Raw genomic sequence first — 72089 nt, forward strand, 5'->3', positions numbered from 1 at the left:
ACTCCGTGTAAACACTCAGCTAACCCTCAGTGGATTCAGTACATGCATTTGCATATTATTTGATCAGCTCCAGGCAAACATGCTGACACACTGGATGGGAAAACACCTTTAATCCAAATTGGCAGTTTGCTACTTTTAAACATGCCTGGAAAAAAAATAATCTAATTTGTTGCAAAATTCTAAAACAACGAGAGCTATGAAGGTAGACAGAAGTCAACAGAGTTCTCCTCAAGCAGAGCTGATGGGGATCATTGGTGCCAAAAACATAGTTTTTTTTTTTTTTTTACATTTTATCCCTTAAAAAAATAATTGTGACACTCATAACTTTTTTATATTTCCATATACGGTGATGCATAAGGCGTACCAGACGTACTTTTTAGTTATACCATGTTGGGGAATGCCTGATCATTTTTTATTTACATTTTTATGGGAAGCAAAATGGCAAAAATACGGCTGTTTGGCTCTTTAAACATTTTTTTTCCCACTGCAGCATTCACCGTATGTGAAAAGTATTTTATATGTATGTAGACCGGCGTTTTTGGATGTGAGGTTGTATAATTTGTTCAAAGTCAAATAAAGGTATTAAAGCAACTACATAAATATGTAGAACTAGCCTCTGCCTGCGACTTTGTCTGCGGGTTGTTGGCATTGATGATTCACCTATATTCAGCAAATTGCTGCCGTCGATGGTTTGCCTGCTCCGGCATTTTGGCAGCTCTTAAGCTGTCCTGCTGCTGAACTTGTTCCTCACGCCGTGCCTGTGATTGTTCCAGCATCTCAGCAGCTCACTGGGACATCATATAATGAGTGTGTTGTTGGTGTTGATGATCTGCCTGCTCCGGCGTTTTGGCAGCTGTCAGGCTGGCCTGCTGCTAAACTCGTTCCTCGCGCCGTACCCGTGATTGTTCCGGAATGTCAGCAGCTCGCTGGGACACCATATAATGAGCATGTTTTTGGCACCAATGATCCCCGTCAGCTCTGCTTGAGGAGAACTCTGTTGACTTCTGTCTACCTTCATAGCTCTCGTTGTTTTAGAATTTTGCAACAAATTAGATTATTTTTTTTCCAGGCATGTTTAAAAGTAGCAAACTGCCAATTTGGATTAAAGGTGTTTTCCCATCCAGTGTGTCAGCATGTTTGCCTGGAGCTGATCAGATAATATGCAAATGCATGTACTGAATCCACTGAGGGTTAGCTGAGTGTTTACATAGAGAGATAACAGACCTGGCTTAGATAAGCTGCTCCAAGGGCTGTGTAATATAGCATGTGAGCATAAATTCATAACAGTTGTGAAGTCATGTCATTAACCGGAATAAAAAGTAGCCTATACTTTAGTCGAGGTTACAATCTATGTGCCAAATTTCATTCAAATCCGTTCAGCCGTTTTTGGGTGATTGAGGAACAAACACACAAACATCCAATCTTTCACATAGGATTAGTAGGATATCTGAAAGGTACAAATGGCCTGTTGAGATCCAGCATGTTTGGGAGCATTCACACGGCGTAACGTCCCGCGAGATTTGGCACGTGTACGCCGTGTGACCCTTTGCGTGCCGTACACGCTCCCATTCATTTCAATGGGAGCGGGGAGCGTATGCGCCGCGCTAGTTTGCGGCCGTGCATTTATTCACGGCCGCAAACTAGCGCGGCGCATACGCTCCCCGCTCCCATTGAAATGAATGGAAGCGTGTACGGCACGCAAAGGGTCACGCGGCGTACACGTGCCAAATCTCGCGGGACGTTACGCCGTGTGAATGCTCCCTAAGATTGTTTTTACCTGAACTTCTTCCAACAAGGAAAATCAATATACCTCAAATATTAGATGGTTCTGCAGAAATAAGGGCTTTGATGACATTTATCTGATGTATATGCACAATTGAGAGAATGTCTTCAATGGAGATGGATTGAAATACTGAGCGAATTAGTGTCATAAATAATATAGCAACAAAAAAATAAATGGTCTACAACGAACGAATGAAGTCATGAACTGGGAATCTGCAGAATCCACCCCGACTCCAGGACTTTAAACCTATTTTCAGAATTTCACTTAGTTTCCGGTTACCAAGTATTTTTAAAAGCATGCCTTCAATTTCCCCTGCACTGTGGGAAGTACTTATGTGCTGTAGGCTGCTGAGCTTCCATTAGGTTTATTACGGCTTTCCTGCTTCATGTTACAAAAGAGGAGGAGGGAAGGGCTGGGTGATGAGTGCATGCATTAAAAGCAAATCTAGGAAGCAGTGTGAGCAGTGACATGGACGATACACAGGTGAGTTCTCATTGCATTTCATTGAAAGAATTACTTTGCTATTGATGAAAATGTGTGTAGGTTAGGGCTACACCATATCACTAAGGCTTACACCGATATCACTGTAAAGACAGATGTTAAATGCAAGAAATAGGAGCTACTAATTTATAAAGTTGTTGTGACAACCTACCAAGAAATGACTAAATCACTTGCCACTTTGTTGACTAAGGTGATATTGAAAAGATTTTCAAGCTACATAATATATTCTTAAAGACAGTGATATCACGGTGATGTTTTTTGTGTGGGTGTTGCCCCATCCTTACTCATAATACAAGGCACTTATCTACATCATGAAATGATCAAAGAGGTTTTCCACTTTCTACAATTGATGGCCTACCCTTAGCTATTTTGTATGGGGAGCGGTGCTCTGAGAATAGCGCTGCCTCTGTACCAAAGATCTTCCAGGATCCCGGTTGTCGGATCCTCATAGATGTAATATTGGTGGCCGATCCTAAGAAGAAAGAGGATACCCCTTTAGTGGTTGATTCTGATAAAATGTCTATGAAATTAGAGAAATGTTTCAAGGATGGAAAAAATAACTTGGGTGTGTCAGATAAACAAATCCGTAGGTGTGTCTGTACAACCCAAGCTGCAGTCTGCAATATTTTACTCTCTTCATCAGAGAGTAGGTTTTGACCTGTAAAAGGGAATGCATCACCAGAACCTTTTTTTTTATTTTTTTTTTAGGCCAAGTTTTTATGTTAAACATATTGGCAGATTTATGAAGACTGGCGTTACCCACGCCAGTCTTCATAGCTGCGAAGCCAAAAAAAGGCGCACGCCTCTGCATAAATAAGGCACACCTTCCACAAGGCTGTGCGCCTCAGGGAATATGTACTCCAGCTCATATCTGATGTACATTTCTCCCATCATTTACACCAGATTTCATGTACAAGGCATAATAAAGCTGCCCCTTTTTTTCAGAATTTTTAAGCTTTATTAAAAAAAAAGTTCACTCTGCAATATTCACTCTGGTGACTAAGTCTAATTGACTAACAGTTGTTAATTCAATAGATGATGTCATAACTTAGCTACTCCCACTCCCCCATGTCTAGAAAACTCCCCTATAGATCTTAATGAGTTGGCTCTAGAAAATCGCTATGGCCATGGTATTGTAAAACAAATCATTAAATGCAGAGAAGCCTAGGCAATATGGCAAGCCCCATTGTGATGCATTCCCTTTAAATGCCTTTGATTTAGTCATGTTTAGATGGATATTTATGGGCCCATTCACACGGAGTAAACGCGCGTGTATTGTGGCAAAATACATGTGTAAAAATAAGACTCCCATTGACTTCAAAGACATTTTACACATGTATTGTGACGTGGTTTTTTTTTTTTTAACATGTGTAATAAAATGTCATTGAAGTCAATGGGAGTCTTATTTTTACACATGTATTTTGCCAAAATACACGCTCGTTTACTCTGTGTGAACGGGCCCTCGGGCTGTAATTTTACTGAGCTTCTGCTGTTTTTGGAGTTTCTATTTTTCCTGATGTCTTTGTAGTGTAGCAGGGTATATACAAACATTTGTGATATGGTTATTAGCTGTGCAGTTTTTAGAGGTGACACATTTAATTTACATCTGTAAACAACATGCAACCGATTACATGCATTAATTGCATCACAAAACCGAGCTGAAATCGCATATTTTTTTTTTTTAGATGTGGTTTTAATCCAGTTTTGACCACACCTCAGTCATTACATGTTTCTGTAGGTATAATTGACACGCTGCAATTTGTAAAAACATTTGAGTTTTTGAAATCGCAGCATTTCCACTGTAATTTGTTTGCTACAATCTGTGGATGGGATTTACCAGAATCCCCTCCACTTCGCAGGTACTGTAAACAACAGCATTTTTTGCCACAGCCAAAACACCACATTTTTGCAATGTGGGACCCCAGTCTCACAGTGTCTCCATTCATGTAAAAAAAAATTATTTTTTATACACTGATTACAATACGATGTGGAAACAGTTTTTTTTTTTCTTGCAGATTGTTGCATTTTTGGGGGAGTTTTTTCAGCCAAAGAATGGCTACAAATGGAATGGGAAATAATAGGAAGCATCTACCTTTTTCTCAATCCACTCCTGGTTTTGGCTCAAAAAACCACAACAAAATCTACAACAAAAAAGCTGCGTTTCCACAGCATGGTGCCTAAGCCTTAATGTTGTCTGACCTGAAAGGCTGCTCATGTACGGAGTGCATTTGTGCCTTTTTTTCCCCATTTTAAAAAGGTGCAAGTCATAAATACAGCATGAAAAGGATCTCCATTTAGACAAAACGCAAAAGTGTTGAGGATAGCTTAACATCTGGAAAAAACCCCACACGTGATTCATAAATAAAGTACTGGGCAGAAAATAAGAGACAAAAAAGTGCAATTTACACCAAAAAAGGCTTAATAAATGTGCTCCATTGACTAGAACATAAAAACTGAGCCAAAACCATTAAAGGGGCTCTATCATTGGGAAAAGTCATTTTTAACTAATCACATCCTTGCATAGGCTTTAGAAAGGCTATTCCACACCTACCTTTAGTATATAGATTGCCTCAGTGGTTTCTGAATAAGTCCGTTTTTATTCATATGCTAATTAGACTGGTGCATGATAAATCGTGCACCCCCTTTACTATTGTTTCCTATGGGAGGCTGCTGCTGATGATGACTCAGCTTCCTGTTTGCACAAACATAGGAGATAATAGCAGAGACAAGTGCTGCTGGGAACTTCCTGTGCTGGCTGGAAGCTCATTAGCATATGAATAAAAATGGACTTATTCAGAAACCACTGAGGCAATCTACATACTAAAGGTAAGTATGAAATAGCATTTCTAAAGCCTATGCAAGGATGTGATTAGTTAAAAATGACTTTTCCCAGTGATAGAGCCCCTTTAAGGCTAAGGCCCCACAAGATGTTCTGCAGCCAAAAAGTGCTGCGGGAAAAATCGCGGTGGCAATGCTAGCAGAAAAAGGAACCCATTGAAGTCAATGCAAGGCTTTTTTTTTTTCATCGCTGAAATTCCACAAAAAAATTCCTATTAAACATAGTGGGGGAAGAGAAAATTTATCTAGACATAATTCCCTATGGCAGTCTTAATTTCCTGTCCTCCAGGACCAGAATCTCAAATTTATGCCATCCAGGAGCACCCTACTTCAACAATGAGAACCAGAGACTACCAAAAACAAATTGACACATATTCACCCTGGAATCCCAAAAGATGAGAGAAACTTGGTCAGGCTAGCCAGTTCAGTAACATTTCAACAATCAGTGGTACTAGATCAGTAAACAAACTCATAGTCTAAGAAACATAACCAAACAGTAGGATGAAGCAGTATCCAAGAAACAATCCAGGGTCAAATATCAGAGAACAAACATAGCTGAGCAAACGACATAGAATCTGCAATATTAGCAAGATAAGATATGCTCTATTAAAGCTGTGATGAAGGCTGGGCACTCATCAACTTCCTAGACATCTACACTGTCTACATAAGAAATCATTACCATCAGCAAAAGCATATGAAAGAGTAATATAACACTTCACTATACTATACTTCACTATACTTAGTATCTGTTTATTCACACTACTGTGAATAAACAGATACTACGTGCAAGGAGTGCAGTGTAACTTCTAGATGGAGAGGACAGAATAAAATAAAATTAAGAAATAGTAGTTATAGGAACAGAGGAGGTCAAGATAAGGTCTGGAAGATCAAGAAAAGTTTCAGAAGCAGCTGCTTGTAGGATTGCCAGAGTGGCAAATCAGAACCCCCACTTGACTGCAAAAGATCTTCAGGAAGATTTAGCAGACTCTGGAGTTGTGGTACATTGTTCACTGTTCATCGATACCTGCACAAATATGGTCTTCATGGAAGAATCATCAGAACAAAACCTCTCCTGCATCCTCACCATAAAATTCAGGGTAAAAAAATATGCAAATCTATTCTCCAGAATGTAATTAGGAGAACAGTGCCTCTGTATGCTGCCCTCTAGGGGCAGCCCCCTGGGCAGCATACAGAGGCACTGTTCTCCTAATTACATCCTGGAGAATAGATTTGCATATTTTTTACCTAGAATCCCTAGTTGAGCAGGAATGACTTGTAAGTCTCCATACACCTATGTAGGTACACACTCTCCCTAATGCATAAAATTCAGATCAGAAGTTTGCAAAAGAACATCTGAACAAGCCTGACGCATTTTGGAAACAAGTCCTGTGGACTAGAGATGAGCGAGTAGTGTTCGATCGAGTAGGTGTTCGATCGAATACTACGGTATTCGAAATACTAGTACTCGATCGAACACTAGTAGCTGTTCGAAGTTTAAGGTTCGATGCAGAACCAGCGTTGATTGGCAGAATGCTATACATTCTGCCAATCAACGCTGGTTCTTCTCTTACCTTTAGAAGTCTTCTCCGTGCAGCGTCCCCGCGGCGTCTTCGGCTGGAATTCACTCTGCCTAGGCATCCGGCCTAGGCAGAGCAGACTGCGCATGAGCGGGCATGCCCTTGCAGTCGGATCTGCTCAGGCGTCGGGCCGGGCAGAGCCGACTGCGCATGTCCGCGCATCACCGCGCATGCGCAGTCGGCTGTGCCTAGGTCCTGATGCCTAGGCAGAGTGAATTCCAGCCGGAAGAAGATGTGGGGACGCTGCGCCGGGAGAAGACTTCAAGGAGAATCCAGCCCGACCGTCACTCATGGACTTGGTAAGTATAATTTTATCGAATTTTGCGTACCCCTGAAACGAACATTTCCCCTGTAGACTATAATGGGGTTCGAAATCTGTTCGAACAGTGTGCGGCTGTTCGAATCAGATTTCGAACCTCAGACATTTTAGTGTTCGCTCATCTCTACTGTGGACCAGTGAGGATAAAATAGAACTCTTTGGCCACAATTATCAAAGGTATGTTTGGAGAAAAAAGGGCACAGAATTTCAGGAAAAGAACAACTCTCCAACTATGGGGGTTGTGTTGCAGCTGATGTCCGTAGAACATTTCATGGGTAGAGGGAAGAATGGATTCAATTAAATTTCAGCAAATTCTTGAAGCAAACATACACACTCTGTAAAAAAAAAATGATCTAAATATCATTGAAAAATCTGTGGCTAGACCTCAAAAGAAGAAGTGAAAGAATGGATGAAAATCCCTCAAACAAGAAGTGAAAGACCCTTGGCTGGCTACAAAAAGCATTTACAAGTTGTGATACTTGCCGAAGGGGGCTCTACTAGGTACTAACCATGCAGGGTGCCCAAACTTTGCATCATGCCATTTTCATTTTTTTCTTATTTTGAAAAAGTAAAATATGAAAATATTTCTTTTTTTTTTCCAAAAAAATATTGGGAATATGTCATCTTTAATATTATGACTTTTGAAGATCATTTTACCTTCAACTTGCTTAAATGTTCAACTTGCTTAAATGTTCTGGTGGTGAGGAGCTTCTAAAGACTAATCTATATCCTCTGAAGCCTCTTTATATCAACATTGTAATCTTTGACTATAATGTGGCCCCTCCTGATTGGCCATACCATCAGATAATTGTACTTATCAGATGAAAGCCTTTGTATATTACCAGATAAGGAGAGCTGGTCTTTTAGCCTGACTTTTATGTTGTTCTGATACACAAAAGAAGTAGTCCTGTAGGTGATACTGATCAATTCACTGTGTATTCCTTCCCACCTCCTGGCATGCCCAACACAATACCTGGTCTTAGTTGATCTGATCTTGTGCATACAAAAACAAGTAAACAAAGCCATGTTGTTTACTGTGGGTTGTATGCCCCCCATCCACACCCATATCCATCCCTGCTGGGCGAGCACAGGAATCTCACAAGAATGTGAGGTATGGTGGGCATACCAATTCTATCCAGGTGGGGGAATTGATATATCCACCTTAATATAAACATTATATTCACTGTTTTACATCCCAACTGCCAACCATATCTAGAATACCTTAGAATCTTATATATGATATTAAATTGAATAAATGCATTTGCACTCTTTGCTCTACACAATCTAAATAAGATAAATAGCAAATACAATCAATGAAAACTAACAAGACAAGATAAAAAATCTCTACCAAATAGTAGGACAAGGGTTAAAATACCCAAATAGAGAATAATCCAACAACTACCGTATATACTTGAGTATAAGCCGACCCGAATATAAGCCAAGGCCCCTAATTTTACAAAAAAAAAAAAAAAAAAAAAAAAAGGGAAAACTTTTTGACTGGAGTATAAGCCGAGGGGGGGGGGGGGGGGGAAATGCAGCAGCTACTGGAAAATTTCAAAAATTAAAATGGCCGAAGTTTTTGGGTGCAGTAGATGCTGGGTGCTGGGAAAGGGGTGTTTTGTTTCAAATGAATGGGTTTGAAAACTGCTTGCCGCTTTCCGTCTCCTGTCCAGTTTCTCGGACAGGAAACAGAAACCTGCAGAAAAGAGGCGCTGGTATGAACCCTGCGGTAATGTGTATGTGTTTCACAGTAATTTTCTACTTTTATATCTATTCTAGGGAAAGGAGTGATTTAGAACTTTTATTTATTTTTTTTATTATATTTTTTTAAAGATTTTTCTTTTCACAATTTTATTAGCCCCCCCTAGGGGACTTGAGCCTGCAGCATCACCATGTTCCTGCCACTGCAGAAAAGACACCTGTGGACCTGTAATTTTTCAAGTGGCATCGCTAAGCTCCTGCCGCTGATGGAGCACACGGACCCCATAGACTATAATGGGGTCTGTGTGCTTTGCGCACGGTCTCCGCACGAGTCATGCAGACAGGAAAGTAGATTGTGAAGTACTTTTCTGTCCGCATGTTCCGTGCGGACACTGTGCGGAAAGCACTTGGAACCCCATTATAGTCTATGGGTTCCGTGTGCTTTCACTGCACACCGCTTGCCTATGCATTCAGTAGTCCATTTGGGGGAGGGTCCCCATGCGGACTTCCTGAACGGATTACCAAACACAGATGTAAACCAGGCCTTAGGGAACATGGATACTGTGACTGAGCGATTTAGAAACACTGAGTATGGATTAAGAACTCTAAGAGGGATGCTCTGATTCATAGGGCGATCATACAGAAAAGATCTGATGACGGGCAACACGGTGGCTCAGGGGTTAGCACTGCAGCCTTGCAGCACTGGAGTCCTGAGTTCGAATTCTGCCAGCGACAACATCTGCAAGGAGTTTGTATATTCTCCCCGTGTTTGTGTGGATTTTCTTCCATACTCCAAAGACATACTGATACAAAAAATGTATACTGTGAGCCCTATATATGGGGTTCACAATCTACATAAAAAAAAGATCTGATGACATGGTGTGGTTTCAAAGCGTTGTGGAAAACTAATATGTCACTGGTATCATTTGCTGCATGAGGTTTGTGTTGTGATGATTGGATTCATCTCATTTGAGTTTTTGCTATTGGCTTGTACCACCTATATACACTCCTGGTTGGGTAGGAATGGAATGTTAGGGTCTGTTCACACGATGTAACGCGTCGTTGATTCTGACACGTAAACTTGTGTCGGAGTCAGCGCTGCAAAACAGAATCCCATGGACTTCAATGGGTTCCGTTTAGCGCGCGTAACACATTGAAATCAATGGGAGGCTTTTTAACCTATTGATTTCAGTGTGTTACGTGCACTAAACGGAACCCATTGAACTCAATGGGATTCTGTTTTGCAGCACTGACTCCGATATGAGTGAAAGATGTGTTGGGTGGGTCTAGACACCCCCCACTTTGATCAGTAATGTTTTTTTCTTTCTTCTTTCTTTATAGTATATATTTTTGTGTGTGATATTAGGTTTTTCAATATGGATTGATGCATGGTTTATTACTATATAGTGTGATGATTGTCATACTATTTAGTATATATTATGAATTGTGCATTTGGCATTTATTCATACCGTTATCATATGGTTTATATGAATTGTGGGGATAGGATATATCTGCAGTGAGTCTTGTGCATATTAATCGCTTCTTTTATCTTTATGTAATACTTGTTTGTTAATAAAGATAAAATATCTGATGTTGCTTTTCTGTTTTTTGTTGGGTGTAAGAAACAGTAATATGCATTCTTCTAGAAATTCATGCTATACAGTGCCTATCTATGCTCTTATATAAGATTACCTGTGGAAATCGGCAGCATAAAATGATATAAAATTTCTGCAGCTCATGAACGAGACTTGTGAAAACCATTTGGCTAGTATTGTCATATGCTGCAAATTTTCAAATACGGACAGAAAATCTGCATCTATTTGTCTGGTGTGGACACACCCTAATGTCACTAAATACCTGTACACATTTATTGTGACATTTTGAAAATTTTACACCATCTTCTCATCTTCCAACCTCCATTGTAAGGAATTAATAATACATGTTATTTACAAAACACAAAAGTTTATCAATGTGAAGTGATAAAACCTGCTACAGACTGGTTTCGGACTAGCTAAACAAGGCAAACTGGGTCAATATGTAGATCTACATTCATCAACAGATGTATGGCACACAAACCTTAACCAGTTGGCTATAAAATATATGCAGGTCTTTATTTACTTTCCTGCAGTTATGATTTGGCACCCAGTATGTACCACACAAGACCACAAAGGACAGTGACTGGCTGCAGCAGTTACAAGCATATCCACTCATTAACATAAAAAAATGCTATTTTTATGTGTAAATGAAATTGATTACAATATTAGCGCAAAAGAAGTTTATTGGAGAAAACTGTCGTTATAGGATGCTTTAGAATTCTGTTAAGCTGCCTGTAGTCTGGATACAAGATGAAATACAGTTGGGTATGGAGGAATACTGGCGTCCTAGCTGGCCATATAAATGCTCAATTAACAATAAATCTGGTGATCAGACCGGATAAGGACGTGTTTGTAAAATACGATAAGCGGCAATGTATGCGGCTGCAGGATGCTGCACATACAGTATATCGCTGAGCAGTTAGTGTCTCTTGTAGCACTAGTAGGAGTGACCAACCGTCAAATGTGATGACTCCCAAGATTATCACACCAGTCACATGCTCGTGTAACAGACCACCGCAAAATGGCGACGGAGCATGCACAGTTGGCATATAGCGTAGCGTCAGATGCCTACACAAGGCAGAAGATCAAAATAACATAAAGAGGGGCATGAACAGGGTTAACAAAGGGGGGTGAGAGGTTATGATGCGGGGGTGCTAAGAGTGTAATTTGCATATCTCAATAAACAGTTTTTTACAAAAACGGCAGGGAGAAGAGAATGGAAGGTAGGAGTAGAATAGCCATTTTAAAGGCTATTCCAACGTGCCATTAGTTTAAACGGGGATTTTCTAATGATAGACTCCCTATAAAGTCAACTGCGCAAAACGTCTTTGTATCATAGAGACATGTCTAGCAGTCAACGATTTTTCGCCAAGAGGTACACTGCCGAAAAGCAGCTTCTGAGAGGCTTTTTTCTTATTCGGGAGCCTTCACACAGAGTTTACGCTCCGCTCATTCCACGCGCGTAACACATTGAAAGCAATAGGTTAATATATTTAAAAAAATAAAAAAAAAAAGCCTCCCATTGATTTCAATGGGTAGCGCATATGCCAGAACCCTTAGAAATTAATGGGATCTGTTTTAACGCCACTCATTCTGAACGAGCTTAAGTTCAGAATGAGCGGAGCGTATACTCCGTGTGAAGGCTCCCTAAAGGGGCTCTATCATCTGATTTTACTAATACAAGATAAACATATCCCTGAATAGCCGACTGGAGCGCCACTGCGCATGCGCAGTTTTTCCCTAAACCCCTCCAGAAGGAAAGAAGATGGAGGCGGAACATTGCAAGGAAAGGAGGATGGGTTACAAAGAAGAAAGGAGAGGAGGGCATCGACAAAGGATGACGTGGACTAGTGCACGCAACATCCACGGTATCATTTGTATATTCGTTTTTAGGGTCTATTGTTTTTGTATATTTGTTTAACAAAAAAAAAGTTACAAGGGTTAGAATATGGTGACGGCAAAAAAAAAAAAAAAATGTTTTAGTTTTTGGACTTATTAGCATTTTACACCTCATTCAGTTTCTCTCTAGCTTCCCCGAACAACATCGTATGGAATATTAAATGATGCCATTGCAACGTACAGTTTGTCCTGCAAAAATTAAGCCCTTGTGATGACGGAAAAAAACCATAAAACCTATGGCAGGGAGCAAAAAAACCCAAAAACTTGAAAAAAATTTTTTAACCCAGGAAGGAGTTAAAATCCTGGACAAGCCTTTTAAGAAAAAAAAAATAGGCATTCACTTCTAGGGGAGCACAGCCGGTGGTGTACTCTCACACTCGTAGACGGACTCCGAAGAGCACCAACGCCTTTCCGTCTCCCGGGTCAAAAATGGCGGATCCGGCTGTTCTCTTAAAGCGTCGGGGGAGGGGCCACGCACTCCCGCCCTTCTTCCGTACGCTTAGCTGAGGGCGCAACGAGGTAAGTCACGTGAGACTATCCTCACGTGACAATACGTACGTGTTGAGCAGCTGTTCTGTGTGTCGAGCGAGTGGCTGCTGCAAGTAGAGTCTGAGTTGGGAGGTTACGTGCGGTGAGCAGGAAGCATGGACAAGCTGCGCAGAGTTCTGAACGGCCATGAGGACGAGGAGCGGGGTCTAACAGCTCAGGTACCGGGCTGTAGTCTCTGTAGCTATGCTTAGTGTGTATGCCGGATATCCTCCCTCCGGCTGTACTAGGCTGGGTCTTTCACAGCCGGCAGAGTTATGGTTAATGTGTGGCAGTGATGCATTCTGTCACCTAACTTTCCGTTCTGTAATCAAACGACGCTTCTCTAGTTCCACAGTAATGTATGTAGTGATGTGTTATATAGTGTAGCCATGTTGTATGTCACTGGCTGGTACACTTACTGTACCTGTACTGTATGTCTCTGGCTGGTCCTTACTGTATGTCACTGCCTGGTACACTTACTGTATGTCACTGCCTGGTACACTTACTGTACCTGTACTGTGTGTCACTGGCTGCCTGGTCCTTACTGTACCTGTACTGTATGTCACTGCCTGGTACTTAATGTAGCTATATTGTATGTCACTGCCTGGTACACTTACTGTACCTATACTGTACTGTCACTGGCTGGTACACTTACTGTACCTGTACTGTATGTCACTGGCTGCCTGGTCCTTACTGTACCTGTACTGTGTCACTGGCTGCCTGGTCCTTACTGTACCTGTACTGTATGTCACTGGCTGCCTGGTCCTTACTGTACCTGTACTGTGTCACTGGCTGCCTGGTCCTTACTGTACCTGTACTGTGTCACTGGCTGCCTGGTCCTTACTGTACCTGTACTGTATGTCACTGGCTGCCTGGTCCTTACTGTACCTGTACTGTATCTCTGGCTGCCTGGCCTTTACTGTACCTGTACTGTATGTCTCTTGCTTCCTGGTCCTTACTGTACCTGTACTGTATGTCTCTGGCTGGTCCTTACTGTATGTCACTGCCTGGTACACTTACTGTATGTCACTGCCTGGTACACTTACTGTACCTGTACTGTGTGTCACTGGCTGCCTGGTCCTTACTGTACCTGTACTGTATGTCACTGCCTGGTACTTAATGTAGCTATATTGTATGTCACTGCCTGGTACACTTACTGTACCTATACTGTACTGTCACTGGCTGGTACACTTACTGTACCTGTACTGTATGTCACTGGCTGCCTGGTCCTTACTGTACCTGTACTGTGTCACTGGCTGCCTGGTCCTTACTGTACCTGTACTGTATGTCACTGGCTGCCTGGTCCTTACTGTACCTGTACTGTGTCACTGGCTGCCTGGTCCTTACTGTACCTGTACTGTGTCACTGGCTGCCTGGTCCTTACTGTACCTGTACTGTGTCACTGGCTGCCTGGTCCTTACTGTACCTGTACTGTATGTCACTGGCTGCCTGGTCCTTACTGTACCTGTACTGTATCTCTGGCTGCCTGGCCTTTACTGTACCTGTACTGTATGTCTCTTGCTTCCTGGTCCTTACTGTACCTGTACTGTATGTCTCTGGCTGCCTGGCCTTTACTGTACCTGTACTGTATGTCACTGGCTGCCTGGTCCTTACTGTACCTGTACTGTATGTCACTGGCTGCCTGGTCCTTACTGTACCTGTACTGTGTCACTGGCTGCCTGGTCCTTACTGTACCTGTACTGTATGTCACTGGCTGTCTGGTCCTTACTGTACCTGTACTGTATGTCTCTGGCTGCCTGGTCCTTACTGTACCTGTATTGTATGTCACTGGCTGCCTGGCCTTTACTGTACCTGTACTGTATCTCTGGCTGCCTGGCCTTTACTGTACCTGTACTGTATGTCTCTGGCTGCCTGGCCTTTACTGTACCTGTACTGTATGTCACTGGCTGCCTGGCCTTTACTGTACCTGTACTGTATGTCTCTGGCTGCCTGGTCCTTACTGTACCTGTACTGTATGTCACTGGCTGTCTGGTCCTTACTGTACCTGTACTGTATGTCACTGGCTGTCTGGTCCTTACTGTACCTGTACTGTATGTCACTGGCTGCCTGGCCTTTACTGTACCTGTACTGTATGTCACTGGCTGCCTGGTCTTTACTGTACCTGTACTGTATGTCACTGGCTGTCTGGTCCTTACTGTACCTGTACTGTATCTCTGGCTGCCTGGCCTTTACTGTACCTGTACTGTATGTCTCTGGCTGCCTGGTCTTTACTGTACCTGTACTGTATGTCTCTGGCTGCCTGGCCTTTACTGTACCTGTACTGTATGTCTCTGGCTGCCTGGCCTTTACTGTACCTGTACTGTATGTCACTGGCTGCCTGGCCTTTACTGTACCTGTACTGTATGTCTCTGGCTGCCTGGCCTTTACTGTACCTGTACTGTATGTCTCTGGCTGCCTGGTCCTTACTGTACCTGTACTGTATGTCTCTGGCTGCCTGGTCCTTACTGTACCTGTACTGTATGTCTCTGGCTGCCTGGCCTTTACTGTACCTGTACTGTATGTCTCTGGCTGCCTGGCCTTTACTGTACCTGTACTGTATGTCTCTGGCTGCCTGGCCTTTACTGTACCTGTACTGTATGTCACTGGCTGCCTGGTCCTTACTGTACCTGTACTGTATGTCACTGGCTGCCTGGTCTTTACTGTACCTGTACTGTATGTCACTGGCTGCCTGGTCCTTACTGTACCTGTACTGTATGTCACTGGCTGCCTGGCCTTTACTGTACCTGTACTGTATGTCTCTGGCTGCCTGGCCTTTACTGTACCTGTACTGTATGTCTCTGGCTGCCTGGCCTTTACTGTACCTGCACTGTATGTCTCTGGCTTCCTGGTCCTTACTGTACCTGCACTGTATGTCACTGGCTGCCTGGTCCTTACTGTACCTGTACTGTATGTCTCTGGCTGCCTGGTCCTTACTGTACCTGTACTGTATGTCTCTGGCTGCCTGGCCTTTACTGTACCTGTACTGTATGTCACTGGCTGCCTGGTCCTTACTGTACCTGTACTGTATGTCACTGGCTGCCTGGTCCTTACTGTACCTGTACTGTATGTCTCTGGCTGCCTGGCCTTTACTGTACCTGTACTGTATGTCACTGGCTGCCTGGTCCTTACTGTACCTGTACTGTATGTCACTGGCTGCCTGGTCCTTACTGTACCTGTACTGTATGTCTCTGGCTGCCTGGTCCTTACTGTACCTGTACTGTATGTCACTGGCTGCCTGGTCTTTACTGTACCTGTACTGTATGTCACTGGCTGCCTGGTCCTTACTGTACCTGTACTGTATGTCTCTGGCTGCCTGGTCCTTACTGTACCTGTACTGTATGTCTCTGGCTGCCTGGTCCTTACTGTACCTGTACTGTATGTCTCTGGCTGCCTGGCCTTTACTGTACCTGTACTGTATGTCACTGGCTGCCTGGTCTTTACTGTACCTGTACTGTATGTCTCTGGCTGCCTGGCCTTTACTGTACCTGTACTGTATGTCACTGGCTGCCTGGTCCTTACTGTACCTGTACTGTATGTCACTGGCTGCCTGGTCCTTACTGTACCTGTACTGTATGTCTCTGGCTGCCTGGTCCTTACTGTACCTGTACTGTATGTCACTGATTGCCTGGTTCTTACTGTACCTGTACTGTATGTCACTGATTGCCTGGTTCTTACTGTACCTGTACTGTATGTCTTTGGCTGACTTGGCAAAGTTAAATTTTATAATGCTTCAGCTGAAGTGACCCACCCCACCCCTGTCTCAGCTTCCTTGCATATACCATAGGAAGAATTAAAAAGTGTAGAAAGGGGCCAAAATTCATTATTAAAGTATCTTGCAAAACAAAATGAGACGTGCTGCTAGAAAATTCCAGTTATTTTGATGCTTTCGTTCAGGATTTTGGGTTTTGTCAACATGATGAAGAGATGTTATGTTAAAAGGCCGAGGCCACATGTTGAAGAAAAACTGCATTTTTTTATATGTCAAAGTCAAGAGTGTCTTCAAAAGGAACGGAAAATATAAAGGAAACACTTCTTGCTTTCGCACAAAAAAACCCCAAAACAACATAATCTGCATTAAAAAAAAAAAAAAAACCACATCCTTTCCTATGCATACCTCCCAAACATCCCGATTTTCGCGGAACAGTCACGATTCCGGTGACGTGTCCCGCGGTCCCGGTTGGAGGGAGGTATGTCCCGATTTCAACTCAGATCTGCAGAGATGGAGGGACATGAATCTGGGGGCAGAGATATGGGGGACATGAATCTGGGGGCAGAGATATGGGGGACATGAATCTGGGGGCAGAGATGGAGGGGGGACATGAATCTGGGGGCAGAGATGGAGGGGGGACATGAATCTGGGGGCAGAGATGGAGGGGGGACATGAATCTGGGGGCAGAGATGGAGGGGGGACATGAATCTGGGGGCAGAGATGGAGGGGGGACATGAATCTGGGGGCAGAGATGGAGGGGGGACATGAATCTGGGGGCAGAGATGGAGGGGGGACATGAATCTGGGGGCAGAGATGGAGGGGGGACATATAATTTACGGGTGACTGTAGGAGGATTATACTGTGTGCGGGCACATGAAAAATTAATGAGTGGGCGGAGTCAACACAAAAGTGGGCGAGGCTAAATTTTCTGCTACGCGCGCCGCACATTTTGTCCCTCTTTCGGTTCTTCAAAAGTTGGGAGGTAAGCCTATGTGTGGTCTCAGACTACCATGCTGCAACTGGCCAGCTGTGATATAAAATCACGAGGGACTTTGGGATGTCCCCTGTGCCGCTCCTGCATGGGCCATGCTTCCAAGGTTCCTCTCATTAAATAAATAGGAGCCATGGAAGCATCGGCGATGAAATAGGACCTGTCCCTTTGATGCAGCTCGCACACAGGACCATGAGAAAAGAATGAGTCTGTGTGCTATCCGAGTAATGCACAGATGACACACTGACTCACACCACAGTCATCTGCAAGGGGCCTTAGGCTTCATTTCCAGTGTGCTAGCTATGCTTTTAACAGTTTCCAGACATCCGCTGTAATAGTATGGCGGATGCGGGTCTGATGCACAGCAGAGACACAATGCTAATGCCCACAATCACTCTGATCGCAGGCATTAAGTACCCACTGACCTGGTACCCTTACCATTGCAGGACACCGACCCATGCTAAAAGATCACTGGTGCCATCCTGTTCCTATGACAGCTGGGACCATAATGAAGGCTTCCAGGGCTCTCATAAGAACATAGCTATTGAGGCTTGTCTATAACCAGCTTCAATAGCTAAGTGGCGAATCTCTCATAGACATCAGTACAGTTATGTTGCAGTCTATGGGACATGCAATCAAGAGATCCCAAAATGCTATAGCTACATCCGGCCCTGCAGAAAAAGAGGTTTTAAAGGGGTTGTCAAGGCAAAAATGGACCACCCATTTGTTTTAAATTGAACGAGGGCAGTGAAAAAAAGCTGAAAAAAAAAAAAAAATCACACTCTCCTTTCCATGGTGGTTCAGTTATCTCATTCCAGTTTGTGTGGCAGAAGTCTTAGCCACACGTGCCCACTGAGGCCAGTCAGCGACCTCAACGCAGGGAATGCTTTTGATTCACAAACCCATTCAGATATGAGAGTAGCCGACATTTCTAATCCACTAAAACCTGCAGCGCATAGTGTTAATTATTGCAATGCAAAGAAACATGCAGGTGAGTCTTAGCAATAAACGCCACATTTCTATACATTTTTGCAGGGTTGGAATGTAGAGGAAAACCTGCAAGAAATTTCGCAATGTGTTTGCAGTGTGTGGCCCCAGCCTGGTAGTGCTGCTATTTAACTGGAAAATCAGTACACACCCTGTGTAAAGAAGTATGTGCTGCCGACACTCAGTATGGTTGGATGGTGGAGGAACATTCATATCAGCCAGTGTTATAGGCTGATATAAATGATTACTAACCAGTAATGACAACGTATTGGGCTGTCTAATAGGATCTTTAGGTGGCCATTTCTTATACAAGGAATGACGAGCATTTAATAGATGGTTCTCCTCTCATGATTATGAAATTGACCAGCTGCAGCCGACTTGCAAGTAACAAAGCTCCTTACTCGCTGACAACCATGGGCAGCAAGGAAGGGTCTTTTCTATGGGATGTGTGGGGCACCAGTACTATTGCGGTGCCTTTCATGGTGCTCCCCAAGTGCAAGAAAAAGCCTTGTGTATTTTTTCAAACACCTAAATTGTCTGTACAGGCGTTACTGTGACCTCTCATGGACACTATTATTAAATTGTAAATTTGTTATTCTCACCACTCTGTTAGACTAGTTTAACATCTGTGTTTGAGTTTCCATTCATGGAGTATGCTTAGTAACCCCCACGAAGGGAAACCTAATACGCTTAAAAAAAAAAAAAAAAAAAAAAAGTTACCCACAGACCTCATAGACTAGAATGGAGTCTGCCTGGTTTCTGTCTGAAAAAAGTAGAGAGAAAAGTTATACTTGCAGGACTTTTCTCTCCATGTTTTTTAAGCGTATTGGGGACGAAGATCAGACACAGGTGTGAACTTAGCCTTAATTTCAAAAACTGCATTAAAAAAACCCCCCAAAACTCTAGATTTGTCTTTTGTTCAGAATTATTTGGTACAGTTTTCCCCAAGGAAAAATATTTTCCAGGTGTGCCTGACTCTGTGCTATGGAGAAGAGTGATACACACACTTTCTGTTTCTTAGTTGTCTATCACTGAGTGACTGGGGGAATATGCAAACATGGCAGGTTTACCATTGTAGTAAGTGACTGTAGTTGCTGGATATCAAATATACAGTATTTACATAGTCTGTTTAAAGCCCTAAAAGGTTCTGAGAGTAAATGGCTAAGTAGTTTTCCTTTTTCTTATTTGTTTTGCCTGGTTGTCTCCTCTGACTTCAGTGGGAGAAAAAAAACCAGTGCAACCAAATGTAAGCTTTGTACAGGCAGTAATACCATAAAGTAGAGCTAAATACTAGATACTCACTAGTTTCAGGTCACTGGAAGGACTGGGCTGGAAACCTTGCCCTTTTTATAATGTTTGGTTCTATCATAAAGTGCAGGTTGTGGTTGAGTCCTGGGTGAAAATATCTACCAAGGTTATCACTAAAGAACGTGTAATGGCAAAACACTAAAAATCTCTTTCTGATGATATTGTGTTTTATCTTATCTGTGCACATCTGTTAGTAACATGAAGCATATGACTTTTTAGAAACGGTCATCTTTGCTTTCCTGCTGTTTTCTTTTTTGAGATTTATTGCATTTCTCTGAGTGCCTGTAACCATAGTGGTTAAACCACATTAATGCATCATGTCTGCAAGGCAATAGCAGTTTAGAAGTTCTCTTTACCTGTACTAGCTGTGAAATTGCAGACTTCCGTCCTCTGTAAACGTTGCATTGTTTTTCCTGCAGTTATCACTTCCCTGCTTCATTTTGTTCAAGCCTCCCCTTTACTTTCATGTAAAATAGGATAGGTCATCAATATCAGATCGGTGGGTGTCTAATTTCGAGCACCCCCATCAAGGATCTGAAGGAAGCTTTACAGATTGCCAGCACCTACTCATTGTTTACCATGTATAGTGGACTATGTAAATGGATGGCCATCAGTTTCTATGCTTTCGTCTATTTTTCATATCCACAAAGATGAGGCGTTAAGGGGTCGTCTTCCCAACCAGAGTGTTGTGGCACCCTTACAGATTTGCGACACACACCTGTTGGGAATTGCTGCTATATGTACTAAATACTATGGCATAGCTGCTGTTCAGGATCCTGGGAAAGCTAGATAGCATACAAGGTAATGTTGCATTAGGGACTGCTAAATACAAAATGAGGTAATGTAAAATACATCTTCTTGTTCAAGGGTTTACCAGGTTTGCATTTCAGACTTCTCTGAAAGCTGGGTAACATGGCAGGTGTAGCAGTAAGGGCTAGTTCGCACATAATTTTTTGATCTGGATTTTGACGAGGAATCTGCATCAAAATCCGGGTCAAAAAACCGCCTCCCAATGAATTCAAGGAGAGCCGGTCATTTCCTACCGCTCGCGGAAAAAAGAAGCAACCTGCCCTATCTTGACGCGGATTCTGTGGTGGAAACCGCCGCAGCGTCCGCGTCAAAACTATCCCTCCGGACTAGGTCCATTCATTTGGGCCTAATCCGGAGCGGGAAGCTGCTAAAGTTGCGGCTACCCACGGCAGGCGCATTTTAGTTTCTATTCTGACACTGCTTCCCACGTCAAAATCTGGACCAAAAAAGGCTATGTGTGAACTAACCTTAATAAGGATTACTGAATACTGTACAGTATTTACCTCAATAAATTTAGCACCTTGTGTTATAATCCTACCATAGATTGGCAGGATATTCCTTTCTTTCAGAGTTCTGGGAAAGCTGGGTAAGGCTAGGCTTACACCTATACCTGGTTTGGGAATTCCGTTCTCCATTATAAAAGCGCAACGGCTTTGCAAATCGCAGTGTGTCCGCGCTGCGATCTTTTCTGCAAAGTGGGGATGGGATTCGCATGAATCCCATCCACTTTGCCCGCACTGTACAATGCCGCGATTTTTCCTGCAGCGTCTCCGCTGCGGGCAAATCGCGACATTTACGTCCCGTGGGGCCCCGGCCTTAAACAGGTTTTCTTTCCGTTTTTTTGAGTCCCCAAGTGGACCTGAAGAATGGAAATCCAAACCTGGGTATGACTCTAGTGTAACAAATTAAGCAATGCAATAGAATGGACTGGTGATGCTAAATACACCGAATAATATCACCTTGCATCCTAGGTTTCTATGAAGACAGGGCAGTGAAGCTGTAATACTGAATACTATATTTAACTAACCAAATAGCACTCTTTGCCATATGATTGTGCCGTGTCATGTTGGATGTCCATTTTGGGATTCTAAGGAAGCTCAGTAGCTTCCCAAGTAATACTTTAATGTAGATTGCTGAAATATGCTAGTAATATAATATAATAATATGATATAAAATAAATCTCCCTCATTGTTCCAAAATAATGCCAGAGCTTCCAAGATTTGCGGCCCCATTGTTCTGACATTGACAACCTATTTGAAAGATAGACAATATCCAGACCAGGAGAACCCCTGTTTTTTAATCCGCAATATCATAGATATAATTACAGTCACTTTTTTTTTTTCTTGCCATTCAACTATTTCTCAGATTCTCTTACCAAATTATAACCCATAAAACGGTTATGTAATGGGGCAGTGACAGTTGTGGCTCTTACATGATGTTTGTTTTCATGGAAAAAGACATGCAGGCAGCAGTACTCTTCCTGTCAAACCTGATGACCCTTTCCTAAACTGTAGGCGAATATGGTTCAGCATTTTTTTCATTTCCTGTGTGTATAATACAGTGGGAGAGATTTATTCAATTGTACTGCATTAGAAATGCTACAGCCATCTTTTTGTTTTCTCAGCAGAAAAATAAGCGGTTTGGTTCATGTGGGCTTCACTAAGTTTCAAGATTTATCTTCCAGATTCTGGGATGCTGTTCAGGGAGAGCTGATCCCTTTCTTTTACAATATGGCACTCAATACATGCCTCAATTCAGACCATGAGCATGCTTTACTTTCTCTTATGTGCAGCATCCCAGTATAGAACTGCTGTATTTGATGTTCTCATTTATTTTATTTTGCTTAAATTTATTTTTTTCTTGCTTGCCGAAGGATTGTCAGCTACTTCTGGAAAGGTAATGTTGGCACATTATAAATGAGACCTATTTATGTATGATAACTTTTATAATGGTTTGCATTAAAAAATTACTTTTAGTAACATATATATGCAGATAAATTATTATAAGTGTTGTGCATGTTGCATCTAATTTCAGGCTTTGATATGTTTGATTCCCTCATAGTTGATTTTGGAGACTTCTTCTGAAGATCTTTAACAATCAAGGCGACTATACACATTAAATAGCGGTCTGTATTTCTCAAGACTTCCCATAAACTTGCATACTCGGCAGATCGTGCATGAGTATTTCAGTGTGAGGAAGGTTAATCCCCTGCCAGACAAATGACATGGCGGCATTCTTCATAGGGTAGGGGGAGACGGCATGTTGAAATCCAACATGGCAGCTCTTTCTTTCCCCAGTCTCTGTTCGGAGAGAGCTGTGGCCCTATTTACATTAAATTGTCTGCTTTTAATGTGTATGAGCACCTTGAGATGAACTTAACAGTAGTACGAGAGCAGCACATTAACACATTTTTACTTCTTTATTTCAGGTTTTGGATTCATCATCATTAGGTTTTGGCACTCGAGTGAAATGGTTTGCAATATGTTTTGTCTCTGGAGTTGTCTGTTCAATTCTTGTAAGTAAACTACACCTTTCCCTATTTCAATACAGCAACAGCAGCAGTACAAATGGGCTGCAAATTTGAATTTGAAGGGTCATAGTCCTTTCAAATGTTTTATAATACAAAGTTATTGCTAAATAAGCCTATTAAAATTTGTAGGCTGCAAGTTTGAGGCCTATATGCTCTGTAAGCTTTAGAAACAGGTTAGCTTTTTTTTTTTTTTTTTTTTAAACCTTAAATATAGTGCTTGCTTCGAAGCAGATTGAGAAAACATAAGACTACCAAGACTGACGTTATACAGCGGAGACCTGACGTTAATGCTTGTGATCAGAGTCCTATCTGATCGCAGGTATTTAGTAAATCTGAAGCCTTCCGGGTCATGCTGCTCCTCATATTTATACGCCAGTATATATGTATATGACACTTGGGCCCCCTTTTGATGGCTCCCAGGCCTGTCCTAATGATAATAACTATTGAGGCTTGCCTGTGCAGGCAGCAATAGTTATTTGGTTAGTCCATGCTTCTTAACGTTAAAATGGTGTTTTGCAGTTAATACAGGCTGCAGTACTATTTGTACTTCCTCACATGACAGAGTTGTCTGGTTAGTCAATCTGTTTGGCAGATTAATGTACCACAGGCTCGCCACCTTTAAGGCCTTATTCAAACAGTGAATGGCAGCCGTAAAAAAAAAAGCCAAAAAAAACAACAACCCATAAACCTGACATTCTCTTTTTGTACATTTTGACAGACATAGACACAGCCATGTGAATAGACCCATAGACGTTCATGGGTTTTAGTGACTCAGATGACCTTTTGAGAAATGGCTGTTATTCACCATCAGTGAAAAGCTGCCGTATTGGTCTGTTCAATGGACTTTTTCATATAAGCAACTATGAATGTTTCAATAGGGCACTGCCAAATAAAAGCAAAACAAAAAACAAAGTATGAATATACAGTATATATGAAAGAGGCAGTTACTATACCATCTGTGTTTGATGAAGCCGCCAGAAAAAGATAGGCGCAGTCCCCCAAACAAGTTCACATATAGAAAGGTAGCTCTTCATCACTTGTAACGCTTGAGCTATAGTTTCTGAACACCTCAGTTTTTCATCTAATCAGCAGCTCTAACAGTCACATTTTGGCGCACCATAACGTTCTGCTGCATCATGGATGTGGCAAGGCATGGCTCAGGCTTCCCACCAGTTGAACCCGCTGCATCAATCCTATTAGTACTGCTAAAAAAAAAGTGTTTAAAAAAAAAATAAAAAAAATTCCTGGTTTCCCATTTAAAAATGCTTAAAGGGAACCTGTCAGGCGACTTTAAAATCACACACTGTGATATACAGTTTTTATGGTAGCCATCTAGTTAGAAAATGCAGAAATATACTGTACTAGCTATAACCCACGACTTCGTCGGCGGCCCCCTGATGCCTGCGCAAACCACCTGCAGCTCGGGCCGTGGGACCCAACGCCCCTCTACTTGTGGCCAGAGCGGGCCTGCCCCCAGTATCTCTGTCCCCCCCATCTCTGCCCCCAGTATCTTGTCCCCCCCCCCCCCATCTCGGCCCCAAGTATGTTGTCCCCCCCCCCCCCCCCTATCTCTGCCCCCAGCTTCATGTCCCCCCCCATCTCTGCCCCCAGCTTCATGTCCCCCCATCTCTGCCCCCAGCTTCATGTCCCCCCATCTCTGCCCCCAGCTTCATGTCCCCCCATCTCTGCCCCCAGCTTCATGTCCCCCCATCTCTGCCCCCAGCTTCATGTGCCCCCATTTCTGCCCCCAGATTCATGTCCCCCCCCAGATTCATGTCCCCCCCCATCTCTTCCCCCAGATTCATGTCCCCCCCCATCTCTGCCCCCAGTATCTTGACCCCCCAATCTCTGCTCCCAGTTTCTTCACCCCCTTCTCTGCCCCCAGTTCACTTCATGTGCCCCAGTGTCTTGCCCCCCCCATCTCTGCCCCCCAGTCTCATGTTCCCCCATCCCTGCCCCCACCCCCTACATCGTCCCCTGTGTAGTAGCTCTCACCTTTCTCTCTCCTCTGCTCCTGTGTCTGCTGGCTGCCTGCACACACTTCTCATGCTGCTCCCTGTGGCGTTTATATGTAGCAGAGCAGGCCCGGCGTCATACCCTGTTTCCCCCAAAAATGTCATCCCCTGAAAGTAAGACATAGCAGAAGTTTTTTGTAGAATTGCCTAATATAAGGCACCGCCTGAAAGTAAGACATACCCCAATAATAATAATCTTCCTGCATAAAGATAGCATGAAGAAAAACATTGCAGCCGGCTGAACACTGTGCGCGATGTTCTGTGTGCACAGCGATACGTTGTATCCACTGTTCCTGCTGCTGTTGGCTGAGCTGGGAGATGCCGTTGTGTATACACTAAGCAACGTATGCGGCGGGGGGTCCACTCTCCCAGCTCATCCCACAGCAGCAGGAACAATGGATACAACGTACGGTAACACAGCAGCGGCAGCAGACGGCTTTCCTGTGCACACGGTGCACCGCACATAGCGTTCAGCCGGCTGCAATGTTTTTCCTCATACAGTCTTTGCGCAGCAAGCACATCTCAGTATAGCACAGTAGTGGCAGTAGCACACAAAAATAAAATAAGACATCCCCTGAAAACAAGACATAGCATATCTTTAGGACCAAAATTTATATAAGACACTGTCTTATTTTCAGGGAAACACGGTAGCAACCTGACGCCGGAGCTTGCTGTGCTTCATACAGGACACAGACAGCAGCGGGGGGAACTGAAGCTGGGGACACCGACCTGGGGACACCTCCTCCCCCTGGGACACCCCCTCCCCCCGCTGGACTGACCTCTATGTGTAGTGTGGGGTGCAGCAGCCTCCTCCACGATGTGTGTAGGCAGCGTGGTATAGCTGCGGCTCCGGGACCCTGTGGGCGGCCGCCATCTTCCTCACTGTGTCCCTGGTGAATCGGCACGCCCACATTGTGCTCTCAACCTATGGTGCCGCAGTCCTGGCTCTATAGCCCGCCCATAGCCTGCCATGCACCAATAGGAGGAGCGTGGACAGAGCAGCGCTGGCAGAATGCCAGCTTCTATAGCCGAGCCCGGAGGGGTCTTTGGAGGGTGACGGTGGCGATTTGGGGTGAGTGACCCACATTTAAAGTAGCCTATTGCACTTTCGTGGGAAATATGTAGGTGTGTGTGAAATTTCCCCAAAATCCATTCAGCCGTTTGGCTGTGATTGAGGAACAAACATCCGAACATCCAAACACACAAACCCACAAACCCAAAAACATTCACCTTTATAATATTAATAGGATAATGTAAAATGATATAATTGTGCATATACTGAAAATCTATAGAATTTATTATTAAAGTGTTTCTACAATAACCTGAAGGTTTTGTGTTAATACAGGGAAGTGCATTACTTTTTCTTCCTTCTGCCGGAATAAAGCTTTTTGCAGTGTTCTACACAATAGGAAACATTGCTGCATTGGCCAGGTAAATGTTCAATGTTGAACCATTAAAATGCTTATTTCCTTAGGTTTATTCTATTTATTTATATATAGCCTTAAACTGGTAATCTGTAGATCCATACAGTGCTTCTTTCTCCAGCAGTGCAACAAAGTTGATTGGAGTGGCACCTCCACCCATTGTCAAGGGCTACCAGCACTTGGAGCTCCATCATTCAGAAACTTATCACAGGATAGATGTTTAGATCTTTGTAGACTCCCTTTGAAGTGATGACTTTCTGAAATGAGGAAATCCTTCTGTTACATAATGTAAACGTATCAGCAGAATCACTGCTAAGTGAAATTTTAATTTTTTTCCATGCAAGTCCTCTCCTACATGACATCGGATGATTGATACACCATCAGATGAGTCCTGTCACAGTGTACTGCATGACTGAATTGTTTGCATTCAGCAAACATACATAGCTGTTAACAGTTATGGATTTTTGCATCTACCCTTGTTCACACTGTGAAAATTACCAGGAGTGGAACCTAAATGAGACTTATAAAATTCATATTCAATCTGAAAAAGTCTTCAGAGCAGAGAGTATATTTAATAAATAATAACTTTTATTAATAAAATTAAAAAACAGCAGCAAATAGTACCAGACACAGAAAAAGGGGGTAGGTGGAAGAAAAAAAACTCACATTATGTGTGCATGCGGCATTCACTTAAAGCCTACGCGTTTCGGGACGTCCGTCCCTTATTCATTTATGAGGACTGTGTTTGTTTGAGTCAAGTTGACCAGAAGAGCTACATATGGGGTATTTCTACAAACTGCAGAATCAGGGCCCCTTCACACGGAGTAAACGCGTGTGTATTTTGGCAAAATGCACGTGTAAAAAATACGTGTAAAATAAGACTCCCATTGACTTCAATGACATTTTTTTTATACGTGTTAAAATACACGTGTAAAATGTCATTGAAGTCAATGGGAATCTTATTTTTACTCGTGTATTTTTACACGTGTATTTTGCCGAAATACACGCGCGTTTACTCCGTTTGAAGGGGCCCTTAGATTAATAAATATTATGATTTGCTATTAACACCGATCGCAGCTGTTAACCCTTTAGATGCCACAAGCAAATGGAACTGCGGTGTCTAAATTGTGCACGACGCCTAGGGTGCTGCCTTTTTTTTTTTTTTCTATGATCACCGCCCTTCTGAATGTCACCAAAGGGCAGCGATTGGTTGCTGTGACAGCCGGGAGCCTATTAAAGGCTCCCAGGCTTGTCATTGAATTAGTTCTGTTGAACGCTGCCAGAGGCAGCGTCTGATAGAGCGGATGGCATTTTGCTATTCACTGCAATACAGTTGTATTGTAGTGAATAGTATGAGCGATCAGACCCCCTAAGTTTCAAGGTCCCTTAGGGGGTCTGATCATAAAGTAAAAGAAGAAAACAAAGTTTTTAAAAGTATAAAAATAAAAAAAAAAAGTTCAAAGCGCCCCTAGATCAGATATAAAAGTAAATAAACAAAAGTAAACATAAACACAATAGGTATCCATGCGATCCAAAATGCCCAACCTATTAAAATATTTACGGTATCTCATACTGTGAACGGCATAGTGGTGATGAAAATTGAATGAAAAATGATCAAACCATCAGATCGTTCCCCAAATAGTATCCCGCATAAAAAGACACCATACCCAGATCCATGCAGAATACAGGTAACGTCATTTTTACCAAACAGTGAACGCTATAAAAATTAAACCCATTTGAAATTGGCACAAATGCGTGGGTTTTTTTGTTTTTTTTTCTCCAATTACACCTCATACTGATTTTTTTTCCAGCTTCTCAGTACATTGCACAGCATATTGAACAGTGTCATTACATTTACAATTTGTCCCACAAACACTAAGCCATCTCTTGAAATGTGGGAAGGAAAAAATGAAAATTTGAAACAAAAAAGTCAGAGTCCTTAAGCAGTTAAAGGAAAATCTGGTTTGAAATGTAAAATGTAAATTTAAAAAGTGACATTTGGAAATTTCACCTCCATTTTGCATTAATTCTTGTGGAGCACCTAAAGGTTTAACAAAGTTCTTATATACTGTTTTGAATAGTTTGAAGACTATAGTTTCTAAATGGGTCATTTATGAGCGTTTCCTATTATTTAGGCCCCTCAAAGTGTCTTCACAACTAAATGAATCCCTAGAAAACGAAATCTTGAAATTTTCTGGAAAATCTGATAATTTGCTATTTATAAGCCTTCTAACTTACTAGAAAAATAAAAGGACATTGAAGAAACAATGCCAATATAAAGTAGACATATGGTTAATAGAGATGATCTAACACTATTCGGAACAGCCGTTCCGAATAGCATGCTCCCATAGACATGAATGGAAGCGGCCGGCACACAGACTTTGCCGGCGGCCGGTCGCTTAACCCCCTGCGTGCCGGCTACGTCCATTCATTTCTATGGGAGCGTGCTATTCGAAATGGCTGTTTTGAATAGTGTTCGCTCATCTCTAATGGTTAATGTTAATTATGAAGAATTTTGTGTGATATGACTTTTTTTTTTACCAGAATAATAAACTTTCAAACTTGATATATAATTTTTTTTTTTTTTTTTTTAATTTTCACTAAATTGTCTAAAAAAAAAAAAAAACAACCAAACAAAAAACGCAAAGTGTAAGGACCAAAATTTACCACCAACATAGTGTGTCACGAAAAAAACACATATACTGCTGGAAAGCTGACAGTGCGCTGAATTCCTCGCACTGTCGGCTTTCCCGATCTGTGCCCGGTGTATGGTCATGTGATGAGCACACAGGTGCACAGCTGATTACCAGGTATCTGTCTGATTATTGTGCTGTGACTATAACGAGCGGCACCTGTGTACTGATCACATGACCATGGACCGTAAATCACATGACCATGGTCAGAGTTTTATCCATTAGAAGTAACAGAATGAATGACAGCAAGTAGAGCTCTAGAAAACCGTGAGGAATTGATACAGAAAATATATTGGAAAATTGTGCAACTTTTTATTATACAAACCATAACATTTGTCTCAATATTGGTCTGAAAGTGGCCAACCCCTTTAAGGCCCAAACTACCCTGCGCCCCTGCCCTTAAAGTGGACCTTTCATGTCTTCGGGCACATGTGGTTTTATATACCACTAGAAAGCGAAATTCACTGCACTGATATCTTCGCTCAGGGGCACATAACGGGAAAGTAGACAGTGCGCTGAATTCAGCGCAGTCTGCTTTCTAGCTGTATATAAAACCACATGTGCCCGTGGACATGAAGGGTCCTCTTCAAGGGGTTAAGAACTATACGTTGACCCATAATAGCCTTCCTATATTGTTTCATATTCAATAGGAACAGTAACTCTGCATGCAGTGAAACATGAAAGTTGCCATTGTAACGCAAGTCATTTTTCGTCAGATTAGCATTGTTTGTTTCCATTGCAAGCCAAAACCATGATGCAAGAGTGAACAGAGCCTAAAATACCATAGCAAATGGATAATATCTGGCGTACGTTTGAAATAACGTGCCACAAAAACAGTATGTGTGTGTGTGTGTGTGTGTATATGTATATGTGTATATATATATATATATATATATATATATATATATATATATATATATGTGTGTTTTTTTTGTTTAAAAATAGTGTATATACGGTGTATCTAAAAAAAAAATAAAAATTTTAAAAAATTTCTTTTAAACAAAAGAAAACAGGTGGGACTTGCATGCAAGAATTTTCTATTTTTGGGGTTCCTAATTCTGTCTTTGTGGTTTCAGCACATGTTTTCTCATGGGTCCACTTAAGCAGCTTAAAAAGATGTTTGAGCCAACCAGACTGATTGCTACAATAGTTATGCTGGTGAGTACTGTGTTTCCTGTGTGAGATTGCTTCAGTATTCAGAAGTATTTGTGTGGCTGATGCATGGGCAAAGGAAACTAATAAATATGAGCGCCCTGTAAACCTGTGAATCATGTTTTGTGACTTGTTGCATGTGAGATTTCACCACCTAATTTCTCACTTACAAAACCCACAGATCATGGATTTGGGTAAGCAATAACCAGAAAACTCTGGGGAAATATAAATTCCCAGAGAGTCCATTCATTTTGTGTACTAGGCTGCAGGATCTACCGTATTTTTCGGACTATAAGACGCACTTTTTTTCCCCAAAATTTTTGGGGAAAATAAGGGTGCGTCTTATAGTCTGAAGGTGGCGCCTGGCACCCGCTGTAATAGAGAGGCGGAAGCCGACAAGTGATAGACGCCATTACAGGTGCCGGGGCCTGAGACATCGCTGCGCTCCTCTGCCCTGTATGAAGCCAGCAGCGGCAGGGGCTCCTCCGTCCCCCCGCCGCTGGCTTCATGCAGGGCAGGGCAGCGATGTCTCAGGCCCCGGCGTCTATCCCTCCCCGGCATCCGCCTCTCTAGTACAGCGGATGCCGGGTCAGTATCCGTGGCCACTTCTCCCCCGGGGCCGGTCCCCACCGGCCCCGTACCTGTAAAGTTGCAGGCCGGCTCCTGCGCGGCGATATTGCAGGAGCCGACCTGTTCGGGTGACAGCCGGGAGCCTATTGAGGCTCCTAGGCCTGTCACTGCTGTATTAGTATTGCGGCTGGTCTCTATGACCAGCCGTAATACTAATAGACAGAATGTCCCATAGACGGCAATATAGTTGTATTGCCGTCTATGGGACTTGCGATCAAGTGACCGCAGGTTCAAGCCCCCGGGGGGGAATAAAATAGTAAAAAAAAAAAAAAGCTTTAAAAATATGAAATAAATAAAAGTTCTAAATCACCTCCTGTTTTTTTTTCAATACAAGGTGATCTAAGCAATAGATATCCCCCAAAATGGTATAACTAAAAAGTACAGCTGGCCCCGCAAAAAAAAACGCCCTATACATCCCCGTACAGCTGCAGGGTCACCTGTCAATGTGGCCTTGCAGCTGTTGCAAAACTACAACTCCCATATATTAAATATTTTACCAGTTTTTGCTTCAAAATTTTTTTTCCCTATTTTCCTCCTCTAAAACCTAGGTGCGTCTTATAGTCCGAAAAATACGGTATATATCTTACCCAGGAAAGTTGACTATCCCTAGCAAGGAGTAGGTTGCTAAGGACTTTATTAAATCTTGTTTGCAGTCTAAAGTTTTATGAAATGTTAGGGCCCCCTTCCAGTCAAGAACAGGTTTTTCAACTATATGCATGGACAACACCCCACCCAAATGCAACTGCCAGTGACTGCATGTTTATACAGGTAAACCCATATATATAGGTATAAATAGATAGCTATAGATATATAATTGTGGGCAATTGGTGGCTACATGAGTGCGCAGTGCAGTTCATGCACTTCAGGGGGCATGAAAAGTGCAAATGTCCTCCAGTTGGACAATTGCTGGATGTTTGCCGTAACGCACACCACTTGAGCTGGTGCTTGTAATGGAAGTGCCACCAGGAAATAATTTTTTTTTCATTATCAGCACTTTATTTAAATTAAAAAAAAAAAAAAAAAAAAAGGGGGAGAGGTAATTTTTTTTTCCGATTTTAACTCTTGCTTGCCACTAAGACTGTCTCCTGATAGGCCATAGACAGGAGACCAAACAGTGTCAGCATATTTGGCTTGGCAGCCAGAGTCAGAACAGCAGGATTTTTAGGACTAAAAAAAAAAAAAAAAAATCTAGATAATAACATGAGGACAGCAATTCATAAGTGGGAAGCGCTGTTTGATTCAGATGGTAGGCAAATGAGGGTCATCTGTCTGGGGGTGCGGATGTACCTGTACTGGATTCCCCGTTAGTGAGTGATTCAGGCGACGGCATGAATGCCAGCAGAGGGGGCTCTGCATGCCCTCGACATCACGGGGCTAGACTGACAAGCTTGTGGGCAACTTGTGTATAGTGGCCATGTGTTTAATACATGTGCTGGTCAGAAACGTTATGGCATAAGGGTGAACCTTAACATAACAAACGCTCATCAGAAAGTTTGTTGAACATTCATCCCAAATGAATAGTAGCAGTCTAAAATCTGTGTGTGTGGCCAGCTTTGCTTTGCAGTGAAGTGAAAGCATTGGCATCCCCTGGACTGGATGTAATGTTGTGTGTCACCGCCTTAATAGTGAAGGTGGTGTACTAAGAGTCTCTTCACCAATGTCAAATTGCTGGTCAGTGGCAGAGTGTTGGGTAATCCTGTCTGCTGTAATAACAGTGCACAGAGAGAGGATGTGAGTGAGACAACATTGACTGGTTTACCACAAAATTAACAATACCAGCTATTTTAAAGGAACAAATTATATACCGTACATCATTGTTTGCTAAGTTTTACTGAAGAGATTCAGTTTTCTATGATAAGCCAGTACTTGTTCAGTTAGTTTATTTACAAATTGGTTTCATATATGTATAATATTTATTTTTTTTGTATCCCTTTTACAGCTTTGCTTGATCTGTACCTTATGTGCTGTATTTTGGGTAAGTTAAACACACAATATATATATGCAACTATAAATTGTTTAGTATTACTCATGATCTCACAGCCCTCAGTTTTGGAGTGTGTATTGTACCATGGATATCAAGGAAAAGTGGTGTTTTGTTTAACCTAGATTTGCTTTTAGTAACTCTCAATCCTCATTAAGGCCGGGGCCCCACGGGACGTAAACGCCGCAATTTGCCCGCAGCTTACAGTGCAAGCAAAGGGGATGGGATTAATGCAAATCCTATGCCCACTTTGCGGAAGAAATCGCAGTGCGCACACGCTGCAATTTGCAAAGCCGTTGCGGCTTTGCAAATCGCAGCATTACCAATTATAGCTACGGAAATGCTGGCGGCTGTCTCGTAGATATAATGTTAGGAGAAAGTCCACGGAGGAAAACTCTGAACTTTCTCTTAAAAGCGCTGTGGAAAGAACCCCAATGCGATCACGCAGCGGTTCTTTCCGCAGCGATTACGGCCCGTGGGGCCTTAGCCTAAAGGTATTTTTTTTCGTCCTGTAGACAACCAGTGGGTTGGCCACTTTCATAGACCAGTCTTTGAGAGAGTTATTGTTTGTATGCTTTCTGTATAAGTTCCTCAGTTTTTTAGATTTCTGCTTACTGTCATTCATTCTGCTTACCTCTAGTGTATGAACTGCTGACCATGGTCATGTAATGGACACACGTGTACAGCTCATTAGTGACAGCACAGTAATCAAACATCCGTGTACATGACCATGAACAGTAAATCACATGACCATTGTCAGGATTCCATCCACTATAGAAGTAACAATGCATGAAAGGAAGACCTCTATAAAATCCCGAGGAATTGATACAGAAAGTATATTGGAAAACTGTATATCTTATTATACAAATAATAAAATTAGGGCATATTACTGTCACTACTACATTTTACCTTTTATGGTACCAGCCATTACCACAAAGGTAATCCGTTTAACCCTTTTGCTGTTTTGGGATATTTTGCACCTCTGGTAGTTAGAGCAATTTTCGCTTTTTTTTTAGATGGACAAATAAAACCTAAAATGCAACATTAAAAAAAAACAACAACAACAAAAAAACATACCAACCCCCCTTTCCCCAATGCTTATACACCTTTATGCAATTTTGATTGATGATTGTTTTATTAAAACAATGCTATTAAATGTATATTAGTGAAAACCAAACAGTTATATGCATCTAACCTCCTAAAAATAAGAGTTCAACATGTGCAAATTTCATTCATAGCATTCAGGTATCATCCTAATAAAATGTAGGGCTTACACACCATAAAAATTGCGCACCTAAACCCTATATATTTCTTCAAAGTAGAAAACCTGAAGATTACATGATTACAAAAACACTTTTTTCTTTTTCTTTTAAAAGGGCATGAACTAAAACCTATATTAGCACCTAAAACTTCTATTCAATCCTACAGTATATTCACACACATCAACTACAAGAGCTTGTTCTCTGAAAAACACTGATCCAGAAGACAAGCAATATTTTTGTTATTCACTAAAATCTTAAAAAGCTATACTGCACATAGCAAACTCTGACTGTGATGCCAAAATCTAACTTTTTTGAGATTGCACAGCATACTGTATATAAGAACACAACTTAATATTTCCTATATACAACCACCTTCATGCAACTTTGCTGCACACAGATTACACGCAAAAAACATGTAGAAATTCAAATTTGCCACTAAAGTGCCGGCACAAGCAATCCCTTTCTGCAAACAAATTGTACTTTTCCAAAAACTACAATATGTGAATTCATACATACCACACACTTTTATTTACAGTTTCAAGTTGTCAAAGAAACACCAAAATCACAGAAATGCGCCAACCAATTTTGTGCATGCAAATTAAATAGGGGCTCACTTAAGAATTAGAGATGAGTGAGTACTGTTCGGATCAGCCGATCCGAACAGCACGCTCGCATAGAAATGAATGGACGTAGCCGGCACGCGGGGGGTTAAGCGGCCGGCTGCCGTCAAAGCGGAAGTACCAGGTGCATCCATTCATTTCTATGGAGCGTGCTGTTCGGATCGGCTGATCCAAACAGTACTCGCTCATCTCTATTAAGAATAGAATTTTCTATTCCACTATAAAAACTAAAATGTTTGTTTGTAACTCAAATAACTATAATCTCTATGCGTAACTAATGTGATGACTAGGGCCAATTTCAAATTGACGTAACTTGGCCTCATTATTACTTACATATTTTGGACCCAACCTCTGAAGTTCCTGCGGTTCATCATTACTTGTGTTAGAGAGTCATAATTCTAGAGATCCCGAGATAATCAGCATTAATAGTAAGGATGTATTACATACTTCCTTTGCCACAAAAGTGACATCGTGGGCGTACGTATAAATACATGGGCGGCAGTGAAAAGGTTAATAGCAGTTAGCATACATTGGAGATGCATAGTAACAAGAGCTTACTCATTACTCTAAAAACTGCATGCAGTTGTTCAGCAAAGGGCACTGTGTGAACCCTGCCTAAATGGTTCCTATTTTGTATTGCTGTAACCGTAATAAACAGTTTTCTCCATGTCGGTGCCATAAAAACAAAACCCTTAACACAATGATTAAAGAGGTATTCCTATGAACATAATAATCTTATCTATATTTGTAGATAAGTAAAAGTTAAACATTTCTGCAAATATTAGCAGTTAATTCTTCAGAGTTTTAAAGCCTTTCTCTAATTATCTTAGTGGTGACAGTCTGTTGACTTGATCGGTTGCCAATGGATACGACCACAAATGCAGAAACTTTCTATGGTCTGGGGCTTGTCAGGAACCCAGCCATGATTTTCATATCGTACCTGGGTTATCAGAAGATATCCCGGCTACAATAAGGAAATCCTAGTTGATTTTCTGACCTTAGAAAGGTCCTGCATTCATGGGTGTAGCCACAGGCAACCGGTCAAGAAAACAAGACTGTGACCACAAGATATTTAGAGAAAATCTTTGAAATGCTGCAAAATGTTTACTTATATTTGCAAAAATGTTTAAAAATGTTTGTTTGTGGGAATACCCCTAGATATATTTTTATTTTTTGCATGTTGTCCCTTCTAACAGTAACGCCTGACAAAAACCATTTTAAAGGGTTGTCCGGGAAAAAAAATGAATATTTCAATCATAAATCTAACTGATATTTGCATCCTGGAATGTCAGTGGAAAGCAGCTCGCTCCCATCCCCATTATACTTGCCTGTTCCTCCTGCGAATATCTGAATCCCAGAACATCATTGCACGAAGGCTGCCACTTCATTGTGTGTACTGGTAGCCCACACTTGCGCAATACAGTGGACAGCTGGTACATGTCACAGAGGAGTTGCTGGCCGCCGATGGTGTCTCTGGTCCGGACCTTAAGGGAAGTGAAAATAAGTGCAATGGGGCTAGAGAGGAGGTGCCGACTGTACACCTTACAGACAGTGGTTGGCCGGGAATCCTGCCGTCATGTAGCGCTGTATAATATGGACTGAGTATGCACAATCCATATTATACTCTTTGGCTTCCAATGTGGAGCATATTATACTGTGCAGAGGCCACTAGGGAGCATTATACTGTTTATGTATTATGTAGGCACATATGCCAAAAAAAATTTAAGAATTCATTGTTGTCCTGAAGCTTTCTCTTTGTGATTTGTAATGATGATCTAGGAAGGCAATTACAATATTAAAGCCAAAGGAGTAGGTTATTAAGTGAGTGAGAACTTGGAGACTAAAGATGGCTGCTGACCGTGAAGTGGGCGGCCTATCTTGGGAAACAGGGAGGTGGAGAATGGGTCATCAAGGAATCATGGGAGTTGTAGGAACAGGAAGTTGCCAATGTAAACTATTGCAAAGGACGCAAGGAGCTCTGGAATCTGCATTGGAGACTCTTCTCTCCATCGGTTATAGTGTAAAAATGGCCAAAATCCAGTGGATCCTAGTAGTCTGTGGTGTCCTCGGGTTTTGGCCTTCTGGTTTCCGGCAGATCCTAAGGACTGAAACCCATGTGCATATATGAACCTAGCCTAAGATTACGCCAGTTTTTTTTTTTTTTTTTTTTTTTTTTTTCAAACCTCAGTTTGAGGTCTGACTTTCTAGTTTTCGTACCTAACTTGGTCATGATTAGTAAATCTGCCATTGTGTTAAAAGAAATCTTTCTCAGAATCACTTAAGTAAATGTGTAATAAAGTTATTCTTGTATAAGATTACAGATGTCAGACTTGAAAAATGGGGATTAAGCCTTATGGCTCAAACTAGTATTTATGGGGTTATTGAGGTCTAGTGACGTAGAAAGTACTTTCAGTGGAAGTGAAGCAAGTATCAATTAACATGAGTGGGGATTATCATGGAGATAACTTGAGAAATTATCTATAAATATCAGAATTTTCTGAAATAATCTGGCACAAACGCCTCCCACTTCTAGAAAGTGTTATATTGAGGTATTGTCACAAAGGAAAAGCTCCCTGAGAATGTTCTCCTGTGTTTAAACAGCTGCATTCCTGTGATCACAACACTGCTCACAAAAGAACGTGCGCTAATGACTGACAGATCTATAAAATAGGACCGCCACCAAAATAATGCAACCCTTTTAACCCTTTAACAACCAGGACAATTCTTCATTTTTATTTTTTTTTCTCTCTCCCCCCCCTGTAGTGGGGGAAAAGTGTGTCGAATACAATGTATTGTGCTGTAAAAATGTATTTATTTATTTTTCTACTTGGTAAAATTTCTTTGAAATTGAAATTTTACGCTATTGTGAAAAGACCCTTTAGGCCAGGGATCCATTTGGTGTAAACGACGTGGATTGAATGCAGTGGAAACGTCACGACAAAACCTTTAGTGTTATACAATCACTGCAAAATGGATGGCATTCTAGCAAATCCCATATATGCGATTTGGAAACACTACGAAGAACTCTCCTTGTAATAGGTCCTCAGTTCTTCATACACTGGGTGCCTATGTGGATCAGCTGTTTGAAGTAACGATACGTTTCACTGGCCGTGACGCATCACATGACCTGATCACAGCTCAGCCCCATTCAAGTGAATGACCTGAGCTGCGACACTAAGCAATAGCCACTGTGCAAATGTACGACACTGCTTGGTAAGTATTGAAGAGGCTGCAGTGCTAACTTGAATGCTGTAGCTTCTTCAAACAGCTGATTGACACGAGGCCCTGGTGTTAGACCCCTCTTGATCTTTAATTGATGACTTATTCTAAAGACGGGTCAACAATTTTCCTTTAAACTTCTTAACACGTTTTCTTTAACCTATGCCCTAGGATTGTAACATGGTTCAATGTACTTTCTGTAATTGCTAACTAAATTTATTTTGTATTTTGTTATATTCAGTGGCAGAAAAAAGGCTTGGCAGTTCTCTTTTGTATCTTACAGTTCCTAGCAATGACCTGGTAAGTAATTTATTCTGTTTTCCACCTTGACTTTTTATGAGCTGTACTTACATTTTAAAGGTTCAACTTAGATGTATAGTTTCACACCATTTAAGAAAATCTCTTCGTGCAAATTTTATTAATTGAAAAAACAAAAAACAAAACATGAAGCCTGTGCAGTGCTTTTGTATGGTGTCGGGGGTAAGGGGGACATGTTTGTAATCTGCTTAATTAACCTATCTGACTTGGGTTACCAAAATTGCAGTACTAGAGATATTTTAATGTGTTTCAGACCTAGAAACATTTATCCGGATCCCTCCAATCCCTGGAAATTGTGTGATTTTGTGTGTGTGTGGTTTTTTTTGGTTTTGTTTTTTTGGACTGGAAAAACTCTGACTTTCCTTTCACGAAGACCCTGGAACATTTGGTCTTCAATGAACAGATGTTCATTAAATTCTTCAATACCCATAAGTAGACCTTTTATAGCCTTGAGTAGAGAGTCCTTTCTTTCAAAAAAAGGGGGCATACTGTGGCATCTTGAAAGGAGTCAATGATCTCTCCTTTATATTTGCTACCCACAACACTACCTTTTGAAGGTACCAGTGAAGGAAGTAGATGGTTGAGCGGAAAGGAGTGAGGGTAAGTTCACATGGAGATTTTTGGTCAGGATTTTGAGGCCGTATCCGCCTCAAAATCCTGACCAAAAAGACGGCTCCCATTGAAATCAATGGGAGCCGCTCAGGAGTTTTTTTTCCTGGGAGCTGGCTTGTTCCGGCTCCTGGAAAAAGAAGCGAGGTGCTCATTCTTCAGGCCGTTTCGCCTCGCGATTCGGCCTGAAGACACTCCCTCCTCCGGACTAGGCCCATTTATTGGGCCTAATCCAGAGCGGAGTGCGCGGCTGGATCCCGGTGCAGTGCATCGACTTTGTAACGGCTACACAGTTTTTGGACCAGAACCTGAGGCGGCATTGATTTCCTTCTTGATGACTGACAAGTTTGTCCAGAAAGGATGGTGATTCTTCATTATTTCTATCTCTGGCAGAGTGGAGGTGATTGACTTCTAAACCCTTATGGTGGAAATGTGTTATACTGTATGTAAGAAAAGGAGTCTTTAGCTTGAAAAAATTTAATGGGCAGAATGAGCAGGTGTCACTTCACACAGAATTTTTTGCAGGTGGATTTTGGACAGGGTTGGTTCACACAATGGACGGAAAGAAGAGTCCTGCAAACACGACTTTTCTTTCAGGTGGAAACCCGGCGGACCCCATCAAAGTCAGTGTGGCCCACAGGGCTCTGTTATCACTATTTTAGTGGTCTGCCTCTGCTGTTCTGAACCTCTGATGGACCAGAACAATGGAGATGCAATTCTAGTGTGAACCTAGAATAATAGAATTACAAATCCCTAATGCTGCAACAACTTCAGAAGTCGGCCAGCTTCAGCATTAGAAATAAATAAATACACAGGAAGGGGTAGTAAAATAGATTCTCCGTCATATCCATAACAGCAATTCTCACCTTTAGTCTAAGAATCCAATAAAAGGGAAACAAGAAAGAACACTGCCACAATAGTGATGCACTGTAGCCTGAATCACAGAAAAGCACACTTTAATCCTATTCCCAGAAATTGTTGCTGGAGGAATATATTGTTGTGAAAACAATTGGGCCAAGCAAGGCACCCTCAGGGCAGATACTGCCTCATTTGGCCTGATCTTTTTTTACCTGTTATGCCATCTTTTGACTGAATTTCCGTGATTATTAAAGCATGTTTTTCTGTGATTCAGTCCACAGTGCTGCAGTTGCGTTGTGTTGTTTTTTGTTTTTTTTTTGTTTGTTTGTTTTTTTCTTCTCTTAGGGTGCATTCACACTTCAGATACGCTGACTGATTCTGAACGTTAAAACACGTTCAGAATCAGCGCGTATAAAGCAGATCCCATTCATTTCAATGGGAGCCAGCATACGAGCACTCCCATTGAAATGAATGGGCTGCTTTTTTCTCTATGGGCCCCTTCACACGGCGTAAGCGCTCTGCTCATTCCGAGCCCTACACCCGAGTGCTTCTAAACACTTCCCATTCACTTCAATGAGAGCGCTCCTAGAGAAAAAAGCAGCCCATTCATTTCAATGGGGAGCGCTCGTATGCCGGCTCACATTGAAATGAATGGGATCTGCTTTATGTGTGCTGATTCTGAACGTATCCGAAGTCAGCGTATCCGAAGTGTGAATGCACCCTTAGGTTTTTTGAAAAGCATGCATAGATCTATTGGGTGCTGTGTTCCCCAATGTGGTTATATTTGCATATATGGATGGTTGGATGAATGTGTGTGCATATGTATTTAAATGGTAAACCACAAAACTTCTGTAATCAATACATGCAGTTCTTAAAGCTCTAAAGGCCCATAACACTCTAATATAGAGCCATTTCTTAAAATCATGTGTATGACTGTACCACATTATGGTGCTTTTCGACCTGATGAATAATCTGGTTAGGATAATGTGTAGTCTGTATGAGGCATACTGTAAATAATTTTAGATTTTTTTTTTTTTTTTCGTAAAAAACATTTTGATTATCCTCGATCACAGTGTTGATTTGAATGGTCTGTGTTAAACTTTCTGTAGACATATATAAATAGGGCAGTATTTATCGTATTACTTGTTCGGTCTTGGTTTCTTTGTGTGAACATTGTGTTTTTCTTGCTTGTATTACAGGTACAGCCTCTCTTTTATTCCCTTTGCAAGGTAAGTGCATTAGCTGATCTTATTGTTTTCAAATTGTATGTGTCAAAAAATGGATCCCACGCTTCCACTATTGTCATTCTGCTCCTGTATCAGAAATGTGAACATAGCCTTTGTATAGTTTAAAGTGTATCTAATCTTTTGGAGAACTTTTGATTTTCTGATGACATTTGTCATCAATAAATTTTGGAATATACTGTACTTTAACAAGACTTTCTTTCTGTAAAAGCCTGCATTCTTTATGCTTTGCTTCTGTATTGAGAGCTGCCTTTCTGAGTAACTGTGTGGAGTTCAGGATCTTGGAGTACAGGTCTGTGTAAAATGTAGACAGAATGTGGTGGTGGGGGGTCACTTCAAATAGTTATAGCTCGAGCATTATAAAGAATTAGAAATTTGCCTTTAGTATCATATGTAAGTTGAGATTCTCTTATTTCATAGGTCACTAAGGGTTGAGATACTTATATCTTATATATCATGCAGCCGCATGTCAACATCCTAATCCCGACTGTTTTCAACCAGTGATATCTCCTGCAAATAGAGAGAGTACTACCACTATGAAAGAAGAGAATCTCCTCTTTCATGTGACACCAAAAGCAAATTTCTCTGTTTTATAATGCCCGAAATATAACACTCTCTATTTTCTACATTTTACACAGCCCATACATGCTAGGGGAAGACTAAAGACCTGTAGGATTTCACAAAAAGGATACAGAATTTGTTAATAATGTATATTACAAAATTAATTAAGGACACAAATACTGCTAGAAAATTAAACGTTGTCCGATAGCTTAGTTATGTTTTGACCCCTTAACCACTTCCGTACTGGACCAATTTCTGGTCCACGAGCAGACACCCTTATTTTTTGGGAAGCTGATTTCCCCTGTAACTGGGGCTGGTACAATTAGCCCCAGTTGCAGGAGGAATACAGCCTCCTGCAAGTTAATATAGGGCTAATAGAGCTGATCTGGGTCTTGTAGCGATGTGGCAGGAGGACACAGGCGGACACCGGAGGCAGGTCGCACAGACATCGGGAGTGGTGCTTCCTGTATCCTCCTTACATCACATACAAGCGATGTGGCAGGAGGACACAGGCGGACACCGGAGGCAGCGCAGGTCGCACAGACATGAGGAGCGGTGCCCTCCAATATTTAAAGTGAAGCACGCTGTTTCCATGGCCTGGCCCAATATAGTCAACTGTGCCCCTCTGTCACTTCGTCAGTCAGGTCACCCTAGCAACGTGACCTGACGCAGCCCAAATTACAGTAAGCAAAGCCACTACCGTAGTACAGTTTTCTGTGCCGCTCAGTAGTGGTCTCACTGGTCAGGTTTAGTGCCTGCTGCCTTCCTGGACGGACCCTACCTGTGCCCCTGAAGTAAGCAGTATAATATCTTACTGTAGGATAAATAACCCCTCAGAGGGCGTTCACACTTGTGCTCGGTGTCTGGTGTATGCATTCCGTCGGGTTTCCATCTTCAGTCCAAGTGAACCTGGACAGGGGACGGAAACCCGGCAGTCACCTTTAAAACCCATTCAATTGAATGGGTTTGTAAAGGTGACCACCAGTGTCCGCCTGTGGCCTCTCTGCGGGGAAACCATTTTTTTTTTTTTTTTTTTTTTTAAGCTGGACACAAAGTCCTGCATGTCTGACTTTGTGTCCGGCAAAAAAAAACAAAAAAATAACGGACACTGGTGGTCACCTTTACAAACCCATTCAATTGATGGAAACCCGACGGAATGCATACACCAGACACCGAGCAGAGGTGTGAACGCCTCCTGAGATTGAAAATTGAATGCCCCCCTCCACCCCACGGTTGCATTCATCTCCATTTTTTCTCAATAACACATAGGAATAGCCTTAAGAAAGACATCTAAAGGTAGGGCAATAGCCTTTCTTAAGGCTATTCCTACGTGTCATCGAGAAAAAATGTGATTTTAATGGTAGAATCCCTTTAAACTATATTTCGGCCCTCCAATGGTCTGAGGGACAGTGAACTGGCCCACTGTTTAAAAAGTTTGAGGACCCCTGCCCTAGAGTATCAAAACATTGGAAACTCCCAAAAGTGACCCCATTTTAGAAACTACACCCCTCACAGAACATATCAAGGGGTATAATGAGCAGTCTGATCCCGCAGCTGTTTCACAGATTTTATTAATATTGGGACGTGAAAATGAAAAATAATAAACCGTCAATTTAGTCTCAATTTTTTTTTTTTTTTTCTCAAGAGGATAAAGGTGAAAAAGCACCCCACAGCCTGTTAATTAATTTCCCTAAACACAGCAATACCCCGTATGTTCTAAATTGCTGTATGGGTACACAGTGGTGCTTGGAATGGAAAGGGCACTATTTGGCATTTGGAGGGCAGATTTTGCTGGAATAGTTTTTAGGTGCCATGTCTCATTTGCAGAGCCCCTAAAGTACCAATAAAATGAAAACCCCAAAAAAGTGACCCCCTCAAGAAATTTATCAAGGGGCATTATCATTTTGAGTCCAAGATTGCATTTCAGGATTCTGCAATAGTGTAATGCTGTCCAAAAACCGAACCATCTAAATCTGTGCTCCAAAAACCAAATTAGCTCAAGCGTTTTTTTTTTTTGTTTTTTTTTTTTTCTGGTAATATAGTCATATGAGGGAATGTCTTTTGTGGGATGAGATGTATTTTGTAATTACGACAATTTCTAGGTGCCTGTAATCTATAGAATACATTTTATCAACTCTTTCTTGGTGGACTAAAAAAAACACCCAGCAATTCTGGTATTGCTTTTTACCATTTAATTTTTTCCACGCAGTGTACAGTATAAGTAACATGATACCTTTTTATTCTGTGGGTTGGTACAATTGCAGCGATACATTTATATTGTTTATGCATTACTGGTTTTGCAGAACAAAAAACCATATGGGGCAAAAAAATCAATTATTTTTGCAATGCCATCTTCTGAGATGTGTGTGGGTTTTTTTTTTTTTTTCTTTTTTTCCGGTTGACAGTTGATTGAGGACTTATTTGTTACGGGGCAATCTGTGCTTTTTATTGGTACAGTTTTGAGGTACATGTGACTTTTTTTTTTTTTTTCCCCCCAAATGGCAAAAAATCATTTATTTTTTTGCTTAAGTTTTGATTGGGGGGTTAAGGAGCAGGATGTTAGCTGTGAGTCAGGGTAAGTTCACACAGGGTTTTCTTGGATTGGAGGCCGCCTCGGGTTCCGATCCAAAAACCGGGTAGCCGTGACTGAAAGCCGGTGCACTGCAATGGCATCCAGCTGCACACTCTGCTCCGGATTAGGCCCAAAAAATAGGCCTAGTCCGGAGGAGGGTGTGTCTTCAGGCTGAGTCGCCTCACGATTTGGCCTGAAGAATTAACATCTCGCTGCTTTTTTCCAGGAGCCAGAAGAAATGGCTCCCGGGAAAAAGACCTGAGCGGCTCCCATTGATTTCAATGGGAGCCTTCTTTTTGGTCAGGGTTTTGAGGTGAATATGGACTCAAAACCCTGACCAAAAAAACTCTGTGTGAACTTACCCTTACAGCTAACACTTGCTCCTGATGCCGCTGGAAACATTCAGTTAGAAACCCCTAAGATGCTGCGGTCGCTATTGGCCGTGGCATCTTAAGGGTCAAACAGCGGGGATCGCACTACAGCAGGAGCCCGGCTACCAGATACAGTTTGGACTCGCGCGGTGATCGCACGGGCTCTGCTTCAAGCCTGCTTGAACAGTCGCGTACCTGTACGTGGGGATGCGGGAACTATGCACATCCCCTGATGTACATGTATGTGAAAATGTGTTTAGGGGTTAAAGGAGTTGTGCCATTAGACACTTGGCTTATCTTGCCATGGATCAGCATTCCATTGTGGCTATACTGTGACCAAAAACATTGGCAGAAAATGAAGAGGAAATTCTTTGTTTTACACAATGTGTAAAATTTTAATTGAACCTTACAAAAAAATAACATGAAGAGTAAAATCTGGTGAAATACACAACAAAATCTGCATGTTACAGGTTTTTCTGCCAAATTTGTTTTCTGTCTGTAACGCAACATGTTAACAATTTTATTGTATATAGAAATGGTGACACTACTTATGTTTACTTTTCTGAGATTTTAATATTGTATTTTTTATTTTTTTTTCACCAACAGGGATGCTGTGATAAAATGCTTTTCCTCATGTTTAAACTAGAATCTTGGAAGGCAATTATGACAGTAGAGATCAGGAAGCTACAGGAAGTCGGATCAGTTCTGTTTTATATTTCCGAAAACAATTTATTATTTTTTGTAAATAACAAAGTGCTGATTTTCTAAATTTATATTGTTTAAAGCAACAATATATTAACTTTTTTTTATTAATGCATATTTATGCAGTAACAAAAATAAGTGAACTCTTAAAACATGTTGACCGAAATGCCTTATTTCTTTTCTTTTTTTTTTTTTTTGACAGCTTTATTTTTTGAAATGCTAGCTTTATAAATATTTTTAAAGATATAATAAATCTACTTGGTGTATATATATAATAATTGTACTGCAAATCTTTTGTAAAAAGCAAAACATTCATGTAATAGAAATGTCAAATGAAAAATTAACACTTTTGGACATTCATTTAGATATTTAAAATTATTTAAAATGAATTAAGGTTATTTCTGAATGAATTCATCTATTAAATCTCATCTATGAAATAAACCAATGGAAACTACAACTTGCCCTGCAAATAAAGAGCCCTGACTTGACGACTCAACAAAACGTTAAAAAGTTTACACATGAGAATATGGACGCCCTGGCAAAACCTTTTTTCTTTTTTTTTTTTTTTTTTTTGAAATCTTTAGTAATAGTGGTAAAATAAAACCAATATATTATATAATCGTGATTATATGTAATCTTAATCAGTCACCACACACAATTGTCGTGGTGTTTTTTGTTTTGTTTTTTAATTTGGAGTGAACGCCATAGAAACAAAATGCCTAAAATTATAACATTGTAGGCTTTTTTTTTTCAAACATGCCCTTGTCACCAAAAAAAAAATTTCAAACTTTAATTTGGCACCATTTTGGGGTGCATATAACGTGTCACACAAAGTATTAGCCCTCATATATCGATGCGCATTAACACCCAGACTACCTTGCTTCATTAAAGGGTTGATTTACAAGAATGCATGTCTTTAGTGTGTGAACCCAAGAGCCAGACAGGTGGTTTGGATTCCGCAACCAGAAATGGTGATCAAGTTCAAGGGAAAAATGTATTTACTACAGGTTAATAAAGACAAGTTAACGGTAAAATAACAAGAGTAAGGACAAGCCAAATGCACAGTGTAGGATGAACAATTCAAAGTAGATTTTGCAATGTTTTCCACTTTTACTATGTCCGTTTCTGCAGTACGGACACTGAATGAACACTATACCCAAAACTATCCCTAACTGACCCTGACTTCACATTTGGGTGCACACCCCTCTTTTCTCAGTGGTCCAGGTGGACCACTTACGCTCTGTAGAAGCATGTGGTGGGGCCTAAAGTCGTTCCTTCCTTTGGTAGTGAAGCGTCTTCTCTTCACGCTTATCACGATATCTGGAGTGATGAAATTCTCCTCAGCAGGTATGGAGACCAAATGGATTCAATGGAGTCCAACAGCGGATATCACTCAGCAAACTGACAGTCCCGCAGAATCCATACACTGAGCTGTGATGTAAGCCGGGGTTTTGCAGCTACTGTCCGGTACTTCAACAGTACTGTGAGAGTCTCTATATGTGGTGGCAATATTCTCAACCACAATGTTTAATATAACTTTTACGGTGCCTGAATAGCCTTTTTAAAGGCTATTCACGCATATGTGGGGCTCTATCAGCATGATTTTGCTGATAGAGCCCCTTTACAGCAAGCACTGTTTACAAAAAGTTTTTCAATTTCTTAAACTTGCAGGCTCAGCACCCCCTTCTAATAACAAAGTAAAAATAATTGTAAGGTAGTTGCCAGAACAAGTGATAAACAGTGATTTACATAAAAATTGAGCTTCATTTCATAATCACTGTTTATTCATATGCAAATAAGGGGGAAACATAGGATAGAGAACAAAAGGCAAACACACATTCCAAAGTACTTTTCCCCTCCTTTGCATATTGATAAAATGGCAATTTATATGAAAACGGGGTTCCAAAGCTGAACTATTGAGGCATGTTTGGGAACTGTAGAAGCACCACTACAAAGTACTGTGATTTAGTTTTATAGTGAATTTACTGCTGACAGACTCCCTTTAACCCTATCCCTGCAAAGCATGTATCTCTATAGCTGGATAGCAAGGATCTTCATTAATCATTGATGTATATGAGATAAATATTTGATATTAACATCTATATTTCAGGTGATACAGCAGCTCAGAGCCAGAGATACAACCAGGTAAAACCCAAAGCAGTAAGTGACATATTATAGGTTTAAAACTTTCAGCAAAGGTCACTTTGTGCTGCAGGTTTTTTAAGCTGTGTATACATGGGATTTGTAAATTTAATTCAGTTAGCAGCTAGAAAACTCACAGCAGATAACTCATGACTAGGGTTGAACGATCAGGATTGTAAAAGATCGGATTCCGATCGGCGATCGAGTAAATTTCGCGATCGGAGTTCTGATCCCCATCTTTTTAGGCGGAATTGAGGTCTGAGGTTATTTCCCCACAATGCTCTGCTACTGGCCAAGCATTGTGGGAAAAGCTAAAAATGTCAGCTAGGCCCCATAGGAATGAATGGATGCAGTCGACACACAGCCTTCACCCCCCCCCCCTGCGCTGGCTGCTTCCGTTCATTCTAATTGGGGGAGACTAGCTAACATCTCTAGTAGCTAACACTTACCTGCACAGAAGCACTGTCGCTGGTTCGGCCCTGCTGTTCTTGCTCCTCTTCTCGCCTCGCTGCCCCTGCCTCCCAGGTTAGTGTTACAGACCTAGGAAGAAGGCGGGGCTTGTGGCTTAGGAGAATCCTAAGCCACAAGCCCCGCTGTAACATTAACCTGGGAGTCGGGGGCAGTGAGGCGACAAGAGGAGCGAGAACAGCGCTTCTGTGCAGGTAAGTGGACACCAGTGTGGAGTAAGTAGGTAGAGAATTTTTTTTAATCACTACACAGCGTGGAGTCTAACAATTTTTTCAATTTTTAGACTCCATGCTGTGTAGTGAATAGGATCGTTTTTAAAAACTGTGTGCATCAAGGCAGGCAACCAGCACTTTGAGCAATTCTTGTAAATAAGTAACAGTGATTAAACTGATTTGCCATTAAAGCGCTTTCTCATCTTCATTTCTCCTTAACATGGTGCAGTGAGGGAATAGGAAACCGACATCTCGATCTACCTGCAGCGCCGTAACGGTGCATTTCAGGTCACATGTTCATTAATAAAAAAAAAACGCTCCATATACCGGCTAAAGTCCACCCTTTCATTTTGTTGTACTTACTTTCTGGACACCCTGTATCTGGAGACTACTATTAATAAGTCTAGATGAAATCTTTTGAGGTCAAAACTTAAGGGAAAACAGTTTTTCCAGTTAATGTAATGTTAGGGAGTTAATGGCAAGATCTGGGACAGAGACTTTCTTTGTCCAAAGAATTTGACGACTCTTCTGTAATGTAGAGAACACTAATACATAGAATGGCTTTCCCAAAATAGTCATCAAGTCAAAACCAAAGTGTTTAAAACAAACAAGTGACTTGCCCTTTTGAGGATAGTGAACAGTTGAAAGATCCTGTGAATTGCAAGTGTGACTGGATTTTAAGGGCTTGGAAATCATCCATGGTTAAAACCAATATAGCAGCAACTTGCCATGGACAACATCTGCAAGGAGTTTGTATGTTCTCTCCGCGTTTTTGTGGGTTTCCTCCCACACTCCAAAGACACATGCTGATAGGGAATGTATATTGTGAGTCCTATATGGCACTGTGACTGTCAATGTCTGTAAAGTGTTGTGAAATATGATGTTAAGAGCTCGTTCACATTTGTGCCCGGGGTCTCCGCTCTGTTATGCAGGTTTCCGTTTTCTGCCTGAAACTGGGCAGGAGATGGAAACCTGCAGGCATTTTTCAAACCCATTCAAATGAATGGGTTTGAAAAGTGTTCAGCCGTGAGCGCTGGTGAGCATTTTGTGCTCTGTGCGGCGAAACCGGGCTTTTTTTTTTTTTTTTTTTAACTGGACACAAAGTCGGACATGCAGGATTTTGTGTCCAGTTTAAAAAACAGTTTCGCGGAGAGCACAAAACGCTCCCCGGCGCTCACGGCCAGACACAGTTTGACAGGTTCCCGTCTTCTGTCTGCAGAAGACGGAAACCTCTCAATGGAGACTGGACGCTGATGTGAACCCAGCGTAAGCACAATAAATAATAACCATAGTCAGTACTTTGTGTTTGGCAAAACATTTCAATAGGAGAAAAAAAAACATAAAGGGTTATTCAATCCATACCACTATCTACTACCATATTTCTAGCGGATGCCTCAGCTAAATATATCCAATTTGCTCATGAGGTAGCCTTCTCCAATGCTGCCTGTAGGTCTCTGGGTGAAATACTGGTGTATAGTCATACAATATTATGCAATATTCCCCTTAATGGAGAGTTTGTGTTTTGGTCCTGACCTGAATGCTGTGCTAGAAAAAGCAGCAACAAAAAAAAAAAAAAAAAAAAAAGGGGTTCTCAGTAAACGCCTTTCCCTTTTTCTCCTAAAAATTCCAGAGTTTTAGGAGTAAGAACAAGAGCCACTGAAACTATCCTAACAATAAGTCTGACAGTAGGGGAGAAACTCAGCTCTTCCAATATTGGAAAGAGATAATACAGCGGGTGTTAAACAATACAGAATACAATTTTCCTTTTTTCTCAGCCATCAAAATTCTTACGCCATCATCCTCTAGATCAGTGATGGCAACTAGAAATGAGCGAGTAGTGAAATATTCGTTTCGAGTAGTCCCTCAATATTCGACTATTCGACCGAATATAAAATCCCATTATAGTCTGTGGGGAAAAAAAAAATGTTTCAGGGGAAACCACTATTCAACTAATGAGAGTCACCAAGTCCACAATGACACCCCAGGAAATGATTCCAACACCTCTGGAATGCAGCTGGGACAGCAGGGGAAGCATGCCTGGGGGAGCCTTGCACCAGCAGTGTTTTAGTTTTTGGTCCTTGGGGTGAATAGAACTTGCACCATCAGTGTTTTAGTTTTTGGCCCTAAGGGTGAGTTTAGCCTTGCACCGGCAATGTTTTAGTTTTTGGTCCTTGGGGTGAGTAGAGCCTTGCACCAGCAATGTTTTTGGCCTTTGGGGTGAGTAGAGCCTTGCACCAGCAGGGTTTTAGATTTTGGCCCTTGGGGTGAGTAGAGCCTTGCACTAGCAATGTTTTTGACCCTTGGGTTAAGTGGAGCCTTGTACCAGCAGTGTTTTTGGCCCTTGGGGTGAGTAGAGCCTTGCACCAGCAGGGTTTTAGATTTTGGCCCTTGGGGTGAGTAGAGCCTTGCACCAGCAATGTTTTTGGCCTTTGGGGTGAGTAGAGCCTTGCACCAGCAGGGTTTTAGATTTTGGCCCTTGGGGTGAGTAGAGCCTTGCACTAGCAATGTTTTTGACCCTTGGGTTAAGTGGAGCCTTGTATCAGCAGTGTTTTTGGCCCTTGGGGTGAGTAGAGCCTTGCACCAGCAATGTTTTTGGCCCTTGGGGTGAGTAGAGCCTTGCACCAGCAGTGTTTTAGATTTTGGCCGCTGGGGTGATTAGAACCTTGCACCAGCAGTGTTTTAGGCCCCTTGGGTGAATTGAGCCTTTAACAAGCAGAGTTTTAGTTTTTGGCCCTTGGGGTGAGCCCTAAAACGTTGTTTTTGTTTTTAATTATTTTTTTAACGGTGGTGGTGTTGAACGAGGAACTTGTGAGCTGGTACAGACACATGGAACTGTCAGTACTGTTAATGGGACATGCTGGTTGCAGGTCCACAGTATCTGCTATCCACTCTAGCACCGGTTCCTGAAAAGAGCTGTTGATTGTAGCTTCTGCTAGGCAGGAAAACATAATCTCTTTCTCACCCTAACTAACTCCAAACCACATCTGACACGAATATGGCTGACACTATTCTTATGAATCGGAGGCCACCTGATTTCGCCAGCCAATGACTTTTTCCTATTTTTTCCAATGCCTACGGTTTCCTGCTTCCTGTCCCACCTCCCCTGCACAGTTATTGGTGCAAAAAAAGCGACAGGGAAGGTGGGACGGGATTTCAATTTTTACTGCGCTTACCACTTGGTATTCGATCGGAATTGAATATGTCGAATACCTACTTGATTGAACGATATTCGCTCATCTCTAATGGCGACCCTTTTTGAGTGCCCAAACTGCAACCCAAAACCCAATAAATTATCGCGGAATGCCAACACGGCAATTTAACCTTTAAAACTCTGTGAATCCACAATTGTGGACCCATAAATTACAGGTATGTGAATGGGCCTTTACAGAGCTTGTACTGAAATGTAAAGGTCTCTGCATTTGGTACTTTTAAACAATTAATGTTCACTACTTACATCGCACAGGATCTATTTTATAGCGACCGTGCAATGTTATTACAGCCTGTACTAATATCATGTCTGCTATAAAACAGATACTGTGTGATATAAATAGTGAAGGGACCCCAGACAGTACAATCTGCGCCGCAGTGGCCCCCACACACAGTACAATCTGCGCCGCAGTGGCCCCCACACACAGTACAATCTGCGCCGCAGTGGCCCTCACATATAGTACATAAATACGTGATTGGTAAGGGGCTCCAGTAGCTGTACACAGCCACTTCCAGTGCCTGTTCTATACATAGCACAGGGCCGGAAGCAGTATGCTCCATTCGCTGTATGGTTGCCCGACACCTTCACTGCAGCTCAGCCACAGCTGACTTGAATACGTGCTGAGATGCAGGTGAAGGTGCCGGCTGTTATAAAGTGAATAGAGCATTCTTCTTCTGGCCCTTTATTGTGTACAAGATGGGCGCCGGAAGTGGCACCATACAGCTGATTGGTGCGAGGTTTGCCCCTTACAGATCAGATATTTCTTGCCTAAACCATAAAAAAAAATTATGCATGGACAATGCCTTTAATATAACCCTCCCCTAAGGCGCCACACTTTAAAGAGGTTGTCCAGTTTGTTTGTTTTTTTTTTGTTTTTTTTTTAATTTCTTTTTATTTATAATTAGTTCGGGGGAGGTGAATCAAAGGGAAATGTACCTGGCAGCTGAAAAGTCTAGAATATCTTCTGAAATGGAAAGGACTCTATAATATTGCTGGTTATCCCTGTATTATAGAAAATGTCCCGTCAACATTGTCTTAATGGAGTGACAGCTGACAAAATTTCCTGAAAAATTTGGAGCACACCATCATGCTTATCTGGCTAGGCTACCATGTGAAGGGTAATAAAAAAAAAAAAAAAAAAAGCTGAACTATCTTCCAAAAGTGATGGTTTGCTGCTGCTATGGGTGCCTATACTCTATGGAGAAAACCACAATTTTTTTTCAAACTTCTCCAATTAGGATTTGATGGACTGACATAGTATCTCTTCACTGCTGAAGTTTCTTGCTGGTGGTACTTTGCATACCCGAGATAATTGCAAGAGTAATATCTTGAGCGCTCTATAGAGAAAATCACCACTTTTTCGCCAAAGTTGAACTACCAACTTCTACTAGGGTTTGATGGGCTGCAATGAGACCTTTGCTACTGCTGAAGTCTCCCGCTGCTGGTACCTTGCATGTCCGAGGTAATCACAAGCTATCTTAGGAGAAAATCACTTTTTGGTATGCAATATTCCAGCACAGTGGTTATTCAGGAGGTTGAATGTCTCATGGCACCCCACCAAACCTGAGCACGTTGAATGTCTCATCGCATCCCACTAAACACTTTTTCCAAATGTTGATTTTTCCAAATGTATTTTCAATGGTGTGCCTAAGGGCCAGTTCACACGTAGTTAACGCGCGCGCATTCTGGCACGTATACACGTGTCAGAATGTGAGCGCTCAAAACAGATCACATTCATTTCAATGGGTCGTTACACGTGTATAACGCGCGTAATTTTGCGGCCGCAAAATTGCAGTCCTGTAGCAGTGAGCTGTGGCACAGTGGCTTGTAGCTGGTTGAAACCTTCCCATGCATTAGCAGAGAGTCTAAGATGTCTGCAGGTCCAGCTTCTGGAACTTCTGAAGGAGTTCAGTTACTTTGAAGAGGTAGGTGCAGGCTGCCAGCATTGTAGCTCTGCTAAGCCTGATATAATCCTGTCCGCATGGGAATGTTCCTGTGTTAGTTGGAGGTGACAGTGAGCTGCTAATAACCATATTCCTGGAGACACTGAGAGGAATTACACGCAAACTACATCCACTACTGCAAAAAGACAACCGTCTAAAATCCATATTTCCAGATCCCCCTCTCCTGTGCTACAGACAGCCACCAAACCTCAGGAATATGATTATTAGCAGCTCACTGTCACCTCCAACTAACACAGGAACCTTCCCATGCGGACAGAAAAGTTGCAAAACCTGCCCTCACATACTGACCACAGATAAAATAAAGATCCCGAACGCTGATCAACACTACAAGATCCCAGGTAACTTCACCTGCAGCACACCTAATGTGGAGTATTTAATAATGTGTACCAAGTGTCCTGGGGGCCTGTATGTAGGTGAGACAGGCCAGGCACTTAGGATGAGGATGAACTTACACAGACATACGATTAGAGAGCAGAGAATGAAAAGGGGCCCCCCAGGAATTTCGCCTGGGGGACACATGGTGTAATGGCCCATTAATTTTTAGTGAGTTAACTAAATTTTAATTAGGAATTTTGAGGTGTTTGTGTGTGTTTTTTGTTTTTTTTCCCCCTTTTTCTCCCCCTCTTTTCTCCTCAGAGTTACAGTAACAGACGTTTCTATCTCCAGGCAGATGTTTCTCCATCACTGGGCAAGCTTCTCCATCACCAGGCAGATTTCTTCAGGGCAGCTGTTGATTGGTCAAGGCTGTAAAAAGAGCAGGAAATTTGAACATAAATAAGTGGAACGGACGCCGTGGTCAAGCAGTTTTTTCAAGGAGCTATTTGAACCTGAGCTCCCGCCCACCCCCCCTTTTTGAATGCGATGTTTTGGTTAGAGGGAAATGGTCACCCAGCTAATGCTGGGTGGACTAGATTATTTGCTTTTTTATGCTTATTGGTTATATATTTTATTGATTGAGTTGGTTTTATTGGTTTATTTATTTATTTTTTGGTTCATGAATTGATGGTTTTGGTATTACATTCTAACGAATTCTGATGTAACCTTTTAACAAATAAACATCGCGGCCTATTTTTAGCCACATAAAGTCGTTGTGGAGTATTTATTTTTATGCATTAAGGGTTTTGGGTTAGCTAGGTTTATGTTAGAGAAATTGGGCCTATTACACCATGGACCTCCCTGTGCCAAAACACTTCTGCAATGAAAATCATAATATGACCCAGGATATGAAGATCCTGGTACTAAGAGGAAATTTCAAAAACAAAAAAGATTGGAGGATATGGGAATTTAAACTCATGATGACCTTTGACACTCTCCAAATGGGGTTAAACCAGTCACAGGGTTTTATGACATTTTACAACAACTAGACACCAAGTGACTGATTAAAGGAACCATAAACCCAGAGAACTTTCCTGTGAACTGATATGTCTTTTTAGACTTGATTTATTTATAAATATGCCTGCCTTCAGATATTGTGTTATACCATCCTGATGAAGGGATAGCTTTAGACTGCCTCAGAGTTTTTGAATCCAGGATTTATTGAAAACAGATCACGTGTTTTGGGGTATCTATGCAAACAAGCAGAATGCACCCCTTCATCAGATCTTAGGCGGCCGAGGCAGTCCTGTCGGCTTGTCGAAAAGGAGCGCATCTACCTGGGTTTTATACTCTATCCTACTTCTCAATTTATCCCGGTCATATCTTAACGTCCCGATACCCAGATATTTGCAACCCTTGCCAAAGTCACACTGTTTACCAAGTCCCTCATACCCCACAAGGGTGAAGCATTGCACCACAAGATTTTGAGGAGAGTCAAGGGTGGTTGTGTGGTTATTCTAAACAGAAGGAGCGCTGTCTTTCCCCATTTTATTTTTTATCCTCCCTACCATGGTCGATACTATGTCACATGTCACTTCATGTCACGTGCTCAGTGGTTGAAGGAGGCATGTCAAGGAGGAGGCAGAGCAAACTCGGGGGGAGGGGGGGCTTCAAAAATGATGATCCAGAAGTAGAATTGAAAATGAATGTCTATGAATAAGTTTATTAGTTATCTTTGTGCTGCACATTGCAAACTGTTAGCTATAAAGTGGCCAACCCCTTTAATTTATGGAATTTTGGGAAATGGGTTTCATATTCCTATACTATGTTGTGTGGGATCAAGAATTGGAAGCAAGTTTCCAGATCCAGATGGTTTTTACTATGGATTCAAATGCAACAGATTTGTCTGATATCTAAAATGCACCAAATTTTTTTATATAAATACATTTTTTGAATACTTGTATTGATATAATATTATTATGCAATAAATTTTAATAAATTATTTCAGCATAATTGTAGTTCTTGTGTCTTTATTCGTATAGGGATGGATTCACATCTATATTTTCCTTCTGCTATTGATTTCAAATATTGGGGTATACTTTGTGATGTCAGAAAATGGCCACTTAATGTATACAGCATACATTCACTTTAAATATACTTATTGAGTCCTGGCATTGTTTGCATGCCTGCCAATCTACTGCTAATTTGTTGGACTTATCAGTACTGCAGCATCAGCCAGCATGGTACTCATCACGTCTGGCACCGCTGCAGTACCAATAACTGCTGCTAATAAAAGTAAGGTGAATGAATAGTGTAGAGGTTCCCATTTAAACAATGCCATGAACTGAAAGTGCCCCTAAATAGTTGAACTGCAGGGTTCCCGATCTAAATTTGATGGCCTATTTTAAATGTTAAAAGGTGGATAACCGCTTTAAAGTGCTTGGATCTATTGCAGTATATACATTATTAGAATGTGATTTTCTATCATTCTAAACATATACCAGAAAAATTAATCCTACTGTGAGTTCGGCCTAAAGCTGGTTATACACCGTAATACACTATGCCTGGTTTGGCCAAAACACTCATTGCAGCATTAACTGCTGCATTGTTGGATTTCAGCATGGCTTACTTTAACTAAATTCAATACAATACAGTGTTATAAAGTATCATGCTGTGAGTTCCTGCCAATCAGTGGACCTAATATCCTGTAGAGTCTAATGATGCTTTTGTAAGACCATAAATACCTGGGCAGTATGCAACTAACATCATCTTAGATCACTATGATGGAATCAGCTTTGTTCCGCTGTTGGCATAGATCTCAGTACAACTCACACCAGAAAAATGCCAGGAGTTATAATAAATATTTTAGGCTTAGGTCTGCCAGGAGCTAAATAAGGGACAGAAGCAACAATAAATAAAATGACAATTTATTAATTATCAATTTATTAAGTGATAATAAATATGAAAACATAAATTACACATAAACAGTAGGGGGTAAATGCTTCACAAAAAGGCGGGTGGTGTGTGGTAATAAATAGTATATAGGTCTAGGGTGAAAAAAGTATGTATATTACAGTCAAATAATAAGGGTTCACATGTTGTTGTAAGTGTGGCAGTTCCAAAGCAGATAATACCCCATCAGTAAGAATGCACAACAGAGACATATGTGAAAATAGCATACATAGAAGGCAAAGAACCAATCCTAAGACCATAGTTATAATGTAAAGCACCTATCACCCATACCGCGCCCCGACGCGCATTTCGCCCAACGGCTTCGTCAGGGGGACCCCTTTTTTGTGTGCCTTGTGTTGCAAAATTTTGGTGTTCCTGCCAGGAGCTAAATAAGTTAAACTGAGGCCTGCCCTGCTCCACACATTTTTGTGGAAATTTACAAATGAGATACAGGATAGGGGATGTGCTGCATCTTTGTCACAAGAGGAGGGCCTTATGTCAAAGATGCAACACATCTTAATCTTTCTACACCAGAAAACTGGTTTAGAGGGATTGACAAATTTTCCTCCAGCAGGTCAGGGAAATGTGGCTGTAACACAAATAGTTAAACCCAGACCCTACACAGTCATCTGAATGGACCCAAAAATGTATGCATGAATTATTAGCTGTAGAGTAGTTTCATGAAAGAAACAAAAATAATTTATTTTCTTGGATACAACTATATATAAATGATTTACTCAACTAGATATAAACTACATATAATATATAAGTAAACTGCTTTACAGTGAAAATTAAGCTACATAACGTTAGAAACAGAAAAACCCTTTCTGGAGGGAGAGGCAATGGTAGGCCCACTCCAAGCTTCCCACCATTCCATTAAAAAAATTTAAATAACAAGTTTGACTTAATGCAAAACCTTTATTTTTTTATATCATCCAGCCAAGTGATCTATTCTTTACCTCCAGAATTATCAAAACACAAGAATAAACTATTTTAACAGGCTGTGAAGATAAATAATTTATGTGAAACTCAGCCTTATTTAACAACGGGTTTATATAATTGAATAAAAAAAGAATACATCAAATACTCCTATTTCTGCTAGAACACAAAAATCTAAATCAACATTCAATTTTCTCTAGATTTTCTAACTATACTTATTTCTAGTCTATATATAAAAAATAGCAACATGATAGGGTCTTAAAAGTATCTTCAATTTTGTCTGGACGTGGTACAGTGGCACTATTCCCTGGATATTTAGAATACACAGAAGACCATTGGCATTGTTTTTCCTCCTTCACCAAAGACATTCCTCATTAAGAAAAATTTGGCTCATTGGCTTGTACAAATTTTTATAACCCAGACCTTTATTTACAAGTTCCATTTTATATTCTTTTATGTCCAACTGTGTTGATGCTATAAATTGCATTTTTTTCCTTCCACTAATGCTTTTGCTCTGTGAACATTAAAATTATGCTTGAGGACAGCCAACTGTGTGTGTACTACCATGGCATCAATCCCAAAGAGCAATGGACGACAATTTAGACAAATACTGTCAAATGCTTTGATTTCAGCAAAAATGGAAAAAAAAAAAGAAGAAAAAAAGAAATTTGATGTAGATCCCTAAGTTTGGATTTTAAATGAGCCCTTATACGTTATAAGCAGATGACCCTTTTGTAGTCTAGTTTGGTCATACAACTGAGCGCTTAGGACTTAGTGCTGACATTCCCTATACTCCCCATCTTCATTCCATTTATGTGTGTTTGCTACATGAAATAACAGGAATTTCCAATCTTTTATTAGAATTTCTGGATTCTCAGAACATGTGCGAGAGCAATACCAAACCTGGTTCTTTATAGTCTGCACCCAACTGAGCAATTACTTCACAATCCCTGTATTTTGATGCCATTTGCACCTTATTGCCAATATAATTTGACTCATGCCACACATCAAATTGATGTATAAAAACTGGAAAATTCTCCTGTATGCATTTCCTAATAGAAACATGTCACTACTGCAACTACTTTCGCTTTGGATAATGCTTTTTTCAAATCTGATCTTTTCTAGTCCACTTGCTCTATGGAAAATGGAATAATGTTTTTGGTCACAACATCCATGATTGCGTAAACTCAGTACTTGGCTATAAAAAATCCAGGACTACCCATTTGTCCATCCCCAGCCAAGCACAGTGATTTATATTGTATATTATTAATAACTTTTGTTTTCCTATTCAATCCAAAAATTATAACTACTTTAAAAAAATATATGAAATTTTATTTTTAGAGATAGTTATTTTTTGTATTGCCTTCATGTTCAGCATTTAAAACGTATTGTTTTTTGAAAACTCAAACCGCTGAAAAGAATTACAACAGACAATAAAATATTTCCAAGTGGTTTTAATCCACTTCATGGCTGGCTTTCCCATGTGGAGTTTTTCTTGACAGCATTCTTGTATTGCCAAGTTTGATCCATTGCTTGTTTGTTTGCCTTTTGTACCCTAAAAAGGAGCCAAACTTTTTTTTCTGAAGGGCAAGGTATCATTTTAATTAACTTTTCTAAACATGACGCAAATATCAATAAATTATTTTCAACTGGACTGATACAATTAAGCTCTAATCAGAGTCGTCTTCTGTAATCATCACTTGAGAGGTCAGTTGACATAATCATCAGAGTAGTTATTTCTACTAAAAGTTGGATCATTAGGGTACTCAGGGCCCGCTGGTAATTCCTCTGTTGAGAAGATTAATGTTCTTCTATATCCATAGCTTCATCATCAGTTGGCAAAATTTCTTGTGAGGAAACTGGTATTCCGCATTTCTAGTTTATAGACCGTCCCTTGTGACATCGCTACACTGGAGGTTGCCCTCTTGACCTCTGCAGGGACAGGAAGACAGACAGGGTAAAAGTACAATAAGCAAGAAAGGCTCAAAGCAGGACCCCTCTTTAAAGAAAAGGGATGTCCACAAATCATCAGATATTCATAAATACTTGGAAGCACTGCTGCTTCCCCCAAAAACAGACAACATGCATAGTATAACACATACAGTCCTATGAAAAAGTTTGGGCACCCCTATTAATCTTAGTCATTTTTAGTTCTAAATATTTTGGTGTTTGCAACAGCCATTTCAGTTTGATATATCTAATAACTGATGGACACAGTAATATTTCAGGATTGAAATGAGGTTTATTGTACTAACAGAAAATGTGCAATATGCATTAAACCAAAATTTAACCGGTGCAAAAGTATGGGCACCTCAACAGAAAAGTGGCATTAATATTTAGTAGATCCTCCTTTTGCAAAGATAACAGCCTCTAGTCGCTTCCTGTAGCTTTTAATCAGTTCCTGGATCCTGGATGAAGGTATTTTGGACCATTCCTCTTTACAAAACAATTCAAGTTCAGTTAAGTTTGATGGTCGCCGAGCATGGACAGCCCGCTCTCAAATGATCTGAAAACAAAGATTGTTCAACATAGTTGTTCAGGGGAAGGATACAAAAAGAGATTTAACAGAGATTTAACCTATCAGTTTCCACTGTGAGGAACATAGTCAGGAAATGGAAGACCACAGGGACAGTTCTTGTTAAGCCCAGAAGTGGCAGGCCAAGAAAAATATCAGAAAGGCAGAGAAGAAGAATGGTGAGAACAGTCAATGACAATTCACAGACCACCTCCAAAGAGCTGCAGCATCATCTTGCTGCAGATGGTGTCACTGTTCATCGGTCAACAATACAGCGCACTTTGCACAAGGAGAAGCTGTATGGGAGAGTGATGAGAAAGAAGCCGTTTCTGCAAGTACGCCACAAACAGAGTCGCCTGAGGTATGCAAAAGCACATTTGGACAAGCCAGCTTCATTTTGGAAGAAGGTCCTGTGGACTGATGAAACAAAGATTGAGTTGTTTGGTCATACAAAAAGGCGTTATGCATGGCGTTAAAAAAAAACAGCATTCCAAGAAAAACACTTGCTACCCACTGTAAAATTTGGTGGAGGTTCCATCATGCTTTGGGGCTTTGTGGCCAATGCCGGCATCGGCAATCTTGTTAAAGTTGAGGGTCGCATGGATTCCACTCAGTATCAGCAGATTCTTGAGAATAATGTTCAAGAATCAGTGACGAAGTTGAAGTTATGCCGGGGATGGATATTTCAGCAAGACAATGATCCAAAACACCGCTCCAAATCGACTCAGGCATTCATGCAGAAGAACAATTACAATGTTCTGGAATGGCCATCCCAGTCCCCAGATCTGAATATCATTGAACATCTGTGGGATGATTTGAAGCGGGCTGTCCATGCTCGGCGACCATCTAACTTAACTGAACTTGAATTGTTTTATAAAGAGGAATACCGTATTTTGCGGACTATAAGGCGCACCGGACTATAAGGCGCATTACCCATGAGCGCCTTATAGTCCTGCCTAGGTCCATATATAAGGCGCACCGGACTACAAGGCGCAGCGCTGTCCGGTGCGCCTTATATGATTGAAAGCGGCGGCCGGCAGACTTTGCCGGCGGCCGCTTAACCCCCCGCGTGCCAGCCGCTTCTATTCATTTCAATGGTACGCTTCCATTGAAATGAATGGAAGCGCTCGGCACACGAGGAGTTAAAGAACTTCCTTCTTGATCACGTCGGAATAATCTCCTTACCTTTTTACCATAGCCAGCGCTGCCTTCTTCCGCAGCTCCGTCTCTGTCTTCTTTGGGCCTCATGGATGACGCATGCGCAGTCGGCTCTAACAGGCTCTCGCAGCCAGAGCCGACTGCGCATGCGTCATCCATGAGGCCCAAAGAAGACGACACGGAAGGCGCGAACACAGCTCAGGGAGAAGGCGGCGCTGGCTATGGGAAAGGTAAGAGACGAATAGTCTTTTAAGGCTATTCCGACGTGGTTAGGGGGAAGAGGTTCTTTTAATGGTAGAATCTAGAGTTGAGCGAGTACTGTTCGGATCGGCTGATCCGAACAGTACTCGCTCATCTCTAGTAGAATCTCTTTAAGCAGCGGCCGCCGGCAAAGTCTGCATGCCGCTTCCATACATTACAATGAGAGCGCGCTATTCAAATAGAGATGAACGAATACTATTTGAATAGCGCGCTCCCATTGCAATGTATGGAAGCGGCATGCAGACTTTGCCGGCGGCCGCCGCTTAACTCCTCGCGTGCCGCCGCTTCAAGCCTTATATAAGGTGCACCGGACTATAAGGCGCACTTTCGATTTCTGAGGAAATCAAAGTATTTTATGTGCGCCTTATAGTCCGGAAAATACGGTAGTCCAAAATACCTTCATCTAGGATCCAGGAACTGATTAAACGCTACAGGAAGCGACTAGAGGCTGTTATCTTTGCAAAAGGAGGATCTACTAAATATTAATGTCACTTTTCTGTTGAGGTGCCCATACTTTTGCACCGGTCAAATTTTGGTTTAATGCATATTGCACATTTTCTGTTAGTACAATAAACCTCATTTCAATCCTGAAATATTACTGTGTCCATCAGTTATTAGATATATCAAACTGAAATGGCTGCTGCAAAAACTAAAATATTAAGAACTAAAAATGATTAAGATTAATAGGGGTGCCCAAACTTTTTCATAGGACTGTAACAGTGCCAAAGGTATAAAGCAAAAGGTAAATCACTGTTGGGTAACTCACCCCAATTCCCAGTTCAGAGAGTACACCAATCACCACTATGACATATAAAGATCAAACCATTATATCTTGTATGATCATATAAGATATAATGGTTTAATCTTACCTGATCAGTAGTCATATGCATGGTCAAACCAGTACAGACAGACAGGAACAAACCAGACAATTCCTATGATGTCCCTAGGGCACTGTCTCTATGTACTCCAAGTTGACTCCCGCCCTTACAAGGGCAGTACCAAACTGTGCTCTCAGAGCATTTCAGGGTGCATTGGTACCTATCATCAGGGGACCTAACTCTAAACAAAAAAATGGGTGTCTATAATCAAGAACACCCTGTTATGAATAGCAGAATACATAAAAAAAAAACCTAAATAATATCATGCGGAGCCCAACTGGGCTCTGAGCCACAGAGCTACCCTCGTGTGAACAAGGCCCGACAGTTAATGTCACTGCCGGGCTACAACACCATCTGGGTACAAACAGAAACTAAATAGATTAGATCTCTTCAGTACAGAGCAGCCGAAAATGAATACTAAAGTCTTTCAGTTACTCCTCTGAAAGACAACACAAAGTATGACAGTGTGCTCCCAGTAGCTTACTGGGCCGCACCCACCACAGCCAGCAGCCTGCCTAAGGTAGAAGATTCCACAATACTAACTAAGGGAGGAGATTCCCACAATTCTAAATAAAGGGTGGAGATTCTCACAACCTACCTAACCAAGGCAGCTTAATGCCAAAACTAAGGACTTGCACAGATGTGCACCATTAGGAAATTGAGGCTAGAGCACCAGGCTGCCACAATCTGCCTCCTTAAATGGAGGGAAGGTGGGACTGAACAGTCAGCCCAGGTGCTCAAGCCAGGTGCTCATAGGCTGACACCCCTGTCAGTCAGGAAACCGACCACGCTTATCGACTGCAAGGGAATTAACCCCAACCATGCTGGACTGAGAAGTAACAGCTTCCACCCTAATCCCTTGGCCGCACAGTCCTAACACACCCATAGACAGCGCACACACAGTGGTGAAAGGGTCCAAGGATATTTATCTACAAAAAACAAAACCCTCATGCAGGAATACCAAAAGATAGCATCCCTTCAGCAAGGATAAGGTATTGCCACCCTATTTCACAGACCTAAAACACAGTTTCTAACTTTAATTCTAACTCTATTGACCCTAATCTTTATATACATTTTCTAACCCTATCTCCTAAATACAATCAAAACAGACAATCCCTAACTAGAGATGAGTGATAATTTCTGCACAAATTTGGTCCAAATTGCTAGAAAAATTTGCTATTCCAGGGAATCAGAAAACTTTTAGATTTAATCTGAAGAATTGCACTAAATTACTGTTATTCTTAAGCCTTGTGAACACTACTGAGTGTGCAGCCTAGAGCTCTTCCGATAATTAGAGCAGGTCCTATTCTGCTTTGTAAAAATGTATTGAAATGGAACATAACCCCTCCCCATTGACGTTAATGAAGCACAGGAGGCACTCCGATGTAATCCAAGTGTTAAACGAGTATCTTCAGTTTCAAAATTATAACCCACTCGGACTGCACAATCATGTGTGTGAGGTTTTATTCATTGAAAGTAAGTTATTTACCTAGTTTCAATTACCATTGCTGTGATATACAGTTAGGGCCAGAAATATTTGGACAGTGACACAAGTTTAGTTATTTTAGCTGTTTACTAAAACATGTTCAGAAATACAATTATATATATAATATTGGCTGAAAGTGCACACTCCCAGCTGCAATATGAGAGTTTCCACATCCAAATCGGAGAAAGGGTTTAGGAATCATAGCTCTGTAATGCATAGCCTCCTCTTATTCAAGGGACCAAAAGTAATTGGACAATGGACTCTAAGGGCTGCATTTAACTCTGAAGGCGTCTCCCTCGTAAACCTGTAATCAATGAAGTAGTTAAAAGGTCTGGGGTTGATTCCAGGTGTGTGGTTTTGCATTTGGAAGCTGTTGCTGTGACCAGACAACATGCGGTCAAAGGAACTCTCAATTGAGGTGAAGCAGAACATCCTGAGGCTGAAAAAAAAGAAAAAATCCATCAGAGAGATAGCAGACATGCTTGGAGTAGCAAAATCAACAGTCGGGTACATTCTAAGAAAAAAGGAATTGACTGGTGAGCTTGGGAACTCAAAAAGGCCTGGGCGTCCACGGATGACAACAGTGGTGGATGATCGCCGCATACTTTCTTTGGTCAAGAAGAACCCGTTCACAACATCAACTGAAGTCCAGAACACTCTCAGTGAAGTAGGTGTATCTGTCTCTAAGTCAACAGTAAAGAGAAGACTCCATGAAAGTAAATACAAAGGGTTCACATCTAGATGCAAACCATTCATCAATTCCAAAAATAGACAGGCCAGAGTTAAATTTGCTGAAAAACACCTCAAGAAGCCAGCTCAGTTCTGGAAAAGTATTCTATGGACAGATGAGACAAAGATCAACCTGTACCAGAACGACGGGAAGAAAAAAGTTTGGAGAAGAAAGGGAACGGCACATGATCCAAGGCACACCACATCCTCTGTAAAACATGGTGGAGGCAACGTGATGGCATGGGCATGCTTGGCTTTCAATGGCACTGGGTCACTTGTGTTTATTGATGACATAACAGCAGACAAGAGTAGCCGGATGAATTCTGAAGTGTACCGGGATATACTTTCAGCCCAGATTCAGCCAAATGCTGCCAAGTTGATCGGACGGCGCTTCATAGTACAGATGGACAATGACCCCAAGCATACAGCCAAAGCTACCCAGGAGTTCATGAGTGCAAAAAAGTGGAACATTCTGCAATGGCCAAGTCAATCACCAGATCTTAACCCAATCGAGCATGCATTTCACTTGCTCAAATCCAGACTTAAGGCGGAAAGACCCACAAACAAGCAAGACCTGAAGGCTGCGGCTGTAAAGGCCTGGCAAAGCATTAAGAAGGAGGAAACCCAGCGTTTGGTGATGTCCATGGGTTCCAGACTTAAGGCAGTGATTGCCTCCAAAGAATTCGCAACAAAATATTGAAAATAAAAATATTTTGTTTGAGTTATGTTTATTTGTCCAATTACTTTTGAGCTCCTAAAATGTGGAGTGTTTGTAAAGAAATGTGTACAATTCCTACATTTTCTATCAGAAATTTTTGTTCAACCCTTCAAATTAAATGTTACAATCTGCACTTGAATTCTGTTGTAGAGGTTTCATTTCAAATCCAATGTGGTGGCATGCAGAGCCCAACTCGCGAAAATTGTGTCACTGTCCAAATATTTCTGGCCCTAACTGTATAAACCTGGATATGGCTGTAGCAATCCTACAGCTACAATATAGAAATAGTTCAGAGGCGAAGGGCTAGTTGACATGGGGCCAAAGGGGTGGATTTTGACAGCGGATTTCACTTCAAAATCCGCCACTTTACAATAGTGGTCTATGTTTTCCACCTGAAGAAAGCAATAGAAGTGAATGGGAGGTGAAAACCGCACGATTTTTTGCAAAAAAAAAGCGCGGAAAAAAAACACGATGTGCTTTTTGCAGCCCATTCTTGTATGAAGTCACATCCCAGAGGATTGGTCCTGGGTGTTGGCTGCTTCCTGCAGCCATTTTGGGAATGAACATCATAAGAGGACAGCACATCGGCAGACAGTAGCACCCAACTGGCTTCCCTCTGTGGAGAGAATTGCAGCAAAAATGTAAGTACTGCTTCAATATTTATATAAATAATACTTATTCATTTTTCATGTACCAATGACCTATTTTTTCCTTTTTTTTTTGCAGTGCAAAAGAAAACTGCGCACAATTGTGCCCTTCAGATCTCTTGCATCATTAAAATGTAAGTATTGCATACAAAATCATTGTATTGTATGCGCTTTTGTTAATTAACCCCTTCTTTGCACCTGCTGTATCAGTACGGCGGGTGCTAGGTCTTGGCAGCTGCCAACGCAAGCGAGTTTTTTTTTTTTTCATATACTAATCTCCTTTTTTTCCCTTTCTTTTTTGCAGCTGTGAACGAATAAACTGGTCCCTGACCTGCTTGGTTCCCCTCACTTGTGCCCTTCACATCTTTTGCATCATCAAAATGTAAGTATCGTATACAAAATCATTGTATTGTATGTGCTTTTGTGAATTAACCCCTTCTTTGCAAATACGGCAGGTGTTAGGACCAGTATGGGGACATAATACCGCCAGTATGGGGACATAATACTGTGTACTGGGGCCAATATGGGGACATAATACTGTGTACTGGGGCCACTATGGGGACATAATACTGTGTACTGGGGCCAATATGGGGACATAATACTGTGTACTGGGGCCAATATGGGGACATAATACTGTGTACTGGGGCCACTATGGGGACATAATACTGTGTACTGGGGCCAGTATGGGGACATAATACTGTGTACTTGGGCCACTATGGGGACATAATACAGTGTACTGGGGCCAGTATGGCGACATAATATTGTGTACTGGGGCCAATATGGGAACATAATACTGTGTACTGGGGCCACTATGGGGACATAATACAGTGTACTGGGGCCATTATGGGGACATAATACTGTGTACTGGGGCCACTATGGGGACATAATACTGTGTACTGGGGCCACTATGGGGACATAATACTGTGTACTGGGGCCACTATGGGGACATAATACTGTGTACTTGGGCCACTATGGGGACATAATACAGTGTACTGGGGCCAGTATGGCGACATAATATTGTGTACTGGGGCCAGTATGGCGACATAATACTGTGTACTGGGGCCACTATGGGGACATAATACTGTGTACTGGGGCCACTATGGGGACATAATACTGTGTACTGGGGCCAGTATGGGGACATAATACAGTGTACTGGGGCCAGTATGGCGACATAATATTGTGTACTGGGGACAATATGGGGACATAATACTGTGTACTGGGGCCACTATGGGGACATAATACTGTGTACTGGGGCCAACATGGGGACATAATACAGTGTACTGTGGCCACTATGGGGACATAATACTGTGTACTTGGGCCACTATGGGGACATAATACAGTGTACTAGGGCCAGTATGGCGACATAATATTGTGTACTGGGGCCAATATGGGGACATAATACAGTGTACTGTGGCCACTATGGGAACATAATACAGTGTACTGTGGCCACTATGGGAACATAATACAGTGTACTGTGGCCAGTATGTCACCATTCCTAGTTATGCCACTGGTCTTGGCAGCTGCCAAAGCATGTGACTTGTTTTTTTTCTTGTACTAATCTCCTTTTTTTCCCTTCCTTTTTGGCAGCTGACCATCTCATCATCCCTGACCATCTCTATCAGCTTGGAAGTCTGGTCCATTCCATCCAAATGTAAGTTTTGCATAATAATTGGTTGCATTGTATGTGCTTCTCTGATTTAACCCCTTCTTCTTACCACCTGTATCAGTACAGCGGATGCTAGGTGTTGGCGGCTGCCATATGTAAACAGTGTCAACTGTTTCATACAGTAGACACCAAATGGTTGATGCCCCTAGGCGGTGCCCACACCGATCAGGGGCATTAACCCCTGCAAGCACTGCATTCCATCCACTTGTATTTTGCTTTTTGTATGTTGTTTTTTTTTGCATTTGTGACTAGCATTGATATATATACTAAAATGGTTGTAAATTACATTTTTTTTTTTTTTTGTATTTTCAGAAACATCATCAATAAGCATGGCTCCACCAGTGGAGTATTACAGGATGGACCTGGATGTCCACAAGTTGATAGAAACTGTAAGTGGATTCTACCGATGCAGAACAAATGTGCACGGTGCACTGTTTGCACTACAATGTGCCGTGCTCAGCAAAGTGGTTGCCTTTTTATGTATGATATCCCCTTTCAACACCCCTATCTAATTTTTTGTTTTTTTTCTTCCTTTGTTTTATAAAAAAAAATTTTTTTAAAGTTTTGGTTTGTATTTTTTAAAAAATTTTAATTTTTTTTTAGAGTTTTCATTTTGCTCAATGTTATATTTTTGGGTTTTTTTGAATTTTTTTTGCATTTTTTTTTTAAAAAAACTTAAATTAATTTTTCTAATTTTTTCAGTTTTTTTTTATTAATTTTTTAATTTCAAACTTTCGCATTTTTAATTACAAAAAAATTCTTATGATTTTCTTCTTCTTTTTTTCTTTCCCTATGCAGGTTCACGCTCATTCAAACCTCTATGACAAGGCGGATGCACTCTATTCCGATTGGCACGCCAGGGACGCCTCCTGGATTACGGTTTGCCAGGAGCTGTATCCAGACTGGGCTACCCTGTCTAGAGAACTTAAAGATCAGATCGGTAAATAAATAAATTTAATTAGGTAGAAACTTCGTGTTTTGAAAGTTTTTATTTTGAATTGTTTTTCACGTTTGTCTTTCTTTTAATTTTTTTTATATACAGAAAAGGACGTTAGGAAACGGTGGAAAAGTGTGAGGGACCGGTTCATGAAGGAGATGAGGAGGGTGGAGAAAAGTGGGGCCTCTCCCTCCAAGAAAACAAAAATTGCCTTTGAGGAACAGCTGCGGTTCCTCCTCCCCTGCAGGGAAACCCAGCCGTAAGTATGAAAAACATTTTTCCTTCATTATCTTTATTATGTTTGTAGGAAATTTATAGTAACTTATTTTTTCGTTCTTCCTGACAGAATCCCCGGAAACACCAGAGAAGGCCCAGCTGAGCCCCCTGCGGAGGTAGAGGAAACGCAGCAGACGGAGAGAGCCCCACCGACTCCGTCTTCCTGTTCTGAACCGGAGAGCGGACTCGATGCCTTGCCTGGTCCTTCTCTTCTGGTGGTGGCTTCACCGGCTTTGGTCACCGCTGCCTCTTCACAGGCTCATGAGTCTTCAGAGGAAGAGGTGAACCCCCTCCCCAGAGGAGAAGGAGACGTCGGGACCCCTCTGCCCCTTCACCTTCCACCCAGGAGCAGACCGGAGGGACCCTCCGGGTAACGGACAGGCAGCTGGAGCTAGAAAATCTGGCCCTGTCCCTTATCCAGAGGGTGGACAGAATGGATGATTGTGACCATTTTGGTCAAGAGGTGGCAAATTCCTGTCGCCAGATGCCCCTCGAAAGACAAGAGGATTTTGAATCCTACATCCATTCTGTGGCGGCATCCTTCTGGTTTGCTCCTAGCCTGCCGGGATTAGGTTATCTGATAACCCAATTCCAGCAGGCTGTGGGGCTTTCGGATGCCCCACTGCAAGTGCCCCCCCACCTTTCCAAGGCCCCACCCAAGGCCAATATGGCCAGCAACAAGGCCCCACCCAAGGCCAATATGGCCACCAACAAGGCCCCACCCAAGGCCAATATGGGCAGCAATACGGCCCCACCAAAGGCGAATATGGCCAACAACAACGCCCTGCCCAATACGGCCTGCAACCATGCTCCACCCAAGCCCATATGGCCAGCAACAAGGCCCCACCCAAGGCCAATATGGCCACCAACAAGGCCTCACCCAAGGCCAATATGGCTACCAAGCAGGCCCCACCCAAGGCCAATATGGCCAGCAATACGGCCCCACCCAAGGCCAATATAGCCAGTAACAAGGCCCCGCCCAATCCGGCCTGCAACAATGCCCCACCCAAGGCAGATATGGCCAGCAGCCAGGCCCCAGCAAAGGCCAATCCTGCCAGCAACCACGCCCCACCCAAGGCCAATCCAGCCTGCAACCAGGCCCCACCCAAGGCAAATATGTGCAGCAGTCAGGCCCCAGCCAAAGCCAATATGGCCATTATGAAGGCCCTCGTCAAGGCCAATATTGTCACCAAGCAGGCCCCAGCCAACCTGAGGAAGAACTTGTTTCCCACTCATTGGGTGGCCAATTGCTCCAAGCGGTCCTAGACCCATACGACTATGACTCCCCCGAGGGTTAAAAAGTGTAAATAGTTTATTTGGGGGGGGGGGGGTTATATTTATAATAAAAATGTATTTTGTTTTTCAAAAACAAAATTGTTTTTGCGTTTATTTCTTTTTTTATAAGGGGGGGACATTTCACTTTGAAGTGAATACCGCATGTGCCCCAGATGGTCAAAGGAGGTGCCCCCAGTGCCATACGTGCGTATCACATTGAAACCAATAGGTAAAAAAGCCTCCCATTGATTTCAATGGGTAGCGCGCATATGCCGGAACCCATTGAAGTCAATGGGATCTGTTTTTTATGCCACTCACTCTGAATGAGTTTACGTTCAGAATGAGCAGAGCGTAAACTCCGTGTGAAGGCTCCCTAACACGCAGAGGATTCTTACAAATAAATGGATGCTATAAGAGCAGAAAAGATAAGGTCACGGTGATCAGTTTAGCAGGCTGCAATTTAAAAAAATCCTGACCAACTGACATTTTTTAAAACAGACCATTAATCCCTTAAAAACTCCTCCCCTTCTCCATAAGAGCCATAATTTTTTTTTTGGTCTACAGAGTCACATGATGGCTTATTGTTTTACAAATTGTATTTTGTAATGGCAGCATTCAATATCCTTCGCAAAGTACTGGGAAGCTGGAAAAAACTTCAGAATGATGTGAAATTGAAAAAAAAAAAAAGCTTATGCGCCAATTTCATATGGGTTTAATTTGTATGGTGTTCACTGTGTGGTAAAAATAACATGTATTCTGTGGAACGCCTCAATTTTTTTAGGTAGCAAATAGGTGGCTATTTTGATTTCCTTTTCCTCGCTACACCGTTCACCATATGGGATAAATATTTTAATAGGGCATTTTTGAGCACGGGGATACCTAAAGTGTTTGTTTACTTTTGTTTGTTTATTTTTAGATCTGACTAGCCTCTGCCCGCGACTTCGTCTGTGTGTTGTTGGCATTGATGATCCACCTACATTCAGCAAATTGTTGCCGTCAATGGTTTGCCTGTTCTGGCGTTTTGGCAACTCTTAGGGAGCCTTCACACGGAGTAACGTCGGGCTCAATGTGTGCTTATTTTTTATGGCGTAGAAATGCGAGGGTAGCGTTTACATCGCGTTCACGCAGCGTTTTTTTACTATGAGCGTATACGCGGCGTTTACGGACGCGTTTTTTGCTCGTGTAAACGTTTAGTAAACGCGACGTAAACGCTACCCTCGCATTTCTACGCCAGTAAAAATAAGCACACATTGAGCCCGGCGTTACTCCGTGTGAAGGCTCCATTAAGCTGTCCTGCTGCTGAACTTGTTCCTCATGCTGTGTCTGTGATTGTTCCGGCATCTCAGCAGCTCGCTGGAAAGCCAAATAATGAGAGTGTTGTTGGCTGTTCATGGCTCTAGTTGTTTTAGAATTTTGTCACAAATTAGATTTTTTCCCCTGTCATGCTTAAAAGTAGCAAACTGCCAATTTGGATTAAAGTTTTTTTCTCATCCAGTGTGTTAGCACTGCCTGGAGTAGATCAGATAATATGCAAATGCAGGTACACAATGGACTGAGGGTTAGCTGTGTGTTTACACAGAGAGATAGCAGACCTGGCTTTATCAGGACCTGAAATAAGCTGCTGCAAGAGCAGTTTAATATAGTATGTGAATATAAATTCATAACAGTCGTGAAGCCATGTCATTTACCGGGATAAAAAGTAGCCTATGTGTTAATCCAGGTTACAAACTATCTATGTGCCAAATTTCATCTAAATCCGTTCAGCCCTTTTTGTGTGATTGAATAACAAATATCCAAGCACACAAACTTTCACATTTATAATATTAGTAGGATCTAGGGAAAGGAGGGTGATTTGACTTTTGTGTTTTTTGCTTCTTTTATACTTTTAAAAACTGTTTTTTTCAGTCTTTTACTTTTATGGTCAGACCTCCTAGGGACCTGGGAACCCTAGGCGGTCTGATTGCTCATACTATTCACTGTAATACTAATGTGGCCATGGCGTTTGTGCACTTGAGATGCCACAGTTGCATTTAAAG

At 41.7% G+C, this 72089-nt stretch overlaps 1 protein-coding gene across 2 annotated transcripts; it reads left to right on the forward strand.

The window, feature by feature from the left end:
• The first annotated feature begins 2190 nt into the window (after positions 1-2190).
• On the forward strand, positions 2191-45565 carry SFT2D1 (SFT2 domain containing 1). Of its 2 annotated transcripts, none has more exons than XM_075267843.1 (8): positions 2191-2266; positions 22975-23061; positions 26437-26522; positions 30285-30366; positions 32930-32965; positions 38314-38372; positions 41057-41086; positions 45212-45565. In XM_075267843.1, the coding sequence occupies exons 1-8, from the start codon at positions 2252-2254 to the stop codon at positions 45249-45251; spliced, it is 435 nt and encodes a 144-aa protein (XP_075123944.1). In that variant the 5' UTR covers positions 2191-2251; the 3' UTR covers positions 45252-45565. The 2 variants fall into 2 exon arrangements, with proteins under 2 accessions (XP_075123944.1, XP_075123943.1); XM_075267842.1 differs by lacking the exon at positions 2191-2266 and adding an exon at positions 12690-12920.
• Positions 45566-72089: the final 26524 nt, after the last annotated feature.

Source organism: Leptodactylus fuscus, chromosome 3 (assembly GCF_031893055.1).
Source record: "Leptodactylus fuscus isolate aLepFus1 chromosome 3, aLepFus1.hap2, whole genome shotgun sequence".
NCBI lineage: Eukaryota > Metazoa > Chordata > Amphibia > Anura > Leptodactylidae > Leptodactylus > Leptodactylus fuscus.

Bases quoted from the DNA above. Each gene is read 5' to 3' on its own strand.
- SFT2D1 (XM_075267842.1), top strand. From the start codon at position 12,858: ATGGACAAGCTGCGCAGAGTTCTGAACGGCCATGAGGACGAGGAGCGG. The intron at 12,921-22,974 runs GTACCGGGCTGT...TCTTTATTTCAG, and splicing joins AGCGGGGTCTAACAGCTCAG to GTTTTGGATTCATCATCATT. The intron at 38,373-41,056 runs GTAAGTAATTTA...CTTGTATTACAG, and splicing joins CAGTTCCTAGCAATGACCTG to GTACAGCCTCTCTTTTATTC.